Here is a 66,098-nt window from a genome sequence, read left to right as displayed (position 1 = left end):
CCTCGAGTTCCTGGGTGGTCCGGTTCCTGAGTTATAACGGTTCAAATCCCACATTTTGGGGGGCCGTAACTCGGACGCCCGGGGTCATAGGAACATGGGGCTGGTGTCGTCGGATAGAGCTCCCAAAGGTCTAATTTTGACCAGAGTTTGGTGTTGTTTCCCTTCTTTCCGAGTGAGTTATGGCCGGTCAAATTTTGGGACTTTTTGCATTTGCGGGTCCATATCTCTGGCCCCCGGGGGTCTATCGACTTGGGGGAGGTGGCTTCAGAGAGGGCCCTTCGAGGGCTATCAAGTCACCAAGTTTCAAGTCGCTAGAACTCTTCCTTCCATTTGACTATCAAAAATGTGGGGAGCCATAACTCCGCCCCCGGGGTGTTATGGATGGGGGGGCAGCGGTGTTCGGTAGGCCTTCTGGAGTTCTTACTCTGACCCGAGTTTGGTGCAGTTTGGCCCCGTTTTGGCGGAGTTACAGCTTGGCAAAGTCTGTGACATTTTGGTTAACATTCACCACAATTTTGGATATGTCCGCAAATGTTCCGGATGTGATCCGTGGTCATTCCGTGAATATAATGGTCAAATGGACAAATAGTGGGTTCGTGGGACCCAGGGTGGGGGTCCGCAAGTGGTCCGCAGATGATCCGCAGTCATTGTGTGAACATAATGGTCAAATGGACAAATAGTGGGTTCGTGGGACCCAGGGTGGGGGTCCGCAAGTGGTCCGCAGATGATCCGCAGTCATTGTGTGAATATAATGGTCAAATGGACAAATACAGGGTTCGTGGGACCCAGGGTGGGGGTATATCTGGTACACTTTTCGCCTTCTTCTATTTCTCTCTCTTTGCTTCTTAAAAGGACCCCTTTACTTTCTATATTGGCTAAAACTGACATTTCTTTTTTTACTTCCTGAATTTCCTCGTTAAAATCAAAACCATTATTTAAAAGATTAAAATACCTTTGTAGTCTTTTCTGGAACCCCAACATGCGTTTCTTTTCCCTACTCTTCTTTTCTTTCCCTATCTTTCTAAAAAACTGTCTTGTCCGGTCCTTTACCATCTCCCACCACTGTGCACGTGTATCGTAAAAGTCTTGGAGGTTCTGCCATTGGCTGAACTGTTCCCTATATTCTAAAACTATATCCTTGTCTTCCAACAGGGAACAGTTCAGCTTCCACAGCCCTCCCCCTACCGTCACACCCATGGGCAGTGAAAGGGTGCAAGACAGCATCATGTGATCAGAGAAAAAGAGGGGGGTTAATGTAGCATCGGTCGGCGGGCAGTTCCTTGTAAAAACGTAGTCGATTCGAGAGGCTTTGGTACCATCACCACTGAACCAGGTGAAGCCCTCCTCTCTTTGATGCAAAATTTTAAAACAGTCGACTAAATTAAAATCTCTGACTAAACCCTGCAATAAAACCGACGTTTTGTCCACTCTAAAATCCTCCCCTACCCTTTTCCTGTCTGTTTTGGATAAAACACAATTAAAATCCACTGCTACCATTAGGGGGGCCCTACCTAGCATGTGGGGTTGCAAGTCTTCTAAAAGCTCATATCTTTCATTCTTTTCCGTAAAACCATATACATTAAGAACATTAAAATCCCTGTCTAAAAAGGTCAGATTTACTAAAAGTGCCCGGCCTTGCCTCACCACAGTGCTGCCCTTCACCAAGATGTTAGGATTATTAATTAAAACCGCAACTCCGTCATTTTTGTTAAAATTTGATCCGCTCCATATGGAGGCTCCTGCGGACCATAGCGCCTCCATTTTCTTGTACCTAGTTAAAAAGGGCAGAGAACACTCTTGTAATAAAAACAAATCTGACTTAAAAGATTTTAAAAGGGACAAAATACTCTGTGCTCTAATGGTGGACCTCACACTTCTTACATTGATAGTAGAGATGGTGAGGGCCATGAGCAGTAGGGTTAAAAAGGTATAAGACATTTAAAACAGAAGACAGTAAAAAGACTACAAAGATACGATTAAAATCATGTTATATCTTGTTGCATTTGCCTTTCCTTTTCCTCAGACGAGCTGGGATCAGGAGGGCAAATGCCTGTCGCTTCAGAGGCCACAGAGGAAACCTCTTGTGGCTCTTTTGGCGATGATGCTGTTAGCTTAATGTGCAAAAAGGATACCTCATTGGGGGACTCTAGGGGCCACATGCGCTCCAGATCTACCGAATCGATACTATCAAGCTTATATGCTGCCCTAGATTTTTTCTCCTCCGTTACAATCAGAGGAGACCCCGCAGGTCTTTTTTGCACCTGAGCGTTAGGGAGTGAACACTCTGTCTCACTCCCGGTAGATTCCTGCACCCCATCCGAAACTGTTACTAGTGAGGAATTGTTTTTTTTCCTCACTTTCCTCTCCTTCCATGACCATTTCCTGTTCCGTTGCCTCCGCCCCTGTGGCCGTCCCACTTCCTCCTTCCTGCCCAATCCCTGAGGCCGGCTGGGAATTTGAAATTCCCGCCAAAACCTCAGGGACCGCCTCCTCTTTCCTTTGTTCATTCGTTTGTTGCCCATGTGGGGCGGCCATTTTGAGCTTGTTGGCAAAACTTTTAGGGCAGTCTCTGTAGAGGTGGTTTGTTTCTCCACAAAGATTACACCGTCTGCCATTGGTACAATCATCAAACTGTGACCAATTTCTCTACACTTCCCACATACTAACTCTTGGCATGCTTCAGCGAGATGACCAAACCTGCAACCCTTCCTGCAGAGTTTGGTATGTAGCCTCTGTTCTCTCCGAGCACAATCATGGAAGGCAGATGTTTCAGGCCCTGGTAGCCCCCAGCGTCTTCCCATTGTTTAATGGGAATTCGCCAGAAGCATGTCCAAATGCCATCTTCATCTAACACTTTGACAGGCTGGCCTCGAACAGTGCAAAATCTACCCAACCAAACATAAATATCATCTCCAGTCACTGTTTCATTGAACATCCTTACAATCACAGTTTTAAGTGTGTTATCAGAAAGTTTCTCGACAGTGAACATGGAGAACTGGGCTTTAACCCTCTGGAGTCTAAGGGTATTTTTGGGGCCTGGAGAAGTTTTGTCATGCCTTGACATTTGTGCTTTTTTCAGTTTCTTATAAATATCTAAATGGGTAAAGACTAATCTCACTGTAATCAGCACAAACTGGGCTGTAATAATATGTGAAATGCATGTATGTACATGATTGTGTTTTTGAGAAAAAAAATATTATGCGTGGTTAGTGAAAAACTAAAAATGTTAAAACGCTTGAATAAGGCAAAAAAACACATAAAGAACAATGGTTCCCGGGATTTTTGAGAACTGGAGCTTGTAGCCTAGAATTTTTCTTTCTAAATGATGTGAAAATCATCTTGTTTACTCACTCACAGAAAACAATATATTGCTTAAAATTTTCTAAGACACTTTTTGTTGGTAAAAGTCAAATGCGAGTAGGCGTCAACTACCATGAATATCATTGTGATTTACACCTGAGAAGACAAAGGCCTGCATAATGAGCTGCATAATGAGCCTCTCAGTCATCTGTGCCACTGTGAGTGAGGAGTTACAAGAGAGAATGTGAGAACAAAATAAATCTATATAATTTTATGTTTGTAGTTTATTAAGAATATATTTAATTATCCCACAACATAATTTAATATCCACTTGGGGGAGCAGTTAAACAGTTTATTAGAAACAATCAAAGCTGACTTTCAAACAAATTGTTTGGCATGCTTACTCCAGTCACACAATCCTTCAGAAATCCTTTTAACAATCTTATTTTCTACAAAAAAAAAAAAAAAAAAAACGTTTGTTGTTATTATTATCATCATTATTATTAATGTTGAAGAGAGCTGAGAATATTTTTCTGGGTTTTTAGGGGGAATAAATGGAAAGAAAAGCATTGTTTTTACATTTGTTACAGTTATCTATTTGTTACATTTATATTATTTACATCAAGCTTTCGAAGGGTATAGTGTTGTATATTGTTATTGAAACTTCATAATGTTTCACTTGATTATATATTTAGTCAGGAATTATAGTTCGGAAAAAGTCTAACTAGTAAAATGTTTACACGTTATGTGAAAACTAGTACAAGTATATAAATAAATAAAAAGAGACTTACTCGTGTTTATGATCTCTGCTGAATAAAGTGCTTCATTCTTTTTTTCTGAGGAAATCCATTTCTCAAATCCTCAACCACATCACATCTTTTTGGGGTGAATTATGTGTTATTCCTATCATCGCGAAGAAAACAGTAAAATAAAAAAAACTTGAACAGTCTGGCTGCTTTTTCTTCTGTGTGGGCGTATTCAAGCTGCGCGCTTCAGTTTGAATCTGAATAGCGCGTTCAGCGCGGGGGCGTGGTCACATTAGATATAATGAAGGGAGACATGAAAAACAGACATCGCGTTGTTTTCATATGGATTACTTTATCACAGAATATCTGTTTTCGGCGGCACTTGTTTAGTTTAAAAATAGACATGTCAAGCTTTCTATAGATATCTCTCTCATGTATTTTCGTTGAGTATTCACGGAGTTACAGTTCATTTAAATGACGTGTTTGTAAAAGAAGATCAGCGCAGACAAAGGCTGCAGACAGCGCACCTTGTTTGTTATCTTTATTTTATAAGTGCACAAAGTTTTGTTGTTATTATGTATGTATCCAAAAAAAAGTAGACCCTTTACAGATTCGATTGATGTATTGCTCTTATCTGTACGATTAAAACTGAAAGTGTAATTTAAGTTCTTTTCGGGGTTATCAGGAGAAAATGACTCAAAACGCGTATCCGCGTTAATCGACTTGATAGGGTTAACTGAATCAAACCTTTGCCAAAAGTCATTAAGCAGGGAAGCGGTTTGTTTAATTTGATTAAACATCAAATCCTTTGTTCAAGGGCAGAGTCATCAAACAATTCAGGTCGTCAGATCTAAAAGCTAAGGTCTTTTGGATCAGCTTGCTGGAAAAGTCCATACGGGACATTCCAAGGAGCTTCCCCTCAACCTGCCTGAATAAAAAACGCACGCTGTGGTGCTAAAAACTTAAAACAACAATAAATACAATAATAAATAACCAAATAAATAATTAAAAGACCTTACCTTAAAACTTGTTTTAACCCGAAGCAGCAGAGTTCAATGTACCTCTCGAAGTTGTGTGACTCAAGATATAAAAAGATCTCTAGTCAGGAAACCTCCAAGAGGCGATCGCAGTCTCAACCGTCCGACAAGATACGTGATCTTAGCCAAAAGGCCGAGAAGCGATGCCGCTAAGACGCAGCGGGGAGGAAGCCGGACACGGCGATGCCCATCTCGGCTTTGGTAAGTCTGGGGGACCTAAAAACGCTGGGGGATGGTAGTACCCTCCCCTGTCTGCAACGTCACCGGGCCTCGTCACGCTCGGCCTGACGCTGGCACTGCAGCGACGGAAAGTACGGCATCGCTCGTAATTCCCAAACGGTTCGTCGCAGAGCCACGTGCCTTATGTCATGGGAATCCTTGGCTCGAGCCGAACCAGACGCAGGTCTCAGATTGGCTCGTCGCTCTGACAAAATTTTCGGGTATTTGGGATTTTGTCGAAAACCTTCTTTTGCAACCTAGCGCCAGGTATTTGGCCCAGTCCCACCCAAAGCAGCACAGAAAGCTTCTTTGGAGTCTGCCTGTCAATAATCATCCCAAAAAAGTGGAAATTTCCATTCACCTTGGCGAGGGGACCTCAAAACGTGCTAAGGTGGCGTGTCTGAGATGGCTCGAATGGCTATAACTCCAGGAAGGAATGAGATCCCTTCACCCAAATCGGCACACCTGTGCAGGGGCTCAGTCAGAGGCCAGGTAAAAAAAGGGCGCTGCGACAGGCCACTCGGTGGCGCTGTAAGCGACAACAAAACTAATACCAATTGAAAAAGGACAACCAAACAACATGGAGACAGCTACAGCTAGGCTGCAGTCAGTCCAATCGACTTTCAAAGTAAGGTCTGTGCTATATTCGAACTGAACCACCCACCAGGGTCCGATTTTTCAAGAGCGTAACTGACTTTGTTTCACAGGCGCACAACACATACCTCGCATGTGACAGAACTCCCCATTCTGAAACGCAAAAAAAAACGCAAAACGCAAAAAAAAACCTCTTCTGCTTTGTTTCACCAACAATTTCAGGGGAGAGCGCGAACGCAGTCCCCCACTACCATAAATTATGCAGTCGAGATTCCCGCATTTGGGGAATTCGCAGGGGTCAGCATGGCCGGAGTGCAAAGGGCAAGCCTCGCCCTGGGTGAACCGCCTTCTTGATCATGGTGTCTCCCCTGCCAGGTAAGTATGAAGGCCCAGGCGGTCAGCCAGAGGTATGATTTGCGTCTCTACCGTCCACACCAACGGTTAGCCCCCCTCCAGGAAAGGAAGGATGGGTGCCTTCCGTTACTGGCCTGGAAACTGCCAAGCTCATGGGCCGGGGCTTCCCAACGCCGGTTTTAGATGACTCTCTTTAACCAAACACACCTGATTCGGTGCATCACCTCGTCTGTGAAAGACCTCAGGTGGGTGCATCGTTCATGGAAGAGTCCAAGACCCCAGGAGGGCGCATCAGGAAAAAAGTTCGCAATACACCACAGCATGGCAGATCTCATTCCTTGTTGCAAATACAGTTGCTATTTAATGAAAAGTGAGATACGCACCACATGTGGTGCACATGTGTGCCAAAATTCAACGCTCATTTTTGTAAGGGATAAAACTTACAAAAATGGATTCCTCTGAGTGCCCTGAGTACAGTACAACTGTTTTCTCTAGGCCTCATAAAAAAATTTCTTCCGACTTCCACCCCCCTCGAGCTGCCTTTTCTAGCCAGGGAGCGTGCACCCTGGCCGGCATGGATGAGTAGGTACGAGGGGGGTGGATGGTACTATTTTTTTGCTAATATCTCCGCGAAGCGGTGGAACCCGGGGCTGAAATTCGGGGGATCCTTAGAGGGTCGAGGGGCCTACCGTATGCAACCACCCTCGAGTTCCTGGGTGGTCCAGTTCCTGAGTTATAATGGTTCAAATTCCACATTTTGGGGGGCCGTAACTCGGACCCCCAGGGTCATAGGGACATGGGGCTAGTGTCGTCGGATAGAGCTCCCAAAGGTCTAATTTTGACCAGAGTTTGGTGTTGTTTCTCCTCTTTTCGAGTGAGTTATGGCCAGTCAAATTTTGGGACTTTTTGCATTTGCGGGTCCATATCTCTGGCTCCCGGGGGTCTATCGACTTGGGGGAGGTGGCTTCAGAGAGGGCCCTTTGAGGGCTATCAAGTCACCGAGTTTCAAGTTGCTAGGTCTCTTCCTTCCATTTGTCTATCAAAAATGTGGGGGGCCATAAATTCGCCCCCCGGGGTGTTATGGATGGGGGGACAGCTGTGTTCGGTAGGCCTTCTGGAGGTCTTACTCCGTCCCGAGTTTGGTGCAGTTTGGCCCCGTTTTGGCCGTTTTGACCCCCGGGGTCATAGGGACATGGGGCTAGTGTCGTCGGATAGACGGCCCCCTGGTCTGACTTTTTTCTATGCATATTTCTACAGTATAATGGGATAAAACTTACAAAAATGGATTCCCTGAGTGCCCTGAGTACAGTACAAGTGTTTTCTCTAGGCCTCATAAAAAAAAAATTTCTTCCGACTTCAACCCCCCTCAAGCTGCCTTCTCTAGCCGGGGAGGGTGCACCCTGGCCGGCATGGATGAGTAGGTGCGAGGGGGGTGGATGTCATTGGTCATTAGACTAGAAAATGAATGGGAAATAGACTGGTAAGGGACCAAGGTAATTTACAGTTGATTAGAACAAAAGTGGAATGAGAAATAGACTGGTAAGTGACCAAGAAAATAGTTCCATTTGTAGTTTCTTAGACTAGAGGTGGTATGAAAAATAGACTGGTAACTGAATCAAGGAAAGAGTCATATTTGTAGTTTATCAGACTAGAAAATGAATGAGAAATAGACTGGTAGGTGACCAAGGAAATAGTACTATTTGTAGTTTATTAGACTAGAAGTTGAATGAGAAATAGACTGGTAAGTGATCCAAGGGAATAGTCCCATTTGTAGTTTATTAGACTAGAAAAAGAATGAAAAAAAAACTGGTGAGTGAATCAAAGGAATAGTCAAATTTGTAGTTTATTAAACTAGAAGTGTAATGAGAAATAGACTGCAAATTGTGCTCTCTAATGTATTAGACTCAAAGTTGTATTAACAGACTACAAATGGGACCTAAAAAGTTATATAAGTAACCAATGCTTGGGCAGTGTCCCTTGCATTCATCCTTTTGCTATTCATCCTTTAGTGTTTTAACAAAAGTAGATATGGCTTTGGACGACTGTCCCTTGTGCTTTCGTGGCTATAATCAGCTAAGCGCAAGCTTCTCCTATCCATTGCTTCTGGGAGAGCTTCTCACGGCGGTACCGGCAGCTGAGGAAGCGGTCAAATCCCACCCCCTCTAGGCAGGTTGCACGGGCAACACATAGTCTGCTATCGGCCCTCAACAGCCCTGGGGAGGAGGAGTGCTCAGAGTCGCAGGTTGACAGACTAGATGAAGAGCCAGCCACCAGGCCTGAGGCAGAGCCAGCCACAGGACCCGAGGAGGAGGTCGCCGGGCCTTCAAAGAAGGCCCACTCCTCCGATGCACCATACCCCTTTCCGGACCACGTGCCAGCCCTAAGTGAGTATGACACTTGTCACTTTGATAACACCATACAATAACTTTCATTAATAAATCTCCTATTTGTAGATTATTAGACTAGAAGTTACCTGAGAAATAGACTGGTAAGTGAACCAAGGAAATAATCTCATTTGTTGTTCATTAGACTAGAAGTTGAATTAGAAATAGACTGGTAAGTGAACCAAGGAAATAGCCCCATTTATAGTTTGTTAGACTACAAGAGAAATGAGAAATAGACTGATAAGTGACCAAGGAAATAGTACCATTTGTAGTTTATTAGACTAGAAAATTATAGTAATATAATTATACATATACACACACATATTATGTATGTATATATATATATATATATATATATATATATATATATATATATATATATATATATATATATATATATATAATTTATTATATATTTAATTTAATTTAATTTAATTTAATCTAATAATAATAATAATAATAATAATGTTTGTTAGTGTTTACCTCTATGTTATCGACCTGACTCACCTGGTCCTTCTCTTGTGCTTTCTTTTTGCAGATCAGCTCATTGAGGAGTCCAGGGCCAACTGGGAGGGCATCAACCCCACTCCGAAATTAATAAATAATGTGTCCTCAAAGATTTTTAGAATAAAAAATTTTATTTCATATATGTCAGCTGGCCAGACCAATCTGGCCAGCTTGATGTTTTTGGACAACAGGGCAAAGGTCCGGTCCTGGCTGTCTTTTTTAAAGAAATGCAACATTGCAGAGCCAACTGTGCACCATTACCTAAAAAATGTGGCACAGTTCCTCAAATATCTTAATGAGACCCCGCCGCCCACATGCCGGCTCTCCCGTGTGGCTTTCATTGGGATTAGGAGGGAAATCCAGAACTTGACCCGCCCAGTAAAGCGCAGCGTGGCAGTCCACGAGCTGGCTGTAAAACAAGCCAAGGAGGCCCGCCTGATCCCTAAAGCCACACTGCGAGCTTGCCGGGACTCTGCCAAAAAAATTATTTCTGAGATTCTGGGTAAGTTTTTGAATCCTTTCTCCTCTCATTATTTGGCGATCAATGTGATCCTTTATGCTTCTCTTTTTTTCTGTGAAGATCGTCTGAAGACTAGTCCTGAGAAAAAGGACCAATGGTCTTTTTATGGACACCTCACCACTTACTGGGCCAGCATTTATGGTCACCGTGGAGGGGTGTTCCAAAATGTAACAATTAAAGAGGTGGAGGATGCCCGTGCGACAGCTACAGAAGGCCACTTTGTCATTAATGTGAGTGGTTCTCTTTCTCTCTGTCTCTCGTTGTCCACATGGTTTTCTTTAAAATAAAACTCAGCTTATGCCACTTCTCACTGTTTCTAAAGATATCAGCCCACAAGACCAACCAGGCCTTTGGTGCAGCCGAGCTGGCCCTGGACCAGGAGGAGTATGGGTGGCTTGAGGAATTCCTTTCACTCCGGTCCAACTTGGTAGGGGGACGAGTTGCAAACTACTTCTTCTTTACCTCAAAGGCCAGCTCCTGCAAAAACTTGAACAAGTATTTTCAGGATGCGTGGGCGAGCATGGGGTTACCAGGCACACCCACATTTACTGATGTGAGGACTGCCATCGCCACCCATGTAAGCATTCCTGTACTTGTCCCGGCTTTATGAGTTTCTGGTGTGTGTTTTTCTAACTCTTTGCCTATGCTGTTCTCTCTCCAAAAAGGCAAAGAACACTCACTGCCCGGAAGATAGGCACAAAGTGGCACAGTTCATGTGCCACGACACCACCACAGCTGACAGGTTTTATGCCCTCAACCTTAATGCAAAGCAGGCAGCAGAACACCGTCGCCTCTTTGATACAGCTGTGGTGGGTGAGGAAGCTGATAGTCCAAGGCAGCAAGGTGCCAAGAGAAGAAAGACGACAAAACCCCACAAGATGCCAGCTGAGGAAAAGTCCTCATCCACCAGCCCAACGCTCTCCGACAGCCCTCCCGATGCCGAAGAAGGCCAGAAGTCTGGGAAATCTGCTTCAGTAAGTACAATTTCCCATGGATTGGTTTAACTGTTTGTGACAAGTAGACATGTTCACTAACACTTTGCCTTTCTTATTATTTCTATAAGGAAAGAAGCACATTAATGAAGATGGTCCTCAGACGCAGACTGATGGTGAAGAACTCCCCACTTAAATCACCACAGGAAATAGCGTCTAAAAAGCTGGTGCAGCAAGTAAAAAAAGAGACTGGAGAAATTTAAAAAAAATCCCGTAAATAATTTATGTAGCTATTTAAATTGTTTGTTTTGATGTTTTTTATGATAATTGTTCTACTCCTTTTATTTCTACGATAAAAAAGTAAGGTTATCTTTTTATTTGTTTTGATAGCCTGTTCCATTTTTCTTTTTTCTTTTTTTTGTAAATAGTTATAGTTAAGGTTAATATCAGTTTGCTCTGAATCTTTCTGAACATGTTTATTTATTTATTTTATTTTTCTTATATAATGCATGTTTCCTATTATACTTTTTATATATTGTGTTTTTTTTGTACAGAACTTTGAGGCATTTTTGATTTTGACTTTACAATGTCTGCAAAACAAAAAGTTCAATAAATATTTGAAATTGAATTAAGGTGTCATTACTTTACACACACTCACACACACTCACACACACACACACAAATACACACAAATATATATTACATGTAATAAAAATAATTTAAACATATTTATATATTGTGTGTGTAAATAAAAAGGTATATGTAATGAATACATAATAAATATATAGTATTTCTATACATAAAATGTTTAATAAAAACATATTTTACTATATTTTGAATAACTTGAAATTAGGATGTTTTCACATAAATACACTTCTATTTCAAATGTATTCAGGCCGATCATCATAACCAGTTAAACTGATTATTAGACTAGAAGTTGAATGAGAAATAGACTGAAATAGTGAAATGTATTGTTTATTAGACTAGAAAAGGAATGAGAAATAGACTGGTAAGTGACCAAGGAAATAGTACTTTTTGTAGTTTATTAGACTAAAAGTTTTGAATAAGAAATAGACTGGCAAGGGATCAAGGAAATAGTGCCATATGTAGTTTATTAGACTATAAAATTAATGAGAAATAGACTGGCAAGTGATCCATGAAATAGTGCCATATGTTTTCACATTAATACACTTCTATTTCAAATTTATTCAGGCCGATCATCATCACCAGTTAAACTGATTATTAAACTAGAAGTTGAATGAGAAATAGACTGAAATAGTGAAATGTATTGTTTATTAGACTAGAAAAGGAATGAGAAATAGACTGGTAAGTGACCAAGGAAACAGTACTTTTTGTAGTTTATTAGACTAAAAGTTTTGAATAAGAAATAGACTGGCAAGTGATCAAGGAAATAGTGCCATATGTAGTTTATTAGACTATGAAATGAATGAGAAATAGACTGGCAAGTGATCCATGAAATAGTGCCATATGTTTTCACATTAATACACTTCTATTTCAAATGTATTCAGGCCGATCATCATAACCAGGTAAACTGATTATTAGACTAGAAGTTGAATGAGAAATAGACTGAAATAGTGAAATGTATTGTTTATTAGACTAGAAAAGGAATGAGAAATAGTCTGGTAAGTGACCAAGGACATAGTACTTTTTGTAGCTTATTAGACTAAAAGTTTGAATAAGAAATACACTGGCAAGTGATCAAGGAAATAGTGCCATATGTAGTTTATTAGACTATGAAATGAATGAGAAATAGACTGGCAAGTGATCCATGAAATAGTGCCATATGTTTTCACATTAATACACTTCTATTTCAAATGTATTCAGGCCGATCATCATAACCAGTTAAACTGATTATTAGACTAGAAGTTGAATGAGAAATAGACTGATATAGTGAAATGTATTGTTTATTAGACTAGAAAAGGAATGAGAAATAGACTGGTAAGTGACCAAGGAAATAGTACTTTTTGTAGTTTATTAGACTAAAAGTTTTGAATAAGAAATAGACTGGCAAGTGATCCATGAAATAGTGCCATATGTTTTCACATTAATACACTTCTATTTCAAACTTATTCAGGCCGATCATCATCACCAGTTAAACTGATTATTAGACTAAAAGTTGAATGAGAAATAGACTGAAATAGTGAAATGTATTGTTTATTAGACTAGAAAAGGAATGAGAAATAGACTGGTAAGTGACCAAGGAAATAGTACTTTTTGTAGTTTATTAGACTAAAAGTTTTGAATGAGAAATAGACTGGCAAGTGATCAAGGAAATAGTGCCATATGTAGTTTATTAGACTAGAAAATTAATGAGAAATAGACTGGCAAGTGATCCATGAAATAGTGCCATAGGTAGTTCATTAGACTATGAGTGGAATGAGAAATTGACTGGTCAGTGACCAAGGAAATAGTCCCATTTGAAGTTGTTTGGACTAAAAGTGGAATGAGAAATAGACTGCAAAGTGTGCACTCTTGTTTTATAAAACGTATTTTACAATACATTATGGATAAATTGGAATTAGGAAGATTTCAAATAAAGTAACTGTTAAGTGACAAATGAAATAGCCCCATGTGTAGTTCATTAGACTAGAAGTGATTTGAGAAATAGACTGACAATAAAAAATATTGCTATTTAATATACTGCAAGACTTGCAACATTTGTGGTGCAAATTAACCAAAATCCAACAGTTTTTTCTATGCATATTTCTACAGTATTATGGGATAAAACTTACAAAAATGGATTCCTCTGAGTGCCCTGAGTACAGTACAACTGTTTTCTCTAGGCCTCATAAAAAAAATTTTCTTCCGACTTCCACCCCCCTCGAGCTGCCTTCTCTAGCCGGGGAGGGTGCACCCTGGCCGGCATGGATGAGTAGGTGCGAGGGGGGTGGATGGTACTATTTTCTTGCTAATATCTCCGCGAAGCGGTGGACCCCGGGGCTGAAATTACCTACCGTATGCGACCACCCTCGAGTTCCTGGGTGGTCCGGTTCCTGAGTTATAACGGTTCAAATCCCACAATTTGGGGGGCCGTAACTCGGACGCCCGGGGTCATAGGAACATGGGGCTGGTGTCGTCGGATAGAGCTCCCAAAGGTCTAATTTTGACCAGAGTTTGGTGTTGTTTCCCTTCTTTCCGAGTGAGTTATGGCCGGTCAAATTTTGGGACTTTTTGCATTTGCGGGTCCATATCTCTGGCCCCCGGGGGTCTATCGACTTGGGGGAGGTGGCTTCAGAGAGGGCCCTTCGAGGGCTATCAAGTCACCAAGTTTCAAGTCGCTAGAACCCTTCCTTCCATTTGACTATCAAAAATGTGGGGAGCCATAACTCCGCCCCCGGGGTGTTATGGATGGGGGGGCAGCGGTGTTCGGTAGGCCTTCTGGAGTTCTTACTCTGACCCGAGTTTGGTGCAGTTTGGCCCCGTTTTGGCGGAGTTACAGCTTGGCAAAGTCTGTGACATTTTGGTTAACATTCACCACAATTTTGGATATGTCCGCAAATGTTCCGGATGTGATCCGTGGTCATTCCGTGAATATAATGGTCAAATGGACAAATAGTGGGTTCGTGGGACCCAGGGTGGGGGTCCGCAAGTGGTCCGCAGATGATCCGCAGTCATTGTGTGAACATAATGGTCAAATGGACAAATAGTGGGTTCGTGGGACCCAGGGTGGGGGTCCGCAAGTGGTCCGCAGATGATCCGCAGTCATTGTGTGAATATAATGGTCAAATGGACATATACGGGGTTCGTGGGACCCAGGGTGGGGGTCCGCAAGGGGTCTGCAGATGATCCGCAGTCATTGTGTGAATATAATGGTCAAATGGACAAATAATGGGTTCGTGGGACCCGGGTTGGGGGTCCGACGGGGGTCCGCATCGGTTCCGTGGTCATTCTGTAACTTTAAAGGTCAAATGGACAAATATAGGTTTCGTGGGCAAAAAAATCGTACACCCCCCATTCGGGTAAATGCCACTGTTTTAAACCTGAGGTGTACTGCTCCGTGCGCCACCCTGTGGAGAAGTGCTGAATGGCATGTAGGGGCCTCAAATCTGGGTGGGCTTCCGCGGGGCCCCTCGGGGGTCCAGATCCTCCTGCGCCGGTCAGGGGTCTCCCGTGGGCCGGCGCGGTCCGGCAGACATCGACGCCGCGTCCGTCAAAAATTTTTTGGGGTCAGCGCGCAGGTCCCCTTAACCCACGTACACGAGCCCTCAAACTTATACCTGAATGGACGCTCCAAAAAAAAAGGACTTTCTGGAGAAGTCAAGACGTGACATCCCTAGGAGCTTGCCATTCACCTCTTTAAAACAAAAGCGCACGCTGTGGTGCCTCCGCACGCCGGCACGGGCAGCCGACATGATGGAGGCACCAACAGCCTAGAAACTTAAAACAACAATAAATACAATAATAAATAACCAAATAAATAATTAAAAGACCTTACCTTAAAACGTGTTGGAGCCCGAAGCAGCAGAGTTCAATGTACCTCTCGAAGTTGTGTGACTCAAGATATAAAAAGATCTCGAGTCAGGAAACCTCCAAGAGGCGATCGCAGTCTAAACCGTCTGACAAGGTACGTGATCTTAGCCAAAAGGCCGAGAAGCGATGCCGCTAAGACGCAGCGGGCAGGAAGCCGGACACGGCGATGCCCATCTCGGCTTTGGTAAGTCTGGGGGACCTAAAAATGCTGGGGGATGGTAGTACCCTCCCCTGTCTGCAACGTCACCGGGACTCGTCACGCTCGGCCTGACGCTGGCACTGCAGCGACGGAAAGTACGGCATCGCTCGTAACTCCCAAACGGTTCGTCGCAGAGCCACGTGCCTTATGTAATGGGAATCCTTGGCTCGAGCCGAACCAGACGCAGGTCTCAGATTGGCTCGTCGCTCTGACAAAATTTTCGGGTATTTGGGATTTTGTCGAAAACCTTCTTTTGCAACCTAGCGCCAGGTATTTGGCCCAGTCCCACCCAAAGCAGCACAGAAAGCTTCTCTGGAGTCTGCCTGTCAATAATCATCCCAAAAAAGTGGAAATTTCCATTCACCTTGGCGAGGGGACCTCAAAACGTGCTAACGTGGCGTGTTCGAGATGGCTCGAATGGCTATAACTCCAGGAAGGAATGAGATCCCTTCACCCAAATCGGCACACCTGTGCAGGGGCTCAGTCAGAAGCAAGGTGAAAAAGGGCGCTGCGACAGGCCACTCGGTGGCGCTGTAAGCGACAACAAAATTAATATCAATTGAAAAAGGACAACCAAACAACATGGAGACAGCTACAGCTAGGCTGCAGTCAGTCCAATCGACTTTCAAAGTAAGGTCTGTGCTATATTCGAACTGAACCACCCACCAGGGTCCGATTTTTCAAGAGCGTAAAAATCGGTGAAAGCGTTGTTTCACAGGCGCACAACACATACCTCGCATGTGACAGAACTCCCCATTCTGAAACGCAAAAAAAAAAAAAACCTGGAAAAAACCTCTTCTGCTTTGTTTCACCAACAATTTCAGGGGAGAGCACGAACGCAGTCCCCCACTACCATAAATTATGCAGTCGAGATTCCCGCATTTGGGGAATTCGCAGGGGTCAGCATGGCCGGAGTGCAATGGGCAAGCCTCGCCCTGGGTGAACCGCCTTCTTGATCATGGTGTCTCCCCTGCCAGGTTAGTATGAAGGCCCAGGCGGTCAGCCAGAGGTACGATTTGCGTCTCTACCGTCCACACCAACGGTTAGCCCCCCTCCAGGAAAGGAAGGACGGGTGCCTTCCATTACTGGCCTGGAAACTGCCAAGCTCATGGGCCGGTGCTTCCCAACGCCGGTTTTAGATGACTCTCTTTAACCAAACACACCTGATTCGATGCATCACCTCGTCTGTGAAAGACCTCAGGTGGGTGCATCGTTCGTGGAAGAGTCCAAGACCCCAGGAGGGCGCATCAGGAAAAAAGTTCGCAATACACCACAGCATGGCAGATCTCATTCCTTGTTCTGCTATTCGACACAATAAACGGCAATCCCCAAAAAGGGAAAGCACACCGTTCCTGGAGAAACTGCAATACCAGGCCGATCCTTGGAGTGGACGGAGCAAGCCCCGGCTCCAGCTCCGTGATCTAAAAATCCATTTAATATGTAGTCCCCGGATGGGGGACGTATCAGATATTAAACTGATAAGAACAGATTTTTTTTCTTTCAAAAAAGTTTTATTGTCACGAGTTACATTTTTTCCATTTGCATTTTTACTTTCACACACATTTTTCTTTTCAAGCACACATTAAAACAAGCCATATAATATATAATAAATACACATGGTAAAATGAAAGAAACAATCATTGTTAAAAAACATTTGATTAAAACCACAGTGTTTTGCTTGTTTTTAAAAGGCCATATTTGGGGTGTGTTTAAAAGGTGCGATTGGTTTCAAAAGTAAAATACATATTTAAAAAAGCAAACAAGCCTCATATGCATGTTAATAAAACCAATTTTATTGATAAAACACAATAAAAACCAATTTATTGGATAAAAACCAATAAAAAAAAACATCTGTTGTGCAAGACCGGGGGTGAGTCCTTATCAAGTCGGTCTTCACCCCACTCTCCAGAACAGGGACATGAGATGCTACTTTACGGGCTCAGCGGAGATCCCCTCTCCTCCGGCCCGCTGGCCCGCTGTTCCCGTAGCCAGAATGGTGAGGGTGCATCTACGGGCAGCCAGGGTCGGTGCCTGCCGGGACCCTCTCTGTGCGACCCCGGCCCCCCCGTCCGAATATCGTCGTCCGGTACCCCTGCAGCATTGATGTTACCTTTAGCTCGCATGCATGGAGGGTTACCGTAACGCGCTTCCCCACCAGCAGGTTTCTGGTGGCCCAGATGGCATCCTTGATGACGTTGAGGGTGAGCTAGAGCAAGGTAAATTTCTGTGCCGTCAAGTCCTTCAAGCCCCGGCCCACCCCAAGGATGGCGAGCTGGTACCCGAACTGGGCCCCACCTGCTGGTAGGCACGGGAAATACAGGGGGCCGGTCTTGGCCCACAGGACCCGCGCAGTGCTGCAGTCCCAGAGCAGGTGGTGGACGGTCTCCGGGGAATTGCAGCCGGACCGAGGGCAGATGGGGTTTTTGGCCATGCCTCTGGAGTGCATAACCGCCCTGACCGGGAGGATCTCATGAGCCACCATCCACGATAAGTCCTTGTGCCTTTTCTGGAGAGCAGGGTGAGCCGCATTCCGCCAAACTTGTTTGGCCTCACTTAGTGTGAGGCCCGGAACTGGACTCACCGGTTCCCGGTCCTGCACAACAGAAATGAGAGACTTGTGTTTAGTTAAAATGGTGACATCTTCCATCTCTAAAAGGTATTTCTTTAAAAACTTTTTTATAAAACTGTACTCTTTAGGCAAGTTAAAAGACACTGGCGTTTTCAAATCTACTGGTAAAATTTTCAAAGTTCTTAGGTAAGACCCCATCCAAAATCGCGCCATTGCAGCCGTCTTGTTTTCTTTGGATGGGGTCATGGCATAACTGATGTGCAGGGCGGTGAAGCAGCTGCCTAAAAACAGGTGGGGGTCTGGGAGGCCTTTTCCACCGTTCTCTGGCCTTTTCTTGACTGTCTCCCTCTTCAGGCGCTCCCACTTGGACCCCCACAGGAAGTAAAACACCGCCCTCTCCAGTTTCACCAGGAACTGCCGAGGGGGGCTAAAAACAGAACAAACAAGTAAAATCAGAGGTAAAATCACAGATTTAAAAATTAAAATTTTACCTTCAATCGTCAACTGTCTTAGTCCCCAAAACTCTAGTCTTTTCCTAACTTTCCCTAGCAAGTCAGTCCAGCTTTCCCGTCCTCCACCCTCTTTATCAAATTTAACACCTAAAATTTTAAAATCGTTGTCTTTAAAAACCAAATCAAGTCCTCCTGTGTCCACGTCCCCCCACGGCCCGAAGAGCTGGGCCTCAGACTTGTTTCTATTGAGTTTGGCGCCCGAGGCCCGACCGTACCAGTCAGTCAAGTCCAGTGCTCTTCGTATAGATAAAATGTCTGTGGTTAAAAGAGTAACATCGTCCATGTATAAGGCACAAGTCGCTGTCAGTCCACCCGTCCCAGGAACGTCCAGTCCTTTGATCCATTTATCCTTTCTCAAGATCTGTGCCAGTGGCTCGATACAAGCCACAAACAGGAGAGGAGATAAAGGACATCCCTGACGGACACCACTGTGTATGTTCACAGTTTTGGAAAGATGCCCGTTTACAAGGAATTTGCTGACTAGTCCCTTGTACAGCAGTCCCACCCAGGCTACAAACCTCTTTGGAAAACCCATTTTTTGCAGTACCTGAAAAAGGGGCTGGTGCGAGACTGGGTCAAATGCTTTTTCAAAGTCTAAATTTAGGACTACTAGCCGAATATTTCTGTCTCTCGCATAACAGATGGCGTCTCTGATCAGCACTAGGCTGTCTGTTATCTTTCTTCCGGGCACAGAACAAGCTTGATCCGGGTGAATCACGTCCTCTAAAGCCATTGACATGCGTGTTGCTAAAATTTTGCTAAAAAGTTTATAATCAAAATTTAAAAGTGTTATGGGTCTCCAGTTTTTTAAGTCAGTCCGGTCACCTTTTTTGTGAAGTAAAGAAACTATCCCTATTCTAAAACTGTCTGGAAGTCTGTCGAGGGTCTCAAACTCTTTAAAAACTGTCAAAAGCTCTTGTCCTAAAATGTCCCAAAATGTTAGATAAAACTCTAGGGGAAGTCCATCCACTCCTGGGGACTTCCCCTTCTTAAAACCTCCAAGAGCTTTTTGGATTTCTAAGATGTTAAAATCTTGGGTTAAAATCTCATTTTGACAGTCAACCCTTTCCTCAATAAAATTTAAAACTTCTTTTGCAGTGTCAAAGTGTACCTTTTTAAAACTATATAATGCCCCATAAAATTTTTCCACATCCTCTAAAATCTCTTTTATTGTGTTAACCTCCCTATCCCCTGTTTTAACCCTGGTTAACCCCCCACCCCTTGTTATTATTTTCTTAAAAAAATATCTGGTACACTTTTCGCCTTCTTCTATTTCTCTCTCTTTACTTCTTAAAAGGACCCCTTTACTTTCTATATTGGCTAAAACTGACATTTCTTTTTTTACTTCCTGAATTTCCTCGTTAAAATCAAAACCATTATTTAAAAGATTAAAATACCTTTGTAGTCTTTTCTGGAACCCCAACATGCGTTTCTTTTCCCTACTCTTCTTTTCTTTCCCTATCTTTCTAAAAAACTGTCTTGTCCGGTCCTTTACCATCTCCCACCACTGTGCACGTGTATCGTAAAAGTCTTGGAGGTTCTGCCATTGGCTGAACTGTTCCCTATATTCTAAAACTATATCCTTGTCTTCCAACAGGGAACAGTTCAGCTTCCACAGCCCTCCCCCTACCGTCACACCCATGGGCAGTGAAAGGGTGCAAGACAGCATCATGTGATCAGAGAAAAAGAGGGGGGTTAATGTAGCATCGGTCGGCGGGCAGTCCCTTGTAAAAACGTAGTCGATTCGAGAGGCTTTGGTACCATCACCACTGAACCAGGTGAAGCTCTCCTCTCTTTGATGCAAAATTTTAAAACAGTCGACTAAATTAAAATCTCTGACTAAACCCTGCAATAAAACCGACGTTTTGTCCACTCTAAAATCCTCCCCAACCCTTTTCCTGTCTGTTTTGGATAAAACACAATTAAAATCCCCTGCTACCATTAGGGGGGCCCTACCTAGCATGTGGGGTTGCAAGTCTTCTAAAAGCTCATATCTTTCATTCTTTTCCGTAAAACCATATACATTAAGAACATTAAAATCCCTGTCTAAAAAGGTCAGATTTACTAAAAGTGCCCGGCCTTGCCTCACCACAGTGCTGCCCTTCACCAAGATGTTAGGATTATTAATTAAAACCGCAACTCCGTCATTTTTGTTAAAATTTGATCCGCTCCATATGGAGGCTCCTGCGGACCATAGCTCCTCCATTTTCTTGTACCTAGTTAAAAAGGGCAGAGAACACTCTTGTAATAAAAACAAATCTGACTTAAAAGATTTTAAAAGGGACAAAATACTCTGTGCTCTAATGGTGGACCTCACACTTCTTACATTGATAGTAGAGATGGTGAGGGCCATGAGCAGTAGGGTTAAAAAGGTATAAGACATTTAAAACAGAAGACAGTAAAAAGACTACAAAGATACGATTAAAATCATGTTATATCTTGTTGCATTTGCCTTTCCTTTTCCTCAGACGAGCTGGGATCAGGAGGGCAAATGCCTGTCGCTTCAGAGGCCACAGAGGAAACCTCTTGTGGCTCTTTTGGCGATGATGCTGTTAGCTTAATGTGCAAAAAGGATACCTCATTGGGGGACTCTAGGGGCCACATGCGCTCCAGATCTACCGAATCGATACTATCAAGCTTATATGCTGCCCTAGATTTTTTCTCCTCCGTTACAATCAGAGGAGACCCCGCAGGTCTTTTTTGCACCTGAGCGTTAGGGAGTGAACACTCTGTCTCACTCCCGGTAGATTCCTGCACCCCATCCGAAACTGTTACTAGTGAGGAATTGTTTTTTTCCTCACTTTCCTCTCCTTCCATGACCATTTCCTGTTCCGTTGCCTCCGCCCCTGTGGCCGTCCCACTTCCTCCTTCCTGCCCAATCCCTGAGGCCGGCTGGGAATTTGAAATTCCCGCCAAAACCTCAGGGACCGCCTCCTCTTTCCTTTGTTCATTCGTTTGTTGCCCATGTGGGGCGGCCATTTTGAGCTTGTTGGCAAAACTTTTAGGGCAGTCTCTGTAGAGGTGGTTTGTTTCTCCACAAAGATTGCACCGTCTGCCATTGGTACAATCATCAAACTGTGACCAATTTCTCTACACTTCCCACATACTAACTCTTGGCATGCTTCAGCGAGATGACCAAACCTGCAACCCTTCCTGCAGAGTTTGGTATGTAGCCTCTGTTCTCTCCGAGCACAATCATGGAAGGCAGATGTTTCAGGCCCTGGTAGCCCCCAGCGTCTTCCCATTGTTTAATGGGAATTCGCCAGAAGCATGTCCAAATGCCATCTTCATCTAACACTTTGACAGGCTGGCCTCGAACAGTGCAAAATCTACCCAACCAAACATAAATATCATCTCCAGTCACTGTTTCATTGAACATCCTTACAATCACAGTTTTAAGTGTGTTATCAGAAAGTTTCTCGACAGTGAACATGGAGAACTGGGCTTTAACCCTCTGGAGTCTAAGGGTATTTTTGGGGCCTGGAGAAGTTTTGTCATGCCTTGACATTTGTGCTTTTTTCAGTTTCTTATAAATATCTAAATGGGTAAAGACTAATCTCACTGTAATCAGCACAAACTGGGCTGTAATAATATGTGAAATGCATGTATGTACATGATTGTGTTTTTGAGAAAAAAAATATTATGCGTGGTTAGTGAAAAACTAAAAATGTTAAAACGCTTGAATAAGGCAAAAAAACACATAAAGAACAATGGTTCCCGGGATTTTTGAGAACTGGAGCTTGTAGCCTAGAATTTTTCTTTCTAAATGATGTGAAAATCATCTTGTTTACTCACTCACAGAAAACAATATATTGCTTAAAATTTTCTAAGACACTTTTTGTTGGTAAAAGTCAAATGCGAGTAGGCGTCAACTACCATGAATATCATTGTGATTTACACCTGAGAAGACAAAGGCCTGCATAATGAGCTGCATAATGAGCCTCTCAGTCATCTGTGCCACTGTGAGTGAGGAGTTACAAGAGAGAATGTGAGAACAAAATAAATCTATATAATTTTATGTTTGTAGTTTATTAAGAATATATTTAATTATCCCACAACATAATTTAATATCCACTTGGGGGAGCAGTTAAACAGTTTATTAGAAACAATCAAAGCTGACTTTCAAACAAATTGTTTGGCATGCTTACTCCAGTCACACAATCCTTCAGAAATCCTTTTAACAATCTTATTTTCTACAAAAAAAAAAAAAGAAAACGTTTGTTGTTATTATTATCATCATTATTATTAATGTTGAAAAGAGCTGAGAATATTTTTCTGGGTTTTTAGGGGGAATAAATGGAAAGAAAAGCATTGTTTTTACATTTGTTACAGTTATCTATTTGTTACATTTATATTATTTACATCAAGCTTTCGAAGGGTATAGTGTTGTATATTGTTATTGAAACTTCATAATGTTTCACTTGATTATATATTTAGTCAGGAATTATAGTTCGGAAAAAGTCTAACTAGTAAAACGTTTACACGTTATGTGAAAATTAGTACAAGTATATAAATAAATAAAAAGAGACTTACTCGTGTTTATGATCTCTGCTGAATAAAGTGCTTCATTCTTTTTTTCTGAGGAAATCCATTTCTCAAATCCTCAACCACATCACATCTTTTTGGGGTGAATTATGTGTTATTCCTATCATCGCGAAGAAAACAGTAAAATAAAAAAAACTTGAACAGTCTGGCTGCTTTTTCTTCTGTGTGGGCGTATTCAAGCTGCGCGCTTCAGTTTGAATCTGAATAGCGCGTTCAGCGCGGGGGCGTGGTCACATTAGATATAATGAAGGGAGACATGAAAAACAGACATCGCGTTGTTTTCATATGGATTACTTTATCACAGAATATCTGTTTTCGGCGGCACTTGTTTAGTTTAAAAATAGACATGTCAAGCTTTCTATAGATATCTCTCTCATGTATTTTCGTTGAGTATTCACGGAGTTACAGTTCATTTAAATGACGTGTTTGTAAAAGAAGATCAGAGCAGACAAAGGCTGCAGACAGCGCACCTTGTTTGTTATCTTTATTTTATAAGTGCACAAAGTTTTGTTGTTATTATGTATGTATCCAAAAAAAAGTAGACCCTTTACAGATTCGATTGATGTATTGCTCTTATCTGTACGATTAAAACTGAAAGTGTAATTTAAGTTCTTTTCGGGGTTATCAGGAGAAAATGACTCAAAACGCGTATCCGCGTTAATCGACTTGATAGGGTTAACTGAATCAAACCTTTGCCAAAAGTCATTAAGCAGGGAAGCGGTTTGTTTAATTTGATTAAACATCAAATCCTTTGTTCAAGGGCAGAGTCATCAAACAATTCAGGTCGTCAGATCTAAAAGCTAAGGTCTTTTGGATCAGCTTGCTGGAAAAGTCCATACGGGACATTCCAAGGAGCTTCCCCTCAACCTGCCTGAATAAAAAACGCACGCTGTGGTGCTAAAAACTTAAAACAACAATAAATACAATAATAAATAACCAAATAAATAATTAAAAGACCTTACCTTAAAACTTGTTTTAGCCCGAAGCAGCAGAGTTCAATGTACCTCTCGAAGTTGTGTGACTCAAGATATAAAAAGATCTCTAGTCAGGAAACCTCCAAGAGGCGATCGCAGTCTCAACCGTCCGACAAGATACGTGATCTTAGCCAAAAGGCCGAGAAGCGATGCCGCTAAGACGCAGCGGGGAGGAAGCCGGACACGGCGATGCCCATCTCGGCTTTGGTAAGTCTGGGGGACCTAAAAACGCTGGGGGATGGTAGTACCCTCCCCTGTCTGCAACGTCACCGGGCCTCGTCACGCTCGGCCTGACGCTGGCACTGCAGTGACGGAAAGTACGGCATCGCTCGTAATTCCCAAACGGTTCGTCGCAGAGCCACGTGCCTTATGTCATGGGAATCCTTGGCTCGAGCCGAACCAGACGCAGGTCTCAGATTGGCTCGTCGCTCTGACAAAATTTTCGGGTATTTGGGATTTTGTCGAAAACCTTCTTTTGCAACCTAGCGCCAGGTATTTGGCCCAGTCCCACCCAAAGCAGCACAGAAAGCTTCTTTGGAGTCTGCCTGTCAATAATCATCCCAAAAAAGTGGAAATTTCCATTCACCTTGGCGAGGGGACCTCAAAACGTGCTAAGGTGGCGTGTCTGAGATGGCTCAAATGGCTATAACTCCAGGAAGGAATGAGATCCCTTCACCCAAATCGGCACACCTGTGCAGGGGCTCAGTCAGAGGCCAGGTAAAAAAAGGGCGCTGCGACAGGCCACTCGGTGGCGCTGTAAGCGAGAACAAAACTAATACCAATTGAAAAAGGACAACCAAACAACATGGAGACAGCTACAGCTAGGCTGCAGTCAGTCCAATCGACTTTCAAAGTAAGGTCTGTGCTATATTCGAACTGAACCACCCACCAGGGTCCGATTTTTCAAGAGCGTAACTGACTTTGTTTCACAGGCGCACAACACATACCTCGCATGTGACAGAACTCCCCATTCTGAAACGCAAAAAAAAACGCAAAACGCAAAAAAAAACCTCTTCTGCTTTGTTTCACCAACAATTTCAGGGGAGAGCGCGAACGCAGTCCCCCACTACCATAAATTATGCAGTCGAGATTCCCGCATTTGGGGAATTCGCAGGGGTCAGCATGGCCGGAGTGCAAAGGGCAAGCCTCGCCCTGGGTGAACCGCCTTCTTGATCATGGTGTCTCCCCTGCCAGGTAAGTATGAAGGCCCAGGCGGTCAGCCAGAGGTATGATTTGCGTCTCTACCGTCCACACCAACGGTTAGCCCCCCTCCAGGAAAGGAAGGATGGGTGCCTTCCGTTACTGGCCTGGAAACTGCCAAGCTCATGGGCCGGGGCTTCCCAACGCCGGTTTTAGATGACTCTCTTTAACCAAACACACCTGATTCGGTGCATCACCTCGTCTGTGAAAGACCTCAGGTGGGTGCATCGTTCATGGAAGAGTCCAAGACCCCAGGAGGGCGCATCAGGAAAAAAGTTCGCAATACACCACAGCATGGCAGATCTCATTCCTTGTTGCAAATACAGTTGCTATTTAATGAAAAGTGAGATACGCACCACATGTGGTGCACATGTGTGCCAAAATTCAACGCTCATTTTTGTAAGGGATAAAACTTACAAAAATGGATTCATCTGAGTGCCCTGAGTACAGTACAACTGTTTTCTCTAGGCCTCATAAAAAAATTTCTTCCGACTTCCACCCCCCTCGAGCTGCCTTTTCTAGCCAGGGAGCGTGCACCCTGGCCGGCATGGATGAGTAGGTACGAGGGGGGTGGATGGTACTATTTTTTTGCTAATATCTCCGCGAAGCGGTGGAACCCGGGGCTAAAATTCGGGGGATCCCTAGAGGATCGAGGGGCCTACCGTATGCGACCACCCTCGAGTTCCTGGGTGTTCCGGTTCCTGAGTTATAACGGTTCAAATTCCACATTTTGTGGGGCCGTAACTCGGACCCCCGGGGTCATAGGAACATGGGGCTGGTGTAGTCGGATAGAGCTCCCAAAGGTCTAATTTTGACCTGAGTTTGGTGTTTTTTCCTCTCTTTTTGGGTGAGTTATTGCCGGTCAAATTTTGGGACTTTTTGCATTTGCGGGCCCGTATCTCTGGCCCCCGGGGGTCTATCGACTTGGGGGAGGTGGATTCAGAGAGGGCCCTTTGAGGGCTATCAAATCACCGAGTTTCAAGTTGCTAGGTCTCTTCCTTCCATTTGACTATTAAAAATGTGTGGGGCAATAACTTCGCCCCCCGGGGTGTTATGGATGGGGGGGCAGCGGTGTTCGGTAGGCCTTCTGGAGGTCTTACTCTGACCCGAGTTTGGTGCAGTTTGGCAAATAGTGGGTTCGTGGGACCCAGGGTGGGGGTCCGCAAGTGGTCCGCAGATGATCCGCAGTCATTGTGTGAATATAATGGTCAAATGGACAAATACGGGGTTCGTGGGACCCAGGGTGGGGGTCCGCAAGGGGTCTGCAGATGATCCGCAGTCATTGTGTGAATATAATGGTCAAATGGACAAATAATGGGTTCGTGGGACCCGGTTGGGGGTCCGACGGGGGTCCGCATCGGTTCCGTGGTCATTCTGTAACTTTAAAGGTCAAATGGACAAATATAGGTTTCGTGGGCAAAAAAATCGTACACCCCCCATTCGGGTAAATGCCACTGTTTTAAACCTGAGGTGTACTGCTCCGTGCGCCACCCTATGGAGAAGTGCTGAATGGCATGTAGGGGCCTCAAATTTGGGTGGGCTTCCGCGGGGCCCCTCGGGGGTCCAGATCCTCCTGCGCCGGTCAGGGGTCTCCCGTGGGCCGGCGCGGTCCGGCAGACATCGACGCCGCGTCCGTCAAAAAATTTTTGGGGTCAGCGCGCAGGTCCCCTTAACCCACGTACACGAGCCCTCAAACTTATACCTGAATGGACGCTCCAAAAAAAAAAGGACTTTCTGGAGAAGTCAAGACGTGACATCCCTAGGAGCTTGCCATTTACCTCTTTAAAACAAAAGCGCACGCTGTGGTGCCTCCGCACGCCGGCACGGGCAGCCGACATGATGGAGGCACCAACAGCCCAGAAACTTAAAACAACAATAAATACAATAATAAATAACCAAATAAATAATTAAAAGACCTTACCTTAAAACGTGTTGGAGCCCGAAGCAGCAGAGTTCAATGTACCTCTCGAAGTTGAGTGACTCAAGATATAAAAAGATCTCGAGTCAGGAAACCTCCAAGAGGCGATCGCAGTCTAAACCGTCTGACAAGATACGTGATCTTAGCCAAAAGGCCGAGAAGCGATGCCGCTAAAACGCAGCGGGCAGGAAGCCGGACACGGCGATGCCCATCTCGGCTTTGGTAAGTCTGGGGGACCTAAAAACGCTGGGGGATGGTAGTACCCTTATGTAATGGGAATCCTTGGCTCGAGCCGAACCAGACGCAGGTCTCAGATTGGCTCGTCGCTCTGACAGAATTTTCGGGTATTTGGGATTTTGTCGAAAACCTTCTTTTGCAACCTAGCGCCAGGTATTTGGCCCAGTCCCACCCAAAGCAGCACAGAAAGCTTCTCTGGAGTCTGCCTGTCAATAATCATCCCAAAAAAGTGGAAATTTCCATTCACCTTGGCGAGGGGACCTCAAAACGTGCTAACGTGGCGTGTCCGAGATGGCTCGAATGGCTATAACTCCAGGAAGGAATGAGATCCCTTCACCCAAATCGGCACACCTGTGCAGGGGCTCAGTCAGAAGCAAGGTGAAAAAGGGCGCTGCGACAGGCCACTCGGTGGCGCTGTAAGCGACAACAAAATTAATACCAATTGAAAAAGGACAACCAAACAACATGGAGACAGCTACAGCTAGGCTGCAGTCAGTCCAATCGACTTTCAAAGTAAGGTCTGTGCTATATTCGAACTGAACCACCCACCAGGGTCCGATTTTTCAAGAGCGTAACTGACTTTGTTTCACAGGCGCACAACACATACCTCGCATGTGACAGAACTCCCCTGTCCCCTGAAACGCAAAAAAAACCGCAAAACGCAAAAAAAACCTCTTCTGCTTTGTTTCACCAACAATTTCAGGGGAGAGCGCGAACGCAGTCCCCCACTACCATAAATTATGCAGTCGAGATTCCCGCATTTGGGGAATTCGCAGGGGTCAGCATGGCCGGAGTGCAATGGGCAAGCCTCGCCCTGGGTGAACCGCCTTCTTGATCATGGTGTCTCCCCTGCCAGGTAAGTATGAAGGCCCAGGCGGTCAGCCAGAGGTATGATTTGCGTCTCTACCGTCCACACCAACGGTTAGCCCCCCTCCAGGAAAGGAAGGATGGGTGCCTTCCGTTACTGGCCTGGAAACTGCCAAGCTCATGGGCCGGGGCTTCCCAACGCCGGTTTTAGATGACTCTCTTTAACCAAACACACCTGATTCGGTGCATCACCTCGTCTGTGAAAGACCTCAGGTGGGTGCATCGTTCATGGAAGAGTCCAAGACCCCAGGAGGGCGCATCAGGAAAAAAGTTCGCAATACACCACAGCATGGCAGATCTCATTCCTTGTTGCAAATACAGTTGCTATTTAATGAAAAGTGAGATACGCACCACATGTGGTGCATATGTGTGCCAAAATTCAACGCTCATTTTCATGCAAATTCTACAGTATTATCGGATAAAACTTACAAAAATGGATTCCTCTGAGTGCCCTGAGTACAGTACAACTGTTTTCTCTAGGCCTCATAAAAAAATTTTCTTCCGACTTCCACCCCCCTCGAGCTGCCTTCTCTAGCCGGGAAGTGTGCACCCTGGCCGGCATGGATGAGTAGGTACGAGGGGGGTGGATGGTACTATTTTTTTGCTAATATCTCCGCGAAGCGGTGGAACCCGGGGCTCAAATTCGGGGGATCCCTAGAGGGTCGAGGGGCCTACCGTATGCGACCACCCTCGAGTTCCTGGGTGGTCCAGTTCCTGAGTTATAATGGTTCAAATTCCACATTTTGGGGGGCCGTAACTCGGACCCCCAAGGTCATAGGGACATGGGGCTAGTGTCGTCGGATAGAGCTCTCAAAGGTCTAATTTTGACCAGTTTGGTGTTGTTTCTCCTCTTTTCGAGTGAGTTATGGCCGGTCAAATTTTGGGACTTTTTGCATTTGCGGGTCCATATCTCTGGCTCCCAGGGGTCTATCGACTTGGGGGAGGTGGCTTCAGACAGGGCCCTTTGAGGGCTATCAAGTCACCGAGTTTCAAGTTGCTAGGTCTCTTCCTTCCATTTGACTATCAAAAATGTGGGGGGCCATAAATTCGCCCCCCGGGGTGTTATGGATGGGGGGACAGCGGTGTTCGGTAGGCCTTCTGGAGGTCTTACTCCGTCCCGAGTTTGGTGCAGTTTGGCCCCGTTTTGGCCATTTTGACCCCCGGGGTCATAGGGACATGGGGCTAGTGTCGTCGGATAGACGGCCCCCTGGTCTGACTTTTTTCTATGCATATTTCTACAGTATAATGGGATAAAACTTACAAAAATGGATTCCCTGAGTGCCCTGAGTACAGTACAAGTGTTTTCTCTAGGCCTCATAAAAAAAATTTTCTTCCGACTTCCACCCCCCTTAAGCTGCCTTCTCTAGCCGGGGAGGGTGCACCCTGGCCGGCATGGATGAGTAGGTGCGAGGGGAAAATGAATGGGAAATAGACTGGTAAGGGACCAAGGTAATTTACAGTTTATTAGACTAAAAGTGGAATGAGAAATAGACTGGTAAGTGACCAAGAAAATAGTTCCATTTGTAGTTTCTTAGACTAGAGGTGGTATGAAAAATAGACTGGTAACTGAATCAAGGAAATAGTCATATTTGTAGTTTATCAGACTAGAAAATGAATGAGAAATAGACTGGTAGGTGACCAAGGAAATAGTACTATTTGTAGTTTATTAGACTAGAAGTTGAATGAGAAATAGACTGGTAAGTGATCCAAGGGAATAGTCCCATTTGTAGTTTATTAGACTAGAAAAAGAATGAAAAATAGACTGGTGAGTGAATCAAAGGAATAGTCAAATTTGTAGTTTATTAAACTAGAAGTGTAATGAGAAATAGACTGCAAATTGTGCTCTCTAATGTATTAGACTCAAAGTTGTATTAACAGACTACAAATGGGACCTAAAAAGTTATATAAGTAACCAATGCTTGGGCAGTGTCCCTTGCATTCATCCTTTTGCTATTCATCCTTTAGTGTTTTAACAAAAGTAGATATGGCTTTGGACGACTGTCCCTTGTGCTTTCGTGGCTATAATCAGCTAAGCGCAAGCTTCTCCTATCCATTGCTTCTGGGAGAGCTTCTCACGGCGGTACCGGCAGCTGAGGAAGCGGTCAAATCCCACCCCCTCTAGGCAGGTTGCACGGGCAACACATAGTCTGCTATCGGCCCTCAACAGCCCTGGGGAGGAGGAGTGCTCAGAGTCGCAGGTTGACAGACTAGATGAAGAGCCAGCCACCAGGCCTGAGGCAGAGCCAGCCACAGGACCCGAGGAGGAGGTCGCCGGGCCTTCAAAGAAGGCCCACTCCTCCGATGCACCATACCCCTTTCCGGACCACGTGCCAGCCCTAAGTGAGTATGACACTTGTCACTTTGATAACACCATACAATAACTTTCATTAATAAATCTCCTATTTGTAGATTATTAGACTAGAAGTTACCTGAGAAATAGACTGGTAAGTGAACCAAGGAAATAATCTCATTTGTTGTTCATTAGACTAGAAGTTGAATTAGAAATAGACTGGTAAGTGAACCAAGGAAATAGCCCCATTTATAGTTTGTTAGACTACAAGAGAAATGAGAAATAGACTGATAAGTGACCAAGGAAATAGTACCATTTGTAGTTTATTAGACTAGAAAATTATAGTAATATAATTATACATATACACACACATATTATGTATGTATATATATATATATATATATATATATATATATATATATATATATATATATATATAATTTATTATATATTTAATTTAATTTAATTTAATTTAATTTAATTTAATTTAATTTAATTTAATTTAATTTAATAATAATAATAATAATAATAATAATGTTTGTTAGTGTTTACCTCTATGTTATCGACCTGACTCACCTGGTCCTTCTCTTGTGCTTTCTTTTTGCAGATCAGCTCATTGAGGAGTCCAGGGCCAACTGGGAGGGCATCAACCCCACTCCGAAATTAATAAATAATGTGTCCTCAAAGATTTTTAGAATAAAAAATTTTATTTCATATATGTCAGCTGGCCAGACCAATCTGGCCAGCTTGATGTTTTTGGACAACAGGGCAAAGGTCCGGTCCTGGCTGTCTTTTTTAAAGAAATGCAACATTGCAGAGCCAACTGTGCACCATTACCTAAAAAATGTGGCACAGTTCCTCAAATATCTTAATGAGACCGCGCCGCCCACATGCCGGCTCTCCCGTGTGGCTTTCATTGGGATTAGGAGGGAAATCCAGAACTTGACCCGCCCAGTAAAGCGCAGCGTGGCAGTCCACGAGCTGGCTGTAAAACAAGCCAAGGAGGCCCGCCTGATCCCTAAAGCCACACTGCGAGCTAGCCGGGACTCTGCCAAAAAAATTATTTCTGAGATTCTGGGTAAGTTTTTGAATCGTTTCTCCTCTCATTATTTGGCGATCAATGTGATCCTTTATGCTTCTCTTTTTTTCTGTGAAGATCGTCTGAAGACTAGTCCTGAGAAAAAGGACCAATGGTCTTTTTATGGACACCTCACCACTTACTGGGCCAGCATTTATGGTCACCGTGGAGGGGTGTTCCAAAATGTAACAATTAAAGAGGTGGAGGATGCCCGTGCGACAGCTACAGAAGGCCACTTTGTCATTAATGTGAGTGGTTCTCTTTCTCTCTGTCTCTCGTTGTCCACATGGTTTTCTTTAAAATAAAACTCAGCTTATGCCACTTCTCACTGTTTCTAAAGATATCAGCCCACAAGACCAACCAGGCCTTTGGTGCAGCCGAGCTGGCCCTGGACCAGGAGGAGTATGGGTGGCTTGAGGAATTCCTTTCACTCCGGTCCAACTTGGTAGGGGGACGAGTTGCAAACTACTTCTTCTTTACCTCAAAGGCCAGCTCCTGCAAAAACTTGAACAAGTATTATCAGGATGCGTGGGCGAGCATGGGGTTACCAGGCACACCCACATTTACTGATGTGAGGACTGCCATCGCCACCCATGTAAGCATTCCTGTACTTGTCCCGGCTTTATGAGTTTCTGGTGTGTTTTTTTCTAACTCTTTGTCTATGCTGTTCTCTCTCCAAAAAGGCAAAGAACACTCACTGCCCGGAAGATAGGCACAAAGTGGCACAGTTCATGTGCCACGACACCACCACAGCTGACAGGTTTTATGCCCTCAACCTTAATGCAAAGCAGGCAGCAGAACACCGTCGCCTCTTTGATACAGCTGTGGTGGGTGAGGAAGCTGATAGTCCAAGGCAGCAAGGTGCAAAGAGAAGAAAGACGACAAAACCCCACAAGATGCCAGCTGAGGAAAAGTCCTCATCCACCAGCCCAACGCTCTCCGACAGCCCTCCCGATGCCGAAGAAGGCCAGAAGTCTGGGAAATCTGCTTCAGTAAGTACAATTTCCCATGGATTGGTTTAACTGTTTGTGACAAGTAGACATGTTCACTAACACTTTGCCTTTCTTATTATTTCTATAAGGAAAGAAGCACATTAATGAAGATGGTCCTCAGACGCAGACTGATGGTGAAGAACTCCCCACTTAAATCACCACAGGAAATAGCGTCTAAAAAGCTGGTGCAGCAAGTAAAAAAAGAGACTGGAGAAATTTAAAAAAAAATCCCGTAAATAATTTATGTAGCTATTTAAATTGTTTGTTTTGATGTTTTTTATGATAATTGTTCTACTCCTTTTATTTCTACGATAAAAAAGTAAGGTTATCTTTTTATTTGTTTTGATAGCCTGTTCCATTTTTCTTTTTTCTTTTTTTTGTAAATAGTTATAGTTAAGGTTAATATCAGTTTGCTCTGAATCTTTCTGAACATGTTTATTTATTTATTATATTTTTCTTATATAATGCATGTTTCCTATTATACTTTTTATATATTGTGTTTTTTTGTACAGAACTTTGAGGCATTTTTGATTTTGACTTTACAATGTCTGCAAAACAAAAAGTTCAATAAATATTTGAAATTGAATTAAGGTGTCATTACTTTACACACACACACTCACACACACTCACACACACACACACAAATATATATTACATGTAATAAAAATAATTTAAACATATTTATATATTGTGTGTGTAAATAAAAAGGTATATGTAATGAATACATAATAAATATATAGTATTTCTATACATAAAATGTTTAATAAAAACATATTTTACTATATTTTGAATAACTTGAAATTAGGATGTTTTCACATAAATACACTTCTATTTCAAATGTATTCAGGCCGATCATCATAACCAGGTAAACTGATTATTAGACTAGAAGTTGAATGAGAAATAGACTGAAATAGTGAAATGTATTGTTTATTAGACTAGAAAAGGAATGAGAAATAGACTGGTAAGTGACCAAGGAAATAGTACTTTTTGTAGTTTATTAGACTAAAAGTTTTGAATAAGAAATAGACTGGCAAGGGATCAAGGAAATAGTGCCATATGTAGTTTATTAGACTATAAAATTAATGAGAAATAGACTGGCAAGTGATCCATGAAATAGTGCCATATGTTTTCACATTAATACACTTCTATTTCAAATTTATTCAGGCCGATCATCATCACCAGTTAAACTGATTATTAAACTAGAAGTTGAATGAGAAATAGACTGAAATAGTGAAATGTATTGTTTATTAGACTAGAAAAGGTATGATAAAAAGGGTGGTAAGTGACCAAGGAAACAGTACTTTTTGTAGTTTATTAGACTAAAAGTTTTGAATAAGAAATAGACTGGCAAGTGATCAAGGAAATAGTGCCATATGTAGTTTATTAGACTATGAAATGAATGAGAAATAGACTGGCAAGTGATCCATGAAATAGTGCCATATGTTTTCACATTAATACACTTCTATTTCAAATGTATTCAGGCCGATCATCATAACCAGGTAAACTGATTATTAGACTAGAAGTTGAATGAGAAATAGACTGAAATAGTGAAATGTATTGTTTATTAGACTAGAAAAGGAATGAGAAATAGTCTGGTAAGTGACCAAGGACATAGTACTTTTTGTAGCTTATTAGACTAAAAGTTTGAATAAGAAATACACTGGCAAGTGATCAAGGAAATAGTGCCATATGTAGTTTATTAGACTATGAAATGAATGAGAAATAGACTGGCAAGTGATCCATGAAATAGTGCCATATGTTTTCACATTAATACACTTCTATTTCAAATGTATTCAGGCCGATCATCATAACCAGTTAAACTGATTATTAGACTAGAAGTTGAATGAGAAATAGACTGATATAGTGAAATGTATTGTTTATTAGACTAGAAAAGGAATGAGAAATAGACTGGTAAGTGACCAAGGAAATAGTACTTTTTGTAGTTTATTAGACTAAAAGTTTTGAATAAGAAATAGACTGGCAAGTGATCAAGGAAATAGTGCCATATGTAGTTTATTAGACTAGAAAATTAATGAGAAATAGACTGGCAAGTGATCCATGAAATAGTGCCATAGGTAGTTCATTAGACTATGAGTGGAATGAGAAATTGACTGGTCAGTGACCAAGGAAATAGTCCCATTTGAAGTTGTTTGGACTAAAAGTGGAATGAGAAATAGACTGCAAAGTGTGCACTCTTGTTTTATAAAACGTATTTTACAATACATTATGGATAAATTGGAATTAGGAAGATTTCAAATAAAGTAACTGTTAAGTGACAAATGAAATAGCCCCATGTGTAGTTCATTAGACTAGAAGTGATTTGAGAAATAGACTGACAATAAAAAATATTGCTATTTAATATACTGCAAGACTTGCAACATTTGTGGTGCAAATTAACCAAAATCCAACAGTTTTTTCTATGCATATTTCTACAGTATTATGGGATAAAACTTACAAAAATTGATTCCTCTGAGTGCCCTGAGTACAGTACAACTGTTTTCTCTAGGCCTCATAAAAAAAATTTTCTTCCGACTTCCACCCCCCTCGAGCTGCCTTCTCTAGCCGGGGAGGGTGCACCCTGGCCGGCATGGATGAGTAGGTGCGAGGGGGGTGGATGGTACTATTTTCTTGCTAATATCTCCGCGAAGCGGTGGACCCCGGGGCTGAAATTACCTACCGTATGCGACCACCCTCGAGTTCCTGGGTGGTCCGGTTCCTGAGTTATAACGGTTCAAATTCCACATTTTGGGGGGCCGTAACTCGGACCCCCAGGGTCATAGGGACATGGGGCTAGTGTCGTCGGATAGAGCTCCCAAAGGTCTAATTTTGACCAGAGTTTGGTGTTGTTTCCCTTCTTTCCGAGTGAGTTATGGCCGGTCAAATTTTGGGACTTTTTGCATTTGCGGGTCCATATCTCTGGCCCCCGGGGGTCTATCGACTTGGGGGAGGTGGCTTCAGAGAGGGCCCTTCGAGGGCTATCAAGTCACCAAGTTTCAATTCGCTAGAACTCTTCCTTCCATTTGACTATCAAAAATGTGGGGAGCCATAACTCCGCCCCCGGGGTGTTATGGATGGGGGGGCAGCGGTGTTCGGTAGGCCTTCTGGAGTTCTTACTCTGACCCGAGTTTGGTGCAGTTTGGCCCCGTTTTGGCGGAGTTACAGCTTGGCAAAGTCTGTGACATTTTGGTTAACATTCACCACAATTTTGGATATGTCCGCAAATGTTCCGGATGTGATCCGTGGTCATTCCGTGAATATAATGGTCAAATGGACAAATAGTGGGTTCGTGGGACCCAGGGTGGGGGTCCGCAAGTGGTCCGCAGATGATCCGCAGTCATTGTGTGAACATAATGGTCAAATGGACAAATAGTGGGTTCGTGGGACCCAGGGTGGGGGTCCGCAAGTGGTCCGCAGATGATCCGCAGTCATTGTGTGAATATAATGGTCAAATGGACATATACGGGGTTCTTGGGACCCAGGGTGGGGGTCCGCAAGGGGTCTGCAGATGATCCGCAGTCATTGTGTGAATATAATTGTCAAATGGACAAATAATGGGTTCGTGGGACCCGGGTTGGGGGTCCGACGGGGGTCCGCATCGGTTCCGTGGTCATTCTGTAACTTTAAAGGTCAAATGGACAAATATAGGTTTCGTGGGCAAAAAAATCGTACACCCCCCATTCGGGTAAATGCCACTGTTTTAAACCTGAGGTGTACTGCTCCGTGCGCCACCCTGTGGAGAAGTGCTGAATGGCATGTAGGGGCCTCAAATCTGGGTGGGCTTCCGCGGGGCCCCTCGGGGGTCCAGATCCTCCTGCGCCGGTCAGGGGTCTCCCGTGGGCCGGCGCGGTCCGGCAGACATCGACGCCGCGTCCGTCAAAAATTTTTTGGGGTCAGCGCGCAGGTCCCCTTAACCCACATACACGAGCCCTCAAACTTATACCTGAATGGACGCTCCAAAAAAAAAGGACTTTCTGGAGAAGTCAAGACGTGACATCCCTAGGAGCTTGCCATTCACCTCTTTAAAACAAAAGCGCACGCTGTGGTGCCTCCGCACGCCGGCACGGGCAGCCGACATGATGGAGGCACCAACAGCCTAGAAACTTAAAACAACAATAAATACAATAATAAATAACCAAATAAATAATTAAAAGACCTTACCTTAAAACGTGTTGGAGCCCGAAGCAGCAGAGTTCAATGTACCTCTCGAAGTTGTGTGACTCAAGATATAAAAAGATCTCGAGTCAGGAAACCTCCAAGAGGCGATCGCAGTCTAAACCGTCTGACAAGGTACGTGATCTTAGCCAAAAGGCCGAGAAGCGATGCCGCTAAGACGCAGCGGGCAGGAAGCCGGACACGGCGATGCCCATCTCGGCTTTGGTAAGTCTGGGGGACCTAAAAATGCTGGGGGATGGTAGTACCCTCCCCTGTCTGCAACGTCACCGGGACTCGTCACGCTCGGCCTGACGCTGGCACTGCAGCGACGGAAAGTACGGCATCGCTCGTAACTCCCAAACGGTTCGTCGCAGAGCCACGTGCCTTATGTAATGGGAATCCTTGGCTCGAGCCGAACCAGACGCAGGTCTCAGATTGGCTCGTCGCTCTGACAAAATTTTCGGGTATTTGGGATTTTGTCGAAAACCTTCTTTTGCAACCTAGCGCCAGGTATTTGGCCCAGTCCCACCCAAAGCAGCACAGAAAGCTTCTCTGGAGTCTGCCTGTCAATAATCATCCCAAAAAAGTGGAAATTTCCATTCACCTTGGCGAGGGGACCTCAAAACGTGCTAACGTGGCGTGTTCGAGATGGCTCGAATGGCTATAACTCCAGGAAGGAATGAGATCCCTTCACCCAAATCGGCACACCTGTGCAGGGGCTCAGTCAGAAGCAAGGTGAAAAAGGGCGCTGCGACAGGCGACTCAGTGGCGCTGTAAGCGACAACAAAATTAATATCAATTGAAAAAGGACAACCAAACAACATGGAGACAGCTACAGCTAGGCTGCAGTCAGTCCAATGGACTTTCAAAGTAAGGTCTGTGCTATATTCGAACTGAACCACCCACCAGGGTCCGATTTTTCAAGAGCGTAAAAATCGGTGAAAGCGTTGTTTCACAGGCGCACAACACATACCTCGCATGTGACAGAACTCCCCATTCTGAAACGCAAAAAAAAAAAAAACCTGGAAAAAACCTCTTCTGCTTTGTTTCACCAACAATTTCAGGGGAGATTACGAACGCAGTCCCCCACTACCATAAATTATGCAGTCGAGATTCCCGCATTTGGGGAATTCGCAGGGGTCAGCATGGCCGGAGTGCAATGGGCAAGCCTCGCCCTGGGTGAACCGCCTTCTCGATCATGGTGTCTCCCCTGCCAGGTTAGCATGAAGGCCCAGGCGGTCAGCCAGAGGTACGATTTGCGTCTCTACCGTCCACACCAACGGTTAGCCCCCCTCCAGGAAAGGAAGGACGGGTGCCTTCCATTACTGGCCTGGAAACTGCCAAGCTCATGGGCCGGTGCTTCCCAACGCCGGTTTTAGATGACTCTCTTTAACCAAACACACCTGATTCGATGCATCACCTCGTCTGTGAAAGACCTCAGGTGGGTGCATCGTTCGTGGAAGAGTCCAAGACCCCAGGAGGGCGCATCAGGAAAAAAGTTCGCAATACACCACAGCATGGCAGATCTCATTCCTTGTTCTGCTATTCGACACAATAAACGGCAATCCCCAAAAAGGGAAAGCACACCGTTCCTGGAGACACTGCAATACCAGGCCGATGCTTGGAGTGGACGGAGCAAGCCCCGGCTCCAGCTCCGTGATCTAAAAATCCATTTAATATGTAGTCCCCGGATGGTGGACGTATCAGATATTAAACTGATAAGAACAGATTTTTTTTCTTTCAAAAAAGTTTTATTGTCACGAGTTACATTTTTTCCATTTGCATTTTTACTTTCACACACATTTTTCTTTTCAAGCACACATTAAATCAAGCCATATAATATATAATAAATACACATGGTAAAATGAAAGAAACAATCATTGTTAAAAAACATTTGATTAAAACCACAGTGTTTTGCTTGTTTTTAAAAGGCCATATTTGGGGTGTGTTTAAAAGGTGCGATTGGTTTCAAAAGTAAAATACATATTTAAAAAAGCAAACAAGCCTCATATGCATGTTAATAAAACCAATTTTATTGATAAAACACAATAAAAACCAATTTATTGGATAAAAACCAATAAAAAAAAACATCTGTTGTGCAAGACCGGGGGTGAGTCCTTATCAAGTCGGTCTTCACCCCACTCTCCAGAACAGGGACATGAGATGCTACTTTACGGGCTCAGCGGAGATCCCCTCTCCTCCGGCCCGCTGGCCCACTGTTCCCGTAGCCAGAATGGTGAGGGTGCATCTACGAGCAGCCAGGGTCGGTGCCTGCCGGGACCCTCTCTGTGCGACCCCGGCCCCCCCGTCCGAATATCGTCGTCCGGTACCCCTGCAGCATTGATGTTACCTTTAGCTCGCATGCATGGAGGGTTACCGTAACGCGCTTCCCCACCAGCAGGTTTCTGGTGGCCCAGATGGCATCCTTGATGACGTTGAGGGTGAGCTAGAGCGAGGTAAATTTCTGTGCCGTCAAGTCCTTCAAGCCCCGGCCCACCCCAAGGATGGCGAGCTGGTACCCGAACTGGGCCCCACCTGCTGGTAGGCACGGGAAATACAGGGGGCCGGTCTTGGCCCACAGGACCCGCGCAGTGCTGCAGTCCCAGAGCAGGTGGTGGACGGTCTCCGGGGAATTGCAGCCGGACCGAGGGCAGATGGGGTTTTTGGCCATGCCTCTGGAGTGCATAACCGCCCTGACCGGGAGGATCTCATGAGCCACCATCCACGATAAGTCCTTGTGCCTTTTCTGGAGAGCAGGGTGAGCCGCATTCCGCCAAACTTGTTTGGCCTCACTTAGTGTGAGGCCCAGAACTGGACTCACCGGTTCCCGGTCCTGCACAACAGAAATGAGAGACTTGTGTTTAGTTAAAATGGTGACATCTTCCCTCTCTAAAAGATATTTCTTTAAAAACTTTTTTATAAAACTGTACTCTTTAGGCAAGTTAAAAGACACTGGGGTTTTCAAATCTACTGGTAAAATTTTCAAAGTTCTTAGGTAAGACCCCATCCAAAATCGCGCCATTGCAGCCGTCTTGTTTTCTTTGGATGGGGTCATGGCATAACTGATGTGCAGGGCGGTGAAGCAGCTGCCTAAAAACAGGTGGGGGTCTGGGAGGCCTTTTCCACCGTTCTCTGGCCTTTTCTTGACTGTCTCCCTCTTCAGGCGCTCCCACTTGGACCCCCACAGGAAGTAAAACACCGCCCTCTCCAGTTTCACCAGGAACTGCCGAGGGGGGCTAAAAACAGAACAAACAAGTAAAATCAGAGGTAAAATCACAGATTTAAAAATTAAAATTTTACCTTCAATCGTCAACTGTCTTAGTCCCCAAAACTCTAGTCTTTTCCTAACTTTCCCTAGCAAGTCAGTCCAGCTTTCCCATCCTCCACCCTCTTTATCAAATTTAACACCTAAAATTTTAAAATCGTTGTCTTTAAAAACCAAATCAAGTCCTCCTGTGTCCACGTCCCCCCACGGCCCGAAGAGCTGGGCCTCAGACTTGTTTCTATTGAGTTTGGCGCCCGAGGCCCGACCGTACCAGTCAGTCAAGTCCAGTGCTCTTCGTATAGATAAAATGTCTGTGGTTAAAAGAGTAACATCGTCCATGTATAAGGCACAAGTCGCTGTCAGTCCACCCGTCCCAGGAACGTCCAGTCCTTTGATCCATTTATCCTTTCTCAAGATCTGTGCCAGTGGCTCGATACAAGCCACAAACAGGAGAGGAGATAAAGGACATCCCTGACGGACACCACTGTGTATGTTCACAGTTTTGGAAAGATGCCCGTTTACAAGGAATTTGCTGACTAGTCCCTTGTACAGCAGTCCCACCCAGGCTACAAACCTCTTTGGAAAACCCATTTTTTGCAGTACCTGAAAAAGGTACTGGTGCGAGACTCGGTCAAATGCTTTTTCAAAGTCCAAATTTAGGACTACTAGCCGAATATTTCTGTCTCTCGCATAACAGATGGCGTCTCTGATCAGCACTACGCTGTCTGTTATCTTTCTTCCGGGCACAGAACAAGCTTGATCCGGGTGAATCACGTCCTCTAAAGCCATTGACATGCGTGTTGCTAAAATTTTGCTAAAAAGTTTATAATCAAAATTTAAAAGTGTTATGGGTCTCCAGTTTTTTAAGTCAGTCCGGTCACCTTTTTTGTGAAGTAAAGAAACTATCCCTATTCTAAAACTGTCTGGAAGTCTGTCGAGGGTCTCAAACTCTTTAAAAACTGTCAAAAGCTCTTGTCCTAAAATGTCCCAAAATGTTAGATAAAACTCTAGGGGAAGTCCATCCACTCCTGGGGACTTCCCCTTCTTAAAACCTCCAAGAGCTTTTTGGATTTCTAAGATGTTAAAATCTTGGGTTAAAATCTCATTTTGACAGTCAACCCTTCCCTCAATAAAATTTAAAACTTCTTTTGCAGTGTCAAAGTGTACCTTTTTAAAACTATATAATGCCCCATAACATTTTTCCACATCCTCTAAAATCTCTTTTGTTGTGTTAACCTCCCTATCCCCTGTTTTAACCCTGGTTAACCCCCCACCCCTTGTTATTATTTTCTTAAAAAAATATCTGGTACACTTTTCGCCTTCTTCTATTTCTCTCTCTTTACTTCTTAAAAGGACCCCTTTACTTTCTATATTGGCTAAAACTGACATTTCTTTTTTTACTTCCTGAATTTCCTCGTTAAAATCAAAACCATTATTTAAAAGATTAAAATACCTTTGTAGTCTTTTCTGGAACCCCAACATGCGTTTCTTTTCCCTACTCTTCTTTTCTTTCACTATCTTTCTAAAAAACTGTCTTGTCCGGTCCTTTACCATCTCCCACCACTGTGCACGTGTATCGTAAAAGTCTTGGAGGTTCTGCCATTGGCTGAACTGTTCCCTATATTCTAAAACTATATCCTTGTCTTCCAACAGGGAACAGTTCAGCTTCCACAGCCCTCCCCCTACCGTCACACCCATGGGCAGTGAAAGGGTGCAAGACAGCATCATGTGATCAGAGAAAAAGAGGAGGGTTAATGTAGCATCGGTCGGCGGGCAGTCCCTTGTAAAAACGTAGTCGATTCGAGAGGCTTTGGTACCATCACCACTGAACCAGGTGAAGCCCTCCTCTCTTTGATGCAAAATTTTAAAACAGTCGACTAAATTAAAATCTCTGACTAAACCCTGCAATAAAACCGACGTTTTGTCCACTCTAAAATCCTCCCCTACCCTTTTCCTGTCTGTTTTGGATAAAACACAATTAAAATCCCCTGCTACCATTAGGGGGGCCCTACCTAGCATGTGGGGTTGCAAGTCTTCTAAAAGCTCATATCTTTCATTCTTTTCCGTAAAACCATATACATTAAGAACATTAAAATCCCTGTCTAAAAAGGTCAGATTTACTAAAAGTGCCCGGCCTTGCCTCACCACAGTGCTGCCCTTCACCAAGATGTTAGGATTATTAATTAAAACCGCAACTCCGTCATTTTTGTTAAAATTTGATCCGCTCCATATGGAGGCTCCTGCGGACCATAGCTCCTCCATTTTCTTGTACCTAGTTAAAAAGGGCAGAGAACACTCTTGTAATAAAAACAAATCTGACTTAAAAGATTTTAAAAGGGACAAAATACTCTGTGCTCTAATGGTGGACCTCACACTTCTTACATTGATAGTAGAGATGGTGAGGGCCATGAGCAGTAGGGTTAAAAAGGTATAAGACATTTAAAACAGAAGACAGTAAAAAGACTACAAAGATACGATTAAAATCATGTTATATCTTGTTGCATTTGCCTTTCCTTTTCCTCAGACGAGCTGGGATCAGGAGGGCAAATGCCTGTCGCTTCAGAGGCGATGATGCTGTTAGCTTAATGTGCAAAAAGGATACCTCATTGGGGGACTCTAGGGGCCACATGCGCTCCAGATCTACCGAATCGATACTATCAAGCTTATATGCTGCCCTAGATTTTTTCTCCTCCGTTACAATCAGAGGAGACCCCGCAGGTCTTTTTTGCACCTGAGCGTTAGGGAGTGAACACTCTGTCTCACTCCCGGTAGATTCCTGCACCCCATCCGAAACTGTTACTAGTGAGGAATTGTTTTTTTCCTCACTTTCCTCTCCTTCCATGACCATTTCCTGTTCCGTTGCCTCCGCCCCTGTGGCCGTCCCACTTCCTCCTTCCTGCCCAATCCCTGAGGCCGGCTGGGAATTTGAAATTCCCGCCAAAACCTCAGGGACCGCCTCCTCTTTCCTTTGTTCATTCGTTTGTTGCCCATGTGGGGCGGCCATTTTGAGCTTGTTGGCAAAACTTTTAGGGCAGTCTCTGTAGAGGTGGTTTGTTTCTCCACAAAGATTGCACCGTCTGCCATTGGTACAATCATCAAACTGTGACCAATTTCTCTACACTTCCCACATACTAACTCTTGGCATGCTTCAGCGAGATGACCAAACCTGCAACCCTTCCTGCAGAGTTTGGTATGTAGCCTCTGTTCTCTCCGAGCACAATCATGGAAGGCAGATGTTTCAGGCCCTGGTAGCCCCCAGCGTCTTCCCATTGTTTAATGGGAATTCGCCAGAAGCATGTCCAAATGCCATCTTCATCTAACACTTTGACAGGCTGGCCTCGAACAGTGCAAAATCTACCCAACCAAACATAAATATCATCTCCAGTCACTGTTTCATTGAACATCCTTACAATCACAGTTTTAAGTGTGTTATCAGAAAGTTTCTCGACAGTGAACATGGAGAACTGGGCTTTAACCCTCTGGAGTCTAAGGGTATTTTTGGGGCCTGGAGAAGTTTTGTCATGCCTTGACATTTGTGCTTTTTTCAGTTTCTTATAAATATCTAAATGGGTAAAGACTAATCTCACTGTAATCAGCACAAACTGGGCTGTAATAATATGTGAAATGCATGTATGTACATGATTGTGTTTTTGAGAAAAAAAATATTATGCGTGGTTAGTGAAAAACTAAAAATGTTAAAACGCTTGAATAAGGCAAAAAAACACATAAAGAACAATGGTTCCCGGGATTTTTGAGAACTGGAGCTTGTAGCCTAGAATTTTTCTTTCTAAATGATGTGAAAATCATCTTGTTTACTCACTCACAGAAAACAATATATTGCTTAAAATTTTCTAAGACACTTTTTGTTGGTAAAAGTCAAATGCGAGTAGGCGTCAACTACCATAAATATCATTGTGATTTACACCTGAGAAGACAAAGGCCTGCATAATGAGCTGCATGATGAGCCTCTCAGTCATCTGTGCCACTGTGAGTGAGGAGTTACAAGAGAGAATGTGAGAACAAAATAAATCTATATAATTTTATGTTTGTAGTTTATTAAGAATATATTTAATTATCCCACAACATAATTTAATATCCACTTGGGGGAGCAGTTAAACAGTTTATTAGAAACAATCAAAGCTGACTTTCAAACAAATTGTTTGGCATGCTTACTCCAGTCACACAATCCTTCAGAAATCCTTTTAACAATCTTATTTTCTACAAAAAAAAAAAAAAACGTTTGTTGTTATTATTATCATCATTATTATTAATGTTGAAAAGAGCTGAGAATATTTTTCTGGGTTTTTAGGGGGAATAAATGGAAAGAAAAGCATTGTTTTTACATTTGTTACAGTTATCTATTTGTTACATTTATATTATTTACATCAAGCTTTCGAAGGGTATAGTGTTGTATATTGTTATTGAAACTTCATAATGTTTCACTTGATTATATATTTAGTCAGGAATTATAGTTCGGAAAAAGTCTAACTAGTAAAACGTTTACACGTTATGTGAAAACTAGTACAAGTATATAAATAAATAAAAAGAGACTTACTCGTGTTTATGATCTCTGCTGAATAAAGTGCTTCATTCTTTTTTTCTGAGGAAATCCATTTCTCAAATCCTCAACCACATCACATCTTTTTGGGGTGAATTATGTGTTATTCCTATCATCGCGAAGCAAACAGTAAAATAAAAAAAACTTGAACAGTCTGGCTGCTTTTTCTTCTGTGTGGGCGTATTCAAGCTGCGCGCTTCAGTTTGAATCTGAATAGCGCGTTCAGCGCGGGGGCGTGGTCACATTAGATATAATGAAGGGAGACATGAAAAACAGACATCGCGTTGTTTTCATATGGATTACTTTATCACAGAATATCTGTTTTCGGCGGCACTTGTTTAGTTTAAAAATAGACATGTCAAGCTTTCTATAGATATCTCTCTCATGTATTTTCGTTGAGTATTCACGGAGTTACAGTTCATTTAAATGACGTGTTTGTAAAAGAAGATCAGCGCAGACAAAGGCTGCAGACAGCGCACCTTGTTTGTTATCTTTATTTTATAAGTGCACAAAGTTTTGTTGTTATTATGTATGTATCCAAAAAAAAGTAGACCCTTTACAGATTCGATTGATGTATTGCTCTTATCTGTACGATTAAAACTGAAAGTGTAATTTAAGTTCTTTTCGGGGTTATCAGGAGAAAATGACTCAAAACGCGTATCCGCGTTAATCGACTTGATAGGGTTAACTGAATCAAACCTTTGCCAAAAGTCATTAAGCAGGGAAGCGGTTTGTTTAATTTGATTAAACATCAAATCCTTTGTTCAAGGGCAGAGTCATCAAACAATTCAGGTCGTCAGATCTAAAAGCTAAGGTCTTTTGGATCAGCTTGCTGGAAAAGTCCATACGGGACATTCCAAGGAGCTTCCCCTCAACCTGCCTGAATAAAAAACGCACGCTGTGGTGCTAAAAACTTAAAACAACAATAAATACAATAATAAATAACCAAATAAATAATTAAAAGACCTTACCTTAAAACTTGTTTTAGCCCGAAGCAGCAGAGTTCAATGTACCTCTCGAAGTGGTGTGACTCAAGATATAAAAAGATCTCTAGTCAGGAAACCTCCAAGAGGCGATCGCAGTCTCAACCGTCCGACAAGATACGTGATCTTAGCCAAAAGGCCGAGAAGCGATGCCGCTAAGACGCAGCGGGGAGGAAGCCGGACACGGCGATGCCCATCTCGGCTTTGGTTAGTCTGGGGGACCTAAAAACGCTGGGGGATGGTAGTACCCTCCCCTGTCTGCAACGTCACCGGGCCTCGTCACGCTCGGCCTGACGCTGGCACTGCAGCGACGGAAAGTACGGCATCGCTCGTAATTCCCAAACGGTTCGTCGCAGAGCCACGTGCCTTATGTCATGGGAATCCTTGGCTCGAGCCGAACCAGACGCAGGTCTCAGATTGGCTCGTCGCTCTGACAAAATTTTCGGGTATTTGGGATTTTGTCGAAAACCTTCTTTTGCAACCTAGCGCCAGGTATTTGGCCCAGTCCCACCCAAAGCAGCACAGAAAGCTTCTTTGGAGTCTGCCTGTCAATAATCATCCCAAAAAAGTGGAAATTTCCATTCACCTTGGCGAGGGGACCTCAAAACGTGCTAAGGTGGCGTGTCTGAGATGGCTCGAATGGCTATAACTCCAGGAAGGAATGAGATCCCTTCACCCAAATCGGCACACCTGTGCAGGGGCTCAGTCAGAGGCCAGGTAAAAAAAGGGCGCTGCGACAGGCCACTCGGTGGCGCTGTAAGCGACAACAAAACTAATACCAATTGAAAAAGGACAACCAAACAACATGGAGACAGCTACAGCTAGGCTGCAGTCAGTCCAATCGACTTTCAAAGTAAGGTCTGTGCTAACTGGCTGAGCGTAACTGACTTTGTTTCACAGGCGCACAACACATACCTCGCATGTGACAGAACTCCCCATTCTGAAACGCAAAAAAAAACGCAAAACGCAAAAAAAAACCTCTTCTGCTTTGTTTCACCAACAATTTCAGGGGAGAGCGCGAACGCAGTCCCCCACTACCATAAATTATGCAGTCGAGATTCCCGCATTTGGGGAATTCGCAGGGGTCAGCATGGCCGGAGTGCAAAGGGCAAGCCTCGCCCTGGGTGAACCGCCTTCTTGATCATGGTGTCTCCCCTGCCAGGTAAGTATGAAGGCCCAGGCGGTCAGCCAGAGGTATGATTTGCGTCTCTACCGTCCACACCAACGGTTAGCCCCCCTCCAGGAAAGGAAGGATGGGTGCCTTCCGTTACTGGCCTGGAAACTGCCAAGCTCATGGGCCGGGGCTTCCCAACGCCGGTTTTAGATGACTCTCTTTAACCAAACACACCTGATTCGGTGCATCACCTCGTCTGTGAAAGACCTCAGGTGGGTGCATCGTTCATGGAAGAGTCCAAGACCCCAGGAGGGCGCATCAGGAAAAAAGTTCGCAATACACCACAGCATGGCAGATCTCATTCCTTGTTGCAAATACAGTTGCTATTTAATGAAAAGTGAGATACGCACCACATGTGGTGCACATGTGTGCCAAAATTCAACGCTCATTTTTGTAAGGGATAAAACTTACAAAAATGGATTCCTCTGAGTGCCCTGAGTACAGTACAACTGTTTTCTCTAGGCCTCATAAAAAAATTTCTTCCGACTTCCACCCCCCTCGAGCTGCCTTTTCTAGCCAGGGAGCGTGCACCCTGGCCGGCATGGATGAGTAGGTACGAGGGGGGTGGATGGTACTATTTTTTTGCTAATATCTCCGCGAAGCGGTGGAACCCGGGGCTGAAATTCGGGGGATCCTTAGAGGGTCGAGGGGCCTACCGTATGCAACCACCCTCGAGTTCCTGGGTGGTCCAGTTCCTGAGTTATAATGGTTCAAATTCCACATTTTGGGGGGCCGTAACTCGGACCCCCAGGGTCATAGGGACATGGGGCTAGTGTCGTCGGATAGAGCTCCCAAAGGTCTAATTTTGACCAGAGTTTGGTGTTGTTTCTCCTCTTTTCGAGTGAGTTATGGCCAGTCAAATTTTGGGACTTTTTGCATTTGCGGGTCCATATCTCTGGCTCCCGGGGGTCTATCGACTTGGGGGAGGTGGCTTCAGAGAGGGCCCTTTGAGGGCTATCAAGTCACCGAGTTTCAAGTTGCTAGGTCTCTTCCTTCCATTTGACTATCAAAAATGTGGGGGGCCATAAATTCGCCCCCCGGGGTGTTATGGATGGGGGGACAGCTGTGTTCGGTAGGCCTTCTGGAGGTCTTACTCCGTCCCGAGTTTGGTGCAGTTTGGCCCCGTTTTGGCCGTTTTGACCCCCGGGGTCATAGGGACATGGGGCTAGTGTCGTCGGATAGACGGCCCCCTGGTCTGACTTTTTTCTATGCATATTTCTACAGTATAATGGGATAAAACTTACAAAAATGGATTCCCTGAGTGCCCTGAGTACAGTACAACTGTTTTCTCTAGGCCTCATAAAAAAAAAATTTCTTCCGACTTCCACCCCCCTCAAGCTGCCTTCTCTAGCCGGGGAGGGTGCACCCTGGCCGGCATGGATGAGTAGGTGCGAGGGGGGTGGATGTCATTAGTCATTAGACTAGAAAATGAATGGGAAATAGACTGGTAAGGGACCAAGGTAATTTACAGTTTATTAGAACAAAAGTGGAATGAGAAATAGACTGGTAAGTGACCAAGAAAATAGTTCCATTTGTAGTTTCTTAGACTAGAGGTGGTATGAAAAATAGACTGGTAACTGAATCAAGGAAAGAGTCATATTTGTAGTTTATCAGACTAGAAAATGAATGAGAAATAGACTGGTAGGTGACCAAGGAAATAGTACTATTTGTAGTTTATTAGACTAGAAGTTGAATGAGAAATAGACTGGTAAGTGATCCAAGGGAATAGTCCCATTTGTAGTTTATTAGACTAGAAAAAGAATGAAAAAAAAACTGGTGAGTGAATCAAAGGAATAGTCAAATTTGTAGTTTATTAAACTAGAAGTGTAATGAGAAATATACTGCAAATTGTGCTCTCTAATGTATTAGACTCAAAGTTGTATTAACAGACTACAAATGGGACCTAAAAAGTTATATAAGTAACCAATGCTTGGGCAGTGTCCCTTGCATTCATCCTTTTGCTATTCATCCTTTAGTGTTTTAACAAAAGTAGATATGGCTTTGGACGACTGTCCCTTGTGCTTTCGTGGCTATAATCAGCTAAGCCAACACCTTCGTGTCTTTCACAAGGTGCGGAATGTGAAGGAGCGCAAGCTTCTCCTATCCATTGCTTCTGGGAGAGCTTCTCACGGCGGTACCGGCAGCTGAGGAAGCGGTCAAATCCCACCCCCTCTAGGCAGGTTGCACGGGCAACACATAGTCTGCTATCGGCCCTCGACAGCCCTGGGGAGGAGGAGTGCTCAGAGTCGCAGGTTGACAGACTAGATGAAGAGCCAGCCACCAGGCCTGAGGCAGAGCCAGCCACAGGACCCGAGGAGGAGGTCGCCGGGCCTTCAAAGAAGGCCCACTCCTCCGATGCACCATACCCCTTTCCGGACCACTTGCCAGCCCTAAGTGAGTATGACACTTGTCACTTTGATAACACCATACAATAACTTTCATTAATAAATCTCCTATTTGTAGATTATTAGACTAGAAGTTACCTGAGAAATAGACTAGTAAGTGAACCAAGGAAATAATCTCATTTGTTGTTCATTAGACTAGAAGTTGAATTAGAAATAGACTGGTAAGTGAACCAAGGAAATAGCCCCATTTATAGTTTGTTAGACTACAAGAGAAATGAGAAATAGACTGATAAGTGACCAAGGAAATAGTACCATTTGTAGTTTATTAGACTAGAAAATTATAGTAATATAATTATACATATACACACACATATTATGTACGTATATATATATATATATATATATATATATATATATATATATATATATATATATATATATATATATAATTTATTATATATTTAATTTAATTTAATTTAATATAATAATAATAATGTTTGTTAGTGTTTACCTCTTAGTTATCGACCTGACTCACCTGGTCCTTCTCTTGTGCTTTCTTTTTGCAGATCAGCTCATTGAGGAGTCCAGGGCCCACTGGGAGGGCATCAACCCCACTCCGAAATTAATAAATAATGTGTCCTCAAAGATTTTTAGAATAAAAATTTTTATTTCATATATGTCAGCTGGCCAGACCAATCTAGCCAACTGTGCACCATTACCTAAAAAATGTGGCACAGTTCCTCAAATATCTTAATGAGACCGCGCCGCCCACATGCCGGCTCTCCCGTGTGGCTTTCATTGGGATTAGGAGGGAAATCCAGAACTTGACCCGCCCAGTAAAGCGCAGCGTGGCAGTCCACGAGCTGGCTGTAAAACAAGCCAAGGAGGCCCGCCTGATCCCTAAAGCCACAATGCGAGCTTGCCGGGACTCTGCCAAAAATTTTTTTCTGAGATTCTGGGTAAGTTTTTGAATCCTTTCTCCTCTCATTATTTGGCGATCAATGTGATCCTTTATGCTTCTCTTTTTTTCTGTGAAGATCGTCTGAAGACTAGTCCTGAGAAAAAGGACCAATGGTCTTTTTATGGACACCTCACCACTTACTGGGCCAGCATTTATGGTCACCGTGGAGGGGTGTTCCAAAATGTAACAATTAAAGAGGTGGAGGATGCCCGTGCGACAGCTACAGAAGGCCACTTTGTCATTAATGTGAGTGGTTCTCTTTCTCTCTGTCTCTCGTTGTCCACATGGTTTTCTTTAAAATAAAACTCAGCTTATGCCACTTCTCACTGTTTCTAAAGATATCAGCCCACAAGACCAACCAGGCCTTTGGATCAGCCCAGCTGGCCCTGGACCAGGAGGAGTATGGGTGGCTTGAGGAATTCCTTTCACTCCGGTCCAACTTGGTAGGGGGACGAGTTGCAAACTATTTCTTCTTTACCTCAAAGGCCAGCTCCTGCAAAAACTTGAACAAGTATTTTCAGGATGCGTGGGCGAGCATGGGGTTACCAGGCACACCCACATTTACTGATGTGAGGACTGCCATCGCCACCCATGTAAGCATTCCTGTACTTGTTCCGGCTTTATGAGTTTCTGGTGTGTTTTTTTCTAACTCTTTGCCTATGCTGTTCTCTCTCCAAAAAGGCAAAGAACACTCACTGCCCGGAAGATAGGCACAAAGTGGCACAGTTCATGTGCCACGACACCACCACAGCTGACAGGTTTTATGCCCTCAACCTTAATGCAAAGCAGGCAGCAGAACACCGTCGCCTCTTTGATACAGCTGTGGTGGGTGAGGAAGCTGATAGTCCAAGGCAGCAAGGTGCCAAGAGAAGAAAGACGACAAAACCCCACAAGATGCCAGCTGAGGAAAAGTCCTCATCCACCAGCCCAACGCTCTCCGACAGCCCTCCCGATGCCGAAGAAGGCCAGAAGTCTGGGAAATCTGCTTCAGTAAGTACAATTTCCCATGGATTGGTTTAACTGTTTGTGACAAGTAGACATGTTCACTAACACTTTGCCTTTCTTATTATTTCTATAAGGAAAGAAGCACATTAATGAAGATGGTCCTCAGACGCAGACTGATGGTGAAGAACTCCCCACTTAAATCACCACAGGAAATAGCGTCTAAAAAGCTGGTGCAGCAAGTAAAAAAAGAGACTGGAGAAATAAAAAAAAAAATCCCCGTAAATAATTTATGTAGCTATTTAAATTGTTTGTTTTGATATTTGTTATGATAATTGTTCTACTCCTTTTATTTCTACGATAAAAAAGTAAGGTTATCTTTTTATTTGTTTTGATAGCCTGTTCCATTTTTCTTTTTTCTTTTTTTTTGTAAATAGTTATAGTTAAGGTTAATATCAGTTTGCTCTGAATCTTTCTGAACATGTTTATTTATTTATTTTATTTTTCTTATATAATGCATTTATATAAATGCGACCACCCTCGAGTTCCTGGGTGGTCCGGTTCCTGAGTTATAACGGTTCAAATCCCACATTTTGGGGGCCGTAACTCGGACGCCCGGGGTCATAGGAACATGGGGCTGGTGTCGTCGGATAGAGCTCCCAAAGGTCTAATTTTGACCAGAGTTTGGTGTTGTTTCCCTTCTTTCCGAGTGAGTTATGGCCGGTCAAATTTTGCATTTGCGGGTCCATATCTCTGGCCCCCGGGGGTCTATCGACTTGGGGGAGGTGGCTTCAGAGAGGGCCCTTCGAGGGCTATCAAGTCACCAAGTTTCAAGTCGCTAGGTCTCTTCCTTCCATTTGACTATCAAAAATGTGGGGGGCCATAACTCCGCCCCCGGGGTGTTATGGATGGGGGGGGCAGCGGTGTTCGGTAGGCCTTCTGGAGTTCTTACTCTGACCCGAGTTTGGTGCAGTTTGGACCCGTTTTGGCGGAGTTACAGCTTGGCAAAATCTGTGACATTTTGGTTACCAAATAACCAAAATCCAACATTTTTTCTATGCATATTTCTACAGTATAATGGGATAAAACTTACAAAAACGGATTCCTCTGAGTGCCCTGAGTACAGTACAAGTGTTTTCTCTAGGCCTCATAAAAAAAATTTTTTTCCGACTTCCACCCCCTCGAGCTGCCTTTTCTAGCCAGGGAGGGTGCACCCTGGCCGGCATGGATGAGTAGGTATGAGGGGGGTGGATGGTACTATTTTTTGCTAATATCTCCGCGAAGCGGTGGACCCCGAGGCTAAAATTCGGGGGATCCCTAGAGGATCGAGGGGCCTACCGTATGCGACCACCCTCGAGTTCCTGGGTGTTCCGGTTCCTGAGTTATAACGGTTCAAATTCCACATTTTGTGGGGCCGTAACTCGGACCCCCGGGGTCATAGGAACATGGGGCTGGTGTAGTCGGATAGAGCTCCCAAAGGTCTAATTTTGACCTGAGTTTGGTGTTTTTTCCTCTCTTTTTGGGTGAGTTATTGCCGGTCAAATTTTGGGACTTTTTGCATTTGCGGGCCCGTATCTCTGGCCCCCGGGGGTCTATCGACTTGGGGGAGGTGGCTTCAGAGAGGGCCCTTTGAGGGCTATCAAGTCACCGAGATTCAAGTTGCTAGGTCTCTTCCTTCCATTTGACTATTAAAAATGTGTGGGGCAATAACTTCGCCCCCCGGGGTGTTATGGATGGGGGGCAGCGGTGTTCGGTAGGCCTTCTGGAGGTCTTACTCTGACCCGAGTTTGGTGCAGTTTGGCCCCGTTTTGGCAGAGTTACAGCTTGGCAAAGTCTGTGACATTTTGGTTAACATTCACCACAATTTTGGATATGTCCGCAAATGTTCCGGATGTTATCCGTGGTCATTCCGTGAATATAATGGTCAAATGAACAAATAGTGGGTTCGTGGGACCCAGGGTGGGGGTCCGCAAGTGGTCCGCAGATGATCCGCAGTCATTGTGTGAACATAATGGTCAAATGGACAAATAGTGGGTTCGTGGGACCCAGGGTGGGGGTCCGCAAGTGGTCCGCAGATGATCCGCAGTCATTGTGTGAATATAATGGTCAAATGGACAAATACAGGGTTCGTGGGACCCAGGGTGGGGGTCCGCAAGGGGTCTGCAGATGATCCGCAGTCATTGTGTGAATATAATGGTCAAATGGACAAATAATGGGTTCGTGGGACCCGGGTTGGGGGTCCGACGGGGGTCCGCATCGGTTCCGTGGTCATTCTGTAACTTTAAAGGTCAAATGGACAAATATGGGTTTCGTGGGCAAAAAAATCGTACACCCCCCATTCGGGTAAATGCCACTGTTTTAAACCTGAGGTGTACTGCTCCGTGCGCCACCCTATGGAGAAGTGCTGAATGGCATGTAGGGGCCTCAAATTTGGGTGGGCTTCCGCGGGGCCCCTCGGGGGTCCAGATCCACCTGCTCCGGTCAGGGGTCTCCCGTGGGCCGGCGCGGTCCGGCAGACATCGACGCCGCGTCCGTCAAAAATTTTTTGGGGTCAGCGCGCAGGTCCCCTTAACCCACGTACACGAGCCCTCAAACTTATACCTGAATGGACGCTCCAAAAAAAAAAGGACTTTCTGGAGAAGTCAAGACGTGACATTCCTAGGAGCTTGCCATTCACCTCTTTAAAATAAAAGCGCACGCTGTGGTGCCTCCGCACGCCGGCACGGGCAGCCGACATGATGGAGGCACCAACAGCCTAGAAACTTAAAACAACAATAAATACAATAATAAATAACCAAATAAATAATTAAAAGACCTTACCTTAAAACGTGTTGGAGCCCGAAGCAGCAGAGTTCAATGTACCTCTCGAAGTTGTGTGACTCAAGATATAAAAAGATCTCGAGTCAGGAAACCTCCAAGAGGCGATCGCAGTCTAAACCGTCTGACAAGATACGTGATCTTAGCCAAAAGGCCGAGAAGCGATGCCGCTAAGACGCAGCGGGCAGGAAGCCGGACACGGCGATGCCCATCTCGGCTTTGGTAAGTCTGGGGGACCTAAAAACGCTGGGGGATGGTAGTACCCTTATGTAATGGGAATCCTTGGCTCGAGCCGAACCAGACGCAAGTCTCAGATTGGCTCGTCGCTCTGACAGAATTTTCGGGTATTTGGGATTTTGTCGAAAACCTTCTTTTGCAACCTAGCGCCAGGTATTTGGCCCAGTCCCACCCAAAGCAGCACAGAAAGCTTCTCTGGAGTCTGCCTGTCAATAATCATCCCAAAAAAGTGGAAATTTCCATTCACCTTGGCGAGGGGACCTCAAAACGTGCTAACGTGGCGTGTCCGAGATGGCTCGAATGGCTATAACTCCAGCAAGGAATGAGATCCCTTCACCCAAATCGGCACACCTGTGCAGGGGCTCAGTCAGAAGCAAGGTGAAAAAGGGCGCTGCGACAGGCCACTCGGTGGCGCTGTAAGCGACAACAAAATTAATACCAATTGAAAAAGGACAACCAAACAACATGGAGACAGCTACAGCTAGGCTGCAGTCAGTCCAATCGACTTTCAAAGTAAGGTCTGTGCTATATTCGAACTGAACCACCCACCAGGGTTCGATTTTTCAAGAGCGTAACTGACTTTGTTTCACAGGCGCACAACACATACCTCGCATGTGACAGAACTCCACATTCTGAAACGCAAAAAAAACCGCAAAACGCAAAAAAAACCTCTTCTGCTTTGTTTCACCAACAATTTCAGGGGAGAGCGCGAACGCAGTCCCCCACTACCATAAATTATGCAGTCGAGATTCACGCATTTGGGGAATTCGCAGGGGTCAGCATGGCCGGAGTGCAATGGGCAAGCCTCGCCCTGGGTGAACCGCCTTCTTGATCATGGTGTCTCCCCTGCCAGGTAAGTATGAAGGCCCAGGCGGTCAGCCAGAGGTATGATTTGCGTCTCTACCGTCCACACCAACGGTTAGCCCCCCTCCAGGAAAGGAAGGATGGGTGCCTTCCGTTACTGGCCTGGAAACTGCCAAGCTCATGGGCCGGGGCTTCCCAACGCCGGTTTTAGATGACTCTCTTTAACCAAACACACCTGATTCGGTGCATCACCTCGTCTGTGAAAGACCTCAGGTGGGTGCATCGTTCATGGAAGAGTCCAAGACCACAGGAGGGCGCATCAGGAAAAAAGTTCGCAATACACCACAGCATGGCAGATCTCATTCCTTGTTGCAAATACAGTTGCTATTTAATGAAAAGTGAGATACGCACCACATGTGGTGCACATGTGTGCCAAAATTCAACGCTCATTTTTATGCAAATTCTACAGTACTATGGGATAAAACTTACAAAAATGGATTCCTCTGAGTGCCCTGAGTACAGTACAACTGTTTTCTCTAGGCCTCATAAAAAAATTTCTTCCGACTTCCACCCCCCTCGAGCTGCCTTTTCTAGCCAGGGAGCGTGCACCCTGGCCGGCATGGATGAGTAGGTACGAGGGGGGTGGATGGTACTATTTTTTTGCTAATATCTCCGCGAAGCGGTGGAACCCGGGGCTGAAATTCGGGGGATCCTTAGAGGGTCGAGGGGCCTACCGTATGCAACCACCCTCGAGTTCCTGGGTGGTCCAGTTCCTGAGTTATAATGGTTCAAATTCCACATTTTGGGGGGCCGTAACTCGGACCCCCAGGGTCATAGGGACATGGGGCTAGTGTCGTCGGATAGAGCTCCCAAAGGTCTAAGTTTGACCAGAGTTTGGTGTTGTTTCTCCTCTTTTCGAGTGAGTTATGGCCAGTCAAATTTTGGGACTTTTTGCATTTGCGGGTCCATATCTCTGGCTCCCGGGGGTCTATCGACTTGGGGGAGGTGGCTTTAGAGAGGGCCCTTTGAGGGCTATCAAGTCACCGAGTTTCAAGTTGCTAGGTCTCTTCCTTCCATTTGACTATCAAAAATGTGGGGGGCCATAAATTCGCCCCCCGGGGTGTTATGGATGGGGGGACAGCTGTGTTCGGTAGGCCTTCTGGAGGTCTTACTCCGTCCCGAGTTTGGTGCAGTTTGGCCCCGTTTTGGCCGTTTTGACCCCCGGGGTCATAGGGACATGGGGCTAGTGTCGTCGGATAGACGGCCCCCTGGTCTGACTTTTTTCTATGCATATTTCTACAGTATAATGGGATAAAACTTACAAAAATGGATTCCCTGAGTGCCCTGAGTACAGTACAAGTGTTTTCTCTAGGCCTCATAAAAAAAAAATTTCTTCCGACTTCCACCCCCCTCAAGCTGCCTTCTCTAGCCGGGGAGGGTGCACCCTGGCCGGCATGGATGAAAAGGTGCGAGGGGGGTGGATGTCATTAGTCATTAGACTAGAAAATGAATGGGAAATAGACTGGTAAGGGACCAAGGTAATTTACAGTTTATTAGAACAAAAGTGGAATGAGAAATAGACTGGTAAGTGACCAAGAAAATAGTTCCATTTGTAGTTTCTTAGACTAGAGGTGGTATGAAAAATAGACTGGTAACTGAATCAAGGAAAGAGTCATATTTGTAGTTTATCAGACTAGAAAATGAATGAGAAATAGACTGGTAGGTGACCAAGGAAATAGTACTATTTGTAGTTTATTAGACTAGAAGTTGAATGAGAAATAGACTGGTAAGTGATCCAAGGGAATAGTCCCATTTGTAGTTTATTAGACTAGAAAAAGAATGAAAAAAAACTGGTGAGTGAATCAAAGGAATAGTCAAATTTGTAGTTTATTAAACTAGAAGTGTAATGAGAAATAGACTGCAAATTGTGCTCTCTAATGTATTAGACTCAAAGTTGTATTAACAGACTACAAATGGGACCTAAAAAGTTATATAAGTAACCAATGCTTGGGCAGTGTCCCTTGCTTTCATCCTTTTGCTATTCATCCTTTAGTGTTTTAACAAAAGTAGATATGGCTTTGGACGACTGTCCCTTGTGCTTTCGTGGCTATAATCAGCTAAGCCAACACCTTCGTGTCTTTCACAAGGTGCGGAATGTGAAGGAGCGCAAGCTTCTCCTATCCATTGCTTCTGGGAGAGCTTCTCACGGCGGTACCGGCAGCTGAGGAAGCGGTCAAATCCCACCCCCTCTAGGCAGGTTGCACGGGCAACACATAGTCTGCTATCGGCCCTCAATAGCCCTGGGGAGGAGGAGTGCTCAGAGTCGCAGGTTGACAGACTAGATGAAGAGCCAGCCACCAGGCCTGAGGCAGAGCCAGCCACAGGACCCGAGGAGGAGGTCGCCGGGCCTTCAAAGAAGGCCCACTCCTCCGATGCACCATACCCCTTTCCGGACCACTTGCCAGCCCTAAGTGAGTATGACACTTGTCACTTTGATAACACCATACAATAACTTTCATTAATAAATCTCCTATTTGTAGATTATTAGACTAGAAGTTACCTGAGAAATAGACTGGTAAGTGAACCAAGGAAATAATCTCATTTGTTGTTCATTAGACTAGAAGTTGAATTAGAAATAGACTGGTAAGTGAACCAAGGAAATAGCCCCATTTATAGTTTTGTTAGACTACAAGAGAAATGAGAAATAGACTGATAAGTGACCAAGGAAATAGTACCATTTGTAGTTTATTAGACTAGAAAATTATAGTAATATAATTATACATATACACACACATATTATGTATGTATATATATATATATATATATATATATATAATTTATTATATATTTAATTTAATTTAATTTAATATAATAATAATAATAATAATGTTTGTTAGTGTTTACCTCTTAGTTATCGACCTGACTCACCTGGTCCTTCTCTTGTGCTTTCTTTTTGCAGATCAGCTCATTGAGGAGTCCAGGGCCCACTGGGAGGGCATCAACCCCACTCCGAAATTAATAAATAATGTGTCCTCAAAGATTTTTAGAATAAAAATTTTTATTTCATATATGTCAGCTGGCCAGACCAATCTGGCCAGCTTGATGTTTTTGGACAACAGGGCAAAGGTCCGGTCCTGGCTGTCTTTTTTAAGGAAATGCAACATTGCAGAGCCAACTGTGCACCATTACCTAAAAAATGTGGCACAGTTCCTCAAATATCTTAATGAGACCCCGCCGCCCACATGCCGGCTCTCCCGTGTGGCTTTCATTGGGATTAGGAGGGAAATCCAGAACTTGACCCGCCCAGTAAAGCGCAGCATGGCAGTCCACGAGCTGGCTGTAAAACAAGCCAAGGAGGCCCGCCTGATCCCTAAAGCCACACTGCGAGCTTGCCGGGACTCTGCCAAAAAAATTTTTTCTGAGATTCTGGGTAAGTTTTTGAATCCTTTCTCCTCTCATTATTTGGCGATCAATGTGATCCTTTATGCTTCTCTTTTTTTCTGTGAAGATCGTCTGAAGACTAGTCCTGAGAAAAAGGACCAATGGTCTTTTTATGGACACCTCACCACTTACTGGGCCAGCATTTATGGTCACCGTGGAGGGGTGTTCCAAAATGTAACAATTAAAGAGGTGGAGGATGCCCGTGCGACAGCTACAGAAGGCCACTTTGTCATTAATGTGAGTGGTTCTCTTTCTCTCTGTCTCTCGTTGTCCACATGGTTTTCTTTAAAATAAAACTCAGCTTATGCCACTTCTCACTGTTTCTAAAGATATCAGCCCACAAGACCAACCAGGCCTTTGGATCAGCCCAGCTGGCCCTGGACCAGGAGGAGTATGGGTGGCTTGAGGAATTCCTTTCACTCCGGTCCAACTTGGTAGGGGGACGAGTTGCAAACTATTTCTTCTTTACCTCAAAGGCCAGCTCCTGCAAAAACTTGAACAAGTATTTTCAGGATGCGTGGGCGAGCATGGGGTTACCAGGCACACCCACATTTACTGATGTGAGGACTGCCATCGCCACCCATGTAAGCATTCCTGTACTTGTTCCGGCTTTATGAGTTTCTGGTGTGTTTTTTTCTAACTCTTTGCCTATGCTGTTCTCTCTCCAAAAAGGCAAAGAACACTCACTGCCCGGAAGATAGGCACAAAGTGGCACAGTTCATGTGCCACGACACCACCACAGCTGACAGGTTTTATGCCCTCAACCTTAATGCAAAGCAGGCAGCAGAACACCGTCGCCTCTTTGATACAGCTGTGGTGGGTGAGGAAGCTGATAGTCCAAGGCAGCAAGGTGCCAAGAGAAGAAAGACGACAAAACCCCACAAGATGCCAGCTGAGGAAAAGTCCTCATCCACCAGCCCAACGCTCTCCGACAGCCCTCCCGATGCCGAAGAAGGCCAGAAGTCTGGGAAATCTGCTTCAGTAAGTACAATTTCCCATGGATTGGTTTAACTGTTTGTGACAAGTAGACATGTTCACTAACACTTTGCCTTTCTTATTATTTCTATAAGGAAAGGAGCACATTAATGAAGATGGTCCTCAGACGCAGACTGATGGTGAAGAACTCCCCACTTAAATCACCACAGGAAATAGCGTCTAAAAAGCTGGTGCAGCAAGAAAAAAAAGAGACTGGAGAAATAAAAAAAAAAATCCCCGTAAATAATTTATGTAGCTATTTAAATTGTTTGTTTTGATATTTGTTATGATAATTGTTCTACTCCTTTTATTTCTACGATAAAAAAGTAAGGTTATCTTTTTATTTGTTTTGATAGCCTGTTCCATTTTTCTTTTTTCTTTTTTTTTGTAAATAGTTATAGTTAAGGTTAATATCAGTTTGCTCTGAATCTTTCTGAACATGTTTATTTATTTATTTTATTTTTCTTATATAATGCATTTATATAAATGCGACCACCCTCGAGTTCCTGGGTGGTCCGGTTCCTGAGTTATAACGGTTCAAATCCCACATTTTGGGGGCCGTAACTCGGACGCCCGGGGTCATAGGAACATGGGGCTGGTGTCGTCGGATAGAGCTCCCAAAGGTCTAATTTTGACCAGAGTTTGGTGTTGTTTCCCTTCTTTCCGAGTGAGTTATGGCCGGTCAAATTTTGCATTTGCGGGTCCATATCTCTGGCCCCCGGGGGTCTATCGACTTGGGGGAGGTGGCTTCAGAGAGGGCCCTTCGAGGGCTATCAAGTCACCAAGTTTCAAGTCGCTAGGTCTCTTCCTTCCATTTGACTATCAAAAATGTGGGGGCCATAACTCCGCCCCCGGGGTGTTATGGATGGGGGGGGCAGCGGTGTTCGGTAGGCCTTCTGGAGTTCTTACTCTGACCCGAGTTTGGTGCAGTTTGGCCCCGTTTTGGCGGAGTTACAGCTTGGCAAAGTCTGTGACATTTTGGTTACCAAATAACCAAAATCCAAAATTTTTTCTATGCATATTTCTACAGTATAATGGGATAAAACTTACAAAAACGGATTCCTCTGAGTGCCCTGAGTACAGTACAAGTGTTTTCTCTAGGCCTCATAAAAAAATTTTCTTCCGACTTCCACCCCCTCGAGCTGCCTTTTCTAGCCAGGGAGGGTGCACCCTGGCCGGCATGGATGAGTAGGTATAAGGGGGGTGGATGGTACTATTTTTTGCTAATATCTCCGCGAAGCGGTGGACCCCGAGGCTAAAATTCGGGGGATCCCTAGAGGATCGAGGGGCCTACCGTATGCGACCACCCTCGAGTTCCTGGGTGTTCCGGTTCCTGAGTTATAACGGTTCAAATTCCACATTTTGGGGAAGTCGTGGCCTAATGGTTAGAGAGTCGGACTCCCAATCGAAAGGTTGTGAGTTCGAGTCCCGGGCTGGCAGGAATTGTGGGTGGGGGGAGTGCATGTACAGTTCTCTCTCCACCTTCAATAACATGACTTAGGTGCCCTTGAGCAAGGCATCGAACCCCCAACTGCTCCCCGGGCGCCGCAGCATATATGGCTGCCCACTGCTCCGGGTGTGTGCTCACAGTGTGTGTGTGTGTGTTCACTGCTCTGTGTGTGTGCACTTTGGATGGGTTAAACGCAGAGCACAAATTCCGAGTATGGGTCACCATACTTGGCTGAATGTCACTTCACTTCACTTCACTTCACATTTTGTGGGGCCGTAACTCGGACCCCCGGGGTCATAGGAACATGGGGCTGGTGTAGTCGGATAGAGCTCCCAAAGGTCTAATTTTGACCTGAGTTTGGTGTTTTTTCCTCTCTTTTTGGGTGAGTTATTGCCGGTCAAATTTTGGGACTTTTTGCATTTGCGGGCCCGTATCTCTGGCCCCCGGGGGTCTATCGACTTGGGGGAGGTGGCTTCAGAGAGGGCCCTTTGAGGGCTATCAAGTCCCAGAGTTTCAAGTTGCTAGGTCTCTTCCTTCCATTTGACTATTAAAAATGTGTGGGGCAATAACTTCGCCCCCCGGGGTGTTATGGATGGGGGGGCAGCGGTGTTCGGTAGGCCTTCTGGAGGTCTTACTCTGACCCGAGTTTGGTGCAGTTTGGCCCCGTTTTGGCAGAGTTACAGCTTGGCAAAATCTGTGACATTTTGGTTAACATTCACCACAATTTTGGATATGTCCGCAAATGTTCCGGATGTGATCCGTGGTCATTCCGTGAATATAATGGTCAAATGGACAAATAGTGGGTTCGTGGGACCCAGGGTGGGGGTCCGCAAGTGGTCCGCAGATGATGCGCAGTCATTTTGTGAACATAATGGTCAAATGGACAAATAGTGGGTTCGTGGGACCCAGGGTGGGGGTCCGCAAGTGGTCCGCAGATGATCCGCAGTCATTGTGTGAATATAATGGTCAAATGGACAAATACGGGGTTCGTGGGACCCAGGGTGGGGGTCCGCAAGGGGTCTGCAGATGATCCGCAGTCATTGTGTGAATATAATGGTCAAATGGACAAATAATGGGTTCGTGAGACCCGGGTTGGGGGTCCGACGGGGGTCCGCATCGGTTCCGTGGTCATTCTGTAACTTTAAAGGTCAAATGGACAAATATAGGTTTCGTGGGCAAAAAAATCGTACACCCCCCATTCGGGTAAATGCCACTGTTTTAAACCTGAGGTGTACTGCTCCGTGCGCCACCCTATGGAGAAGTGCTGAATGGCATGTAGGGGCCTCAAATTTGGGTGGGCTTCCGCGGGGCCCCTCGGGGGTCCAGATCCTCCTGCGCCGGTCAGGGGTCTCCCGTGGGCCGACGCGGTCCGGCAGACATCGACGCCGCGTCCGTCAAAAATTTTTTGGGGTCAGCGCGCAGGTCCCCTTAACCCACGTACACGAGCCCTCAAACTTATACCTGAATGGACGCTCCAAAAAAAAAAGGACTTTCTGGAGAAGTCAAGACGTGACATCCCTAGGAGCTTGCCATTCACCTCTTTAAAATAAAAGCGCACGCTGTGGTGCCTCCGCACGCCGGCACGGGCAGCCGACATGATGGAGGCACCAACAGCCTAGAAACTTAAAACAACAATAAATACAATAATAAATAACCAAATAAATAATTAAAAGACCTTACCTTAAAACGTGTTGGAGCCCGAAGCAGCAGAGTTCAATGTACCTCTCGAAGTTGTGTGACTCAAGATATAAAAAGATCTCGAGTCAGGAAACCTCCAAGAGGCGATCGCAGTCTAAACCGTCTGACAAGATACGTGATCTTAGCCAAAAGGCCGAGAAGTGATGCCGCTAAGACGCAGCGGGCAGGAAGCCGGACACGGCGATGCCCATCTCGGCTTTGGTAAGTCTGGGGGACCTAAAAACGCTGGGGGATGGTAGTACCCTTATGTAATGGGAATCCTTGGCTCGAGCCGAACCAGACGCAGGTCTCAGATTGGCTCGTCGCTCTGACAGAATTTTTGGGTATTTGGGATTTTGTCGAAAACCTTCTTTTGCAACCTAGCGCCAGGTATTTGGCCCAGTCCCACCCAAAGCAGCACAGAAAGCTTCTCTGGAGTCTGCCTGTCAATAATCATCCCAAAAAAGTGGAAATTTCCATTCACCTTGGCGAGGGGACCTCAAAACGTGCTAACGTGGCGTGTCCGAGATGGCTCGAATGGCTATAACTCCAGGAAGGAATGAGATCCCTTCACCCAAATCGGCACACCTGTGCAGGGGCTCAGTCAGAAGCAAGGTGAAAAAGGGCGCTGCGACAGGCCACTCGGTGGCGCTGTAAGCGACAACAAAATTAATACCAATTGAAAAAGGACAACCAAACAACATGGAGACAGCTACAGCTAGGCTGCAGTCAGTCCAATCGACTTTCAAAGTAAGGTCTGTGCTATATTCGAACTGAACCACCCACCAGGGTCCGATTTTTCAAGAGCGTAACTGACTTTGTTTCACAGGCGCACAACACATACCTCGCATGTGACAGAACTCCCCATTCTGAAACGCAAAAAAAAACCGCAAAACGCAAAAAAAACCTCTTCTGCTTTGTTTCACCAACAATTTCAGGGGAGAGCGCGAACGCAGTCCCCCACTACCATAAATTATGCAGTCGAGATTCCCGCATTTGGGGAATTCGCAGGGGTCAGCATGGCCGGAGTGCAATGGGCAAGCCTCGCCCTGGGTGAACCGCCTTCTTGATCATGGTGTCTCCCCTGCCAGGTAAGTATGAAGGCCCAGGCGGTCAGCCAGAGGTATGATTTGCGTCTCTACCGTCCACACCAACGGTTAGCCCCCCTCCAGGAAAGGAAGGATGGGTGCCTTCCGTTACTGGCCTGGAAACTGCCAAGCTCATGGGCCGGGGCTTCCCAACGCCGGTTTTAGATGACTCTCTTTAACCAAACACACCTGATTCGGTGCATCACCTCGTCTGTGAAAGACCTCAGGTGGGTGCATCGTTCATGGAAGAGTCCAAGACCCCAGGAGGGCGCATCAGGAAAAAAGTTCGCAATACACCACAGCATGGCAGATCTCATTCCTTGTTGCAAATACAGTTGCTATTTAATGAAAAGTGAGATACGCACCACATGTGGTGCACATGTGTGCCAAAATTCAACGCTCATTTTTATGCAAATTCTACAGTATTATCGGATAAAACTTACAAAAATGGATTCCTCTGAGTGCCCTGAGTACAGTACAACTGTTTTCTCTAGGCCTCATAAAAAAATTTTCATCCGACTTCCACCCCCCTCGAGCTGCCTTCTCTAGCCGGGAAGTGTGCACCCTGGCCGGCATGGATGAGTAGGTACGAGGGGGGTGGATGGTACTATTTTTTTGCTAATATCTCCGCGAAGCGGTGGAACCCGGGGCTGAAATTCGGGGGATCCCTAGAGGGTCGAGGGGCCTACCGTATGCGACCACCCTCGAGTTCCTGGGTGGTCCAGTTCCTGAGTTATAATGGTTCAAATTCCACATTTTGGGGGGCCGTAACTCGGACCCCCGGGGTCATAGGGACATGAGGCTAGTGTCGTCGGATAGAGCTCGCAAAGGTCTAATTTTGACCAGAGTTTGGTGTTGTTTCTCCTCTTTTCGAGTGAGTTATGGCCGGTCAAATTTTGGGACTTTTTGCATTTGCGGGTCCATATCTCTGGCTCCCGGGGGTCTATCGACTTGGGGGAGGTGGCTTCAGACAGGGCCCTTTGAGGGCTATCAAGTCACCGAGTTTCAAGTTGCTAGGTCTCTTCCTTCCATTTGACTATCAAAAATGTGGGGGGCCATAAATTCGCCCCCCCGGGGTGTTATGGATGGGGGGACAGCGGTGTTCGGTAGGCCTTCTGGAGGTCTTACTCCATCCCGAGTTTGGTGCAGTTTGGCCCCGTTTTGGCCAATTTGACCCCCGGGGTCATAGGGACATGGGGCTAGTGTCGTCGGATAGACGGCCCCCTGGTCTGACTTTTTTCTATGCATATTTCTACAGTATAATGGGATAAAACTTACAAAAATGGATTCCCTGAGTGCCCTGAGTACAGTACAAGTGTTTTCTCTAGGCCTCATAAAAAATTTTTTCTTCCGACTTCCACCCCCCTCAAGCTGCCTTCTCTAGCCGGGGAGGGTGCACCCTGGCCGGCATGGATGAGTAGGTGCGAGGGGAAAATGAATGGGAAATAGACTGGTAAGGGACCAAGGTAATTTACAGTTTATTAGACTAAAAGTGGAATGAGAAATAGACTGGTAAGTGACCAAGAAAATAGTTCCATTTGTAGTTTCTTAGACTAGAGGTGGTATGAAAAATAGACTGGTAACTGAATCAAGGAAATAGTCATATTTGTAGTTTATCAGACTAGAAAATGAATGAGAAATAGACTGGTAGGTGACCAAGGAAATAGTACTATTTGTAGTTTATTAGACTAGAAGTTGAATGAGAAATAGACTGGTAAGTGATCCAAGGGAATAGTCCCATTTGTAGTTTATTAGACTAGAAAAAGAATGAAAAATAGACTGGTGAGTGAATCAAAGGAATAGTCAAATTTGTAGTTTATTAAACTAGAAGTGTAATGAGAAATAGACTGCAAATTGTGCTCTCTAATGTATTAGACTCAAAGTTGTATTAACAGACTACAAATGGGACCTAAAAAGTTATATAAGTAACCAATGCTTGGGCAGTGTCCCTTGCATTCATCCTTTTGCTATTCATCCTTTAGTGTTTTAACAAAAGTAGATATGGCTTTGGACGACTGTCCCTTGTGCTTTCGTGGCTATAATCAGCTAAGCGCAAGCTTCTCCTATCCATTGCTTCTGGGAGAGCTTCTCACGGCGGTACCGGCAGCTGAGGAAGCGGTCAAATCCCACCCCCTCTAGGCAGGTTGCACGGGCAACACATAGTCTGCTATCGGCCCTCAACAGCCCTGGGGAGGAGGAGTGCTCAGAGTCGCAGGTTGACAGACTAGATGAAGAGCCAGCCACCAGGCCTGAGGCAGAGCCAGCCACAGGACCCGAGGAGGAGGTCGCCGGGCCTTCAAAGAAGGCCCACTCCTCCGATGCACCATACCCCTTTCCGGACCACGTGCCAGCCCTAAGTGAGTATGACACTTGTCACTTTGATAACACCATACAATAACTTTCATTAATAAATCTCCTATTTGTAGATTATTAGACTAGAAGTTACCTGAGAAATAGACTGGTAAGTGAACCAAGGAAATAATCTCATTTGTTGTTCATTAGACTAGAAGTTGAATTAGAAATAGACTGGTAAGTGAACCAAGGAAATAGCCCCATTTATAGTTTGTTAGACTACAAGAGAAATGAGAAATAGACTGATAAGTGACCAAGGAAATAGTACCATTTGTAGTTTATTAGACTAGAAAATTATAGTAATATAATTATACATATACACACACATATTATGTATATATATATATATATATATATATATATATATATATATATATATATAATTTATTATATATTTAATTTAATTTAATTT

The 66,098-nt window shown here is 44.6% G+C and overlaps 8 non-coding genes and 2 pseudogenes across 8 annotated transcripts; all 10 read right to left on the bottom strand.

Moving 5' to 3' along the window:
- Nucleotides 1-6,115: 6,115 nt before the first annotated feature.
- On the bottom strand, nucleotides 6,116-6,279 carry LOC132134114 (U1 spliceosomal RNA). Its single transcript, XR_009429378.1, has one exon. It is a non-coding gene; the product is annotated as a U1 spliceosomal RNA (small nuclear RNA).
- A 9,825-nt stretch (nucleotides 6,280-16,104) lies between these two features.
- On the bottom strand, nucleotides 16,105-16,268 carry LOC132134146 (U1 spliceosomal RNA). The gene has a single exon (XR_009429410.1). It is a non-coding gene; the product is annotated as a U1 spliceosomal RNA (small nuclear RNA).
- Nucleotides 16,269-16,619: 351 nt separating this feature from the next.
- On the bottom strand, nucleotides 16,620-16,796 carry LOC132134090 (U2 spliceosomal RNA; annotated as a pseudogene).
- Nucleotides 16,797-24,921: 8,125 nt separating this feature from the next.
- Nucleotides 24,922-25,085, bottom strand: LOC132134113 (U1 spliceosomal RNA). Its single transcript, XR_009429377.1, has one exon. It is a non-coding gene; the product is annotated as a U1 spliceosomal RNA (small nuclear RNA).
- Nucleotides 25,086-27,938: 2,853 nt separating this feature from the next.
- Nucleotides 27,939-28,102, bottom strand: LOC132134108 (U1 spliceosomal RNA). The gene has a single exon (XR_009429372.1). It is a non-coding gene; the product is annotated as a U1 spliceosomal RNA (small nuclear RNA).
- Nucleotides 28,103-37,680: 9,578 nt separating this feature from the next.
- On the bottom strand, nucleotides 37,681-37,842 carry LOC132134059 (U1 spliceosomal RNA). Its single transcript, XR_009429354.1, has one exon. It is a non-coding gene; the product is annotated as a U1 spliceosomal RNA (small nuclear RNA).
- A 351-nt stretch (nucleotides 37,843-38,193) lies between these two features.
- LOC132134091 (U2 spliceosomal RNA) lies at nucleotides 38,194-38,370 on the bottom strand (annotated as a pseudogene).
- An 8,059-nt stretch (nucleotides 38,371-46,429) lies between these two features.
- Nucleotides 46,430-46,593, bottom strand: LOC132134112 (U1 spliceosomal RNA). Its single transcript, XR_009429376.1, has one exon. It is a non-coding gene; the product is annotated as a U1 spliceosomal RNA (small nuclear RNA).
- An 8,003-nt stretch (nucleotides 46,594-54,596) lies between these two features.
- Nucleotides 54,597-54,760, bottom strand: LOC132134142 (U1 spliceosomal RNA). Its single transcript, XR_009429406.1, has one exon. It is a non-coding gene; the product is annotated as a U1 spliceosomal RNA (small nuclear RNA).
- Nucleotides 54,761-63,181: 8,421 nt separating this feature from the next.
- LOC132134106 (U1 spliceosomal RNA) lies at nucleotides 63,182-63,345 on the bottom strand. The gene has a single exon (XR_009429370.1). It is a non-coding gene; the product is annotated as a U1 spliceosomal RNA (small nuclear RNA).
- Nucleotides 63,346-66,098: the final 2,753 nt, after the last annotated feature.

This window comes from Carassius carassius, unplaced genomic scaffold (genome assembly GCF_963082965.1).
Source record: "Carassius carassius unplaced genomic scaffold, fCarCar2.1 SCAFFOLD_66, whole genome shotgun sequence".
Taxonomy (NCBI): domain Eukaryota; kingdom Metazoa; phylum Chordata; class Actinopteri; order Cypriniformes; family Cyprinidae; genus Carassius; species Carassius carassius.
The sequence above is the reverse complement of the archived record's forward strand: the minus strand, read 5'-3'. Positions and strand labels throughout refer to the sequence as shown.